This window comes from Ctenopharyngodon idella, chromosome 3, assembly GCF_019924925.1.
Source record: "Ctenopharyngodon idella isolate HZGC_01 chromosome 3, HZGC01, whole genome shotgun sequence".
Lineage (NCBI taxonomy): Eukaryota > Metazoa > Chordata > Actinopteri > Cypriniformes > Xenocyprididae > Ctenopharyngodon > Ctenopharyngodon idella.
Window position 1 is genome coordinate 54,927,077 of NC_067222.1, and position 72,089 is coordinate 54,999,165.

General features: G+C 38.1%; 2 protein-coding genes and 1 long non-coding RNA gene across 3 annotated transcripts; 1 reads left to right on the forward strand and 2 right to left on the reverse strand.

The window, feature by feature from the left end:
- Positions 1–15,996: 15,996 nt before the first annotated feature.
- LOC127507990 (serine/threonine-protein kinase pim-3-like) lies at positions 15,997–24,987 on the reverse strand. The gene is made up of 6 exons (XM_051885417.1): positions 22,911–24,987; positions 22,582–22,758; positions 22,331–22,461; positions 18,879–19,035; positions 17,885–18,064; positions 15,997–16,016 (listed from the first exon to the last, which is right to left on the reverse strand). Exons 1-6 carry the CDS (start codon positions 23,251–23,253, stop codon positions 15,997–15,999), a joined length of 1,008 nt encoding a protein of 335 aa, XP_051741377.1. The 5' UTR covers positions 23,254–24,987.
- Positions 24,988–25,366: 379 nt separating this feature from the next.
- Positions 25,367–29,134, reverse strand: LOC127508933 (uncharacterized). Its single transcript, XR_007928999.1, has 4 exons — positions 28,030–29,134; positions 27,714–27,928; positions 26,148–26,306; positions 25,367–25,627 (listed from the first exon to the last, which is right to left on the reverse strand). It is a non-coding gene; the product is annotated as an uncharacterized LOC127508933 (long non-coding RNA).
- A 7,785-nt stretch (positions 29,135–36,919) lies between these two features.
- Positions 36,920–46,810, forward strand: LOC127508763 (NACHT, LRR and PYD domains-containing protein 12-like). The gene is made up of 8 exons (XM_051887123.1): positions 36,920–37,081; positions 37,397–37,483; positions 37,561–37,698; positions 37,817–37,867; positions 43,819–45,613; positions 45,990–46,163; positions 46,284–46,457; positions 46,580–46,810. Exons 2-8 carry the CDS (start codon positions 37,414–37,416, stop codon positions 46,770–46,772), a joined length of 2,595 nt encoding a protein of 864 aa, XP_051743083.1. The 5' UTR covers positions 36,920–37,081; positions 37,397–37,413; the 3' UTR covers positions 46,773–46,810.
- The last annotated feature ends 25,279 nt before the right edge of the window (positions 46,811–72,089 follow it).

Below are 72,089 nucleotides of genomic sequence, written 5' to 3' on the forward strand. Positions count from 1 at the left end.
GGAGTGTATGTGGATCACAGTGCAGGAACTCTGTCCTTCTACAGCGTCTCTGGAGACACAATGAGCCTCATCCACACAGTCCAGACCACATTCACTCAACCGCTCTATCCTGGGTTTGGTGTTGGTTTAGGGTTTATTATCCTGGATCATCAGTGAAACTGTGTTGATGAATCAGAATGGAGAGATTCTACCCATAATGCTTTGAGCTGATGATGAATCAGAACAGAGAGATTCTACCCATAATGCTTTGAGCTGATGATGAATCGGTGACAGTGAGATTCTACCCATAATGCTTTGAGCTGATGATGAATCAGAACAGAGAGATTCTACCCATAATGCTTTGAGCTGATGATGAATCAGTGACAGTGAGATGTCATAGAGTCTCTTCATTACATTAATACTGTCACTGAAATATCATGCCACAATAAATGTTTGTGTGTTAATGACTCAAAATCACATCATTAAATAAATGCTGAAATATTGTAATAAATGTTGAACTGCAGTGTACATGTATATTGTGTCATGTGGTGTCGTTATGAGGAGCAGGAGTGACACTTACAGATTTAGATCCACTAACCCACTGAAAAAATAACATCAAAAATCAATTCATCAATTTAATCATTCAAACATAAATGGACATTTTTAAATGTATAAATAAATACACAAATTTAAAACTGTTTATTTGATTCATTTTTTTAAAACGTAGATTAATACAACAATAAAAAGTGCATTAATAAATCATTTTAAATGCACATTTTAAATAGCTTTTTATAAAAAGCATTGGTCAATTGCTTTTTTTTATCCATTTGTCAATCGAGTTAAAAATGTTCCTCAGATTTGATCTGCCTGCATAACACTTTTCTCTCATGTTTGAATAGAATGATTTAAAAATGTTAAAAATAATAGCATTTATTCAAAATAAAGATTTTAAATCAATTGACTGAAGGAACACAGCATGTTATAAAAAATATTAAGCAGCACAACTGTTTCCACTTTCCAACTTTGAAAATTAATCATCATATTAGAATGATTTCTGAAGGATCATGTGACACTGAAGACTGGAGTAATGATGCTGAAAATTCAGCTTTGCATCAGAAATAAATTATATTTTAAAGTACATTCAAATAGAAAACCATTGTTTTAAATTGCAATAATATTTTTAATATATATATATTGCTGTTTTTGATAAATGCAGGCTTGATGAACATAAAAGACTTATTTCATAATGCCACATAAGCTAATAATTATCAAAAATGGTAATGTTCACGTCACCATTTCGCCAGCCTACACATAATAGGCCTGTAGGTGGCACTTTGGCTTCATTAACAACACTGTAAAACCCAATAATTAACTTAACTCAAACCATTTGAGGAAACTAATTGCTTTAAACCATTTAAGTGTAAAAAGTAATACATATGAGTATTGTGAACTTATATTTAAAGAGTCATTTTCACTCATAATTTAGTGTTGATTTAGTCAATCATTTAGAGTATAGGTAACTTAAACATTCTAAGTTAATTGAAATGATCTGGTTTGAGTTCATTTAATAAATCTAACCAAGTCTACACAACTATATAGCTACTCAAATGGTTTGAGGAAACCGATTGCGGTAAACGATTTAAGTTGATTAAACTCGATTGAATAAACTTGCACAAGACAAGGGAAAAACATTAGTTTAACGCAATGATGAAAGAAAATTATCCAAATATTAACAATATTTACTGAAAATCATATCACAACAGGTTCTGTCATAAAACAGAAGTGTGCTGTCCAGTCCAAATGCATCACATTAAAAATACAGACTTGCACTTTCCCTATGAAATATGTAATCTATTGCTTATTTATTAAGTGCCGTCCAAATAACATTAAAACATTAAGACATACACTTCCCATGAAATGTCACGACTTCCCAAACAGGGACATTTCAAAACAAAAGCATTGTGCTGAAGTTCAAAAAACATTAAAACAATTTCATCACACATTTCTATTCTATATCAACAACTATTTCTTTAAAACTTTGAAAATAATTCAAAAACTGCTGTTTCAAATTCAAAGAACAGCAAACTTAATTACCTAATGGCACCAGAAACAGCATCTTATTACTCAATCAGAAGTTCATTTTTAAGTGTAAGCAACTTTGGCCTGAACTTCCCGTCTTCAAGATTTAGCAGCACTTTCTGTATGAACTCAAAAAAAAAACCCAGTCAGCTTCTTCGGGTAATTGATGTGAAGGGCATACAGTAGCCCAAAAACCAACACCAGGGCACGAACCCAGGACTTGACAGACATTACCACCTCATCTTCAAGGACAATAACTATATCCTGTGGTTTGTCGTCTTCCTCGACAGCAATGATGGCAACTGCTGCCTTTTGTGCCTGGTCAAGATCCTCTCTCTAAATGGATTGAAATAATTTTTGTTCATGCATGTCTTTATATCTACAAAAACAAACAGGCCCTAGTCAGGGTAGACAACATAATTACATTTTCATGTATGATAACTAAGCCTTGAAAAATAGACATGCAGTCCGTTCAATTGACTGGGATATTTAAGAAAATGTAATACTTCTAATTTTAACAACACATTTTACTAAATTAATTAGCAAGATTTAATTTGGAATAATACTACACTTTGAGGTGTATCAGCTAAATGTTCTAGAACAAAAGAAAAGCACAAAGATATACAACAGGCTATTAAATTAACATCACAGTCTAATTTGTGTGGAATAAATCAAAGTTTTTGTTACTAAAAAGTGGTGTTTAAAGGGATACTTCAGCCAAAAATTAAAAATGTCATTACACGACATAATGTCATTCCAAACCTACAAGTCTTTCATTCACCTTCAGAATATATATAATTTTTTTAACATTCTCTTTTAATTTTTGTTCATCCATTGAAAGTCTAGGCAATCCATATTTTCAGGCTTGAAAAAGTATGTAAGCATTTAAAGACAGTACAAGTAATTATAAATCTAGTTGTTTAATCAGTCTTCTGATGAGGCTGTAAAAGCAAAAAATGAGTCAGTTTATTAATCAAACATAAAACTTGATCAACAAAGGTTTTGAAAGCTCATGCAGGTTTGTGTCAAACAAGTGCATTTAAATTTCAGTTTAATTAATTATGTGCATTGATCAATGTTTATGTGTGAAATGCCAAAATGTAAGTTTTTTTTTTTAAGGTTGAAAATATACATTCCCTAGACTTTCAATGGACAGACAAAATATGAAGAACAAAAATTTTAAAAATCTTTTTGTTCCAAAGATGAACAAGTCTTAACGGGCTTGGAACTAAGTGAGTAAATCACAATTTTCATTTTTGGATGAACTCTCTTTAAAAGATTAGTTCACTTTCAAATAATAATAATAAAAAATACCCCAAGCTTTACTCATCCATAAAGCCATCCTAGGACTTTCTTCTTTATGATGAACACAATCAGAGAAATATTAATAAATACCCTGACACATCTGAGCTTTATAAGTGAGTGAGGATCAATGAGTATGAACTGAAGAAAGTGCTTCCATCCATTTCCCTCCATCATAAACGTACTTCACATGGCTTCGGGGGGATATCCACATTTAACAAGTTATGAAGTAAAATATCTAGCTTCTGCCAGACCGCCTTCCATATTCAAATTACAAAGAAAGTGTAAACTGATGGCGCGTCAGTTACAATTTTTCCGTAAGTTGAATAGGGAAGGCGTGGGATGTAGCGTAAGCTTTTTGAACTGCAAGAGTTTTATACTTCCTTCGTACATTGAATATGGAAAGCAGTCTAGTGGAAGCTAGATTTTACTTCTTAACTTTTTAAATATGGATTTGTTTTTTTACACAAACGCATTGCTTTGCTTCAGAAGGCTTATATTAACCCCTGGAGCTCTGTGGAGTACGTTTATGATGGATGTGGATGGAGACACTTCAGGTCATACTCAGTCTCGCTCACTGCCATTATAAAGCTTGGATGCGTCAGGATATTTATTAATATAACTCAGATTGCTTTAATCAGAAAAAAGAAAGTCATATACACCTAGGATGGCTTGAGGGTGAGTAAAGCTTGGACTAGTTTTCATTTGAATGTGAATAATCCTTTAAGACAACCTGAATGCTCAGTTAGATTTTAAACATTATTTTAACGAAAATGTTAAATTGTTGCAATATAGTATGTCATACCTTGTGTGTCTTGAAAACATCAGCAGGGTCTTCCTTCAGATAAACTGGTAGACCTGCCAGAACAGTAGTTCATCTGACATCAATGTCATTCTTGTCCTTAAAGGCAAAAGACAAAATTAGCATAATTTAATTCACAATCAACAACATTTATGGATGTATTCTTTTCATGACCTTTGATAAGTGAACTTTCAAGAATTGCAAACTTAATTCCATGCAATAGTATTAGTAATTGTGTGACTTCCTTAACCTGTATAACAGGGAAATTCTTTTGGGCAAATTAAGGATGTTTTATTTTGTATTTTTTTAAATAATTCATCCAAACAAAAATTTTGTAATTTTTACTCACCAGCATGTTAATCTAAACTTACCTTACATTCTAACATATTTGGAATTTTTCAGCTTTTTTGCTCATATAAAGGAAAGTCAATGATGACCAGAACCCAAAAATGAAATTTCTGTCATTAATTACTCACACTCATGTCGTCCCAAATCCATAAAACCTTCGTTTGTCCTCAGAACACAAATTAAGATATTTTTGATGAAATCCGAGGGTATCTCATCCACACATAGGCAGCAATGTCACTGCATCTTTTGAGGTCCAGAAGGGTATTCGTTAGAACAGACTACGTGACTGCATTTGTTCAATCTTAATGTTATGAAGCGACAAGAACACGTTTTATGTGCAAAAACAAAACAAAAATAATGACTTTATTCAACAAATAAGTCTGGCCCCCTTTTACTCTGATACGTTATTTGCATTGCAGAGCTTCCGAGTATCCGCTGGCTCTGGTCATGCGAGCAAGATGAGGCATGCGTGTGATGCTGACGCAGGATCCAGCCACACGGACGTAAACACGGAAGCTCTGCAATGCAAATAATGTAGCAGAATAACAGGGCAGACTAATTAGTTGAATAAAGTTGTTCTTTTTTTTTTTTTTTTTTTGCACATAAAAAGTAATTATCGCTTCATAACATTAAGGTTGAACCACTGCAGTCACGTAGATGGTTTTAACAATGTCTTTAGTACCCTTCTGGACCTCAAAAGATGCAGTGACATTGCTAGTTATGTGTGGATCAGATACCCTGATGACCGTACACCCAGGGGCACATAAATAAAAATCCCATATGTGGGACCGTACCGCTCATAAGGTTAATTTGTGTTCTGAGGACAAACAAAGGTCTTACAGGTGTGGAACGACATGAGGGTGAGTACTTAATGACAAATTTCATTTTTGGGTGAACTAACCCTTTAATGGGTATTTCTCTGAAGCAACAGTCACTCTGAATGATGAACAAACTCAAATGATTTACTCTGCCCATCAGCCTGAAAAAAAATGGTGGCACTCAATATTACATAAAACATCACATTCTAGGATGTCACAATGTTTGCAATATGAAATGTGAGAACCAAATCACAGTTTGATGTTAGTTGAGGTTTGTGCTACCATATTACCATGTTTTTTCTAGGGTGTGTATGGAGGAGTTGATTATCTTACATTTCAGTCTATTTTAAATACTTGATTATTTTGAATTTCAGTCTCATAATCATACAAATTGATTGTATTGCTTCAGAAGACAAACCCCCCCCTCATGTTATTCCAAACTTGTAAGACTTTTTTAGATTTTTGGGATACAGTTAAAGATCTTTTTAATGAAATCAGAGAGCTTTCTGTCCCTCCACTGACAGATTACACAACTAGCACTTTCAAGGTCTAGAAAGGTAGGAAAGACATCACTAAAGTAATCCATGTGCTTTGTTTGAAGATAATGAACTTCATGAGTCGCATGGATTTACTACCTTTCTAAACCTTGAAAGTGGTAGTTGTGTAGGCTGTCAATAGAGGGACAGAAAGCTCTCAGATTTCATTAAAAAGATCTTCAATTATGATATGAAGATGAATAAAAGTCTTCCTGTTTGGAATGACATGATGTTGAGTAACTGATGACACTTTTCATTTTTGGGTTAACCCTTTAACATTTGTGTTGCATGGACTACTTTTACACCAATGATCTCATCCTGTTCAGCCCTTCAATAGGTTCAAGTCTACTTACTTGTCCATCATAGTCTTTTAGTATTGCAGCCATCTTGTTGCCACTGACACCACCCTTTGCTGCCTTAGCTCTGAAAAGATCCAGAAGCTGTGGAGTATGTTTATCCAGGGAGGAGTAAAATGTCTGCTGCAGATTTCAATTTGTGATTCTGTGAAACTCTGCAAGTACCTGCAACAATAAATAGAAAAAAAAAAAAAAATCACATGAAAAGGCTGTTACAAATCATTCATCATTTACTTACCTTTGTGTGTTTACAAACCTAAATGAAATAAGTATGAAATATTTTGGGTGAACTAATCTTTTAAAGACAGCATTAAATCAAAATTAATTTAAACATACAAAAACCTTAATAGGTTAGTTCACCCTAAAATTAAAATTCTGTCATTAATTACTCATCCTCATGTTGTTCCACACCCGTTAAGACTTTTGTTCATCATCGGAAGACAAATGAAGATCTTTTTGATGACAGAATGCTGTCAAATTTCCTTCTATTGACTGTCTTTGTAACTACTAATCCACTAATCAAGAACCAAGTCAAGAATCAATAATCCACTGAATCAAGGGGTTTAGTTCAAATTTTCTGAAGAGAACTGATCGCTTGTTAGGATGAAAATACTTAATTTAGTCTTTTACTGGCATGTAAACATTGATCAGCAAACATAAGCAGAACTTCAACTGAACGTGAATAATGCACAAGATTCAACCTTTTCTGGGAGCTCAAACATGCTGCATAATCAATGAGGTTCATTCTCATGTGTTAAGCAGCAAGTTTGTGCTTCCGGAAAAGGTTGAATCTTGTGCGTTATTCAAATTAGGTTTAGCTTCTGATCAATGTTTAAATGTGAGTAAAAGTCTAAATTAAATCGGTTCATCATAACAAGCAATTGATTCTCTTCAGAAAATTTGGACTAAACCACTTGAGTAATATGGATTAGTTCCCATTCAGTCAGTCACGTTCGACGTTACGTCGAAACTGACGTAATGGGGTCTCGCTTGGGAGCCCAATCACCTCCAAGGATACAAAACAAGCCAATGGGAATTGGCCAGTGAGATTTACATGCCGGGCCACACCCCCGGCATCCGGGTATAAATAGCGCTGGCATACTCACTCATTCATACTTTTGCTTCGGAGCCGATCAATTCAGATCTTCCTTTCATCTCCAAAAGAAGAGTGAAATTTCTTACAGAGAGAGCAAAACAGCAATTTTAATTGCTTAGGACAAGTTCCTATCAACAGCAACTTTAATTGCTTTCCCTGTTTTGTTCCGGTGGCTGCTCGGATCTCTCTGGCTGGTGGGAAGGCATGCTCAGCGGTGGGTGTGACAGCATGCTGCCAACAGGACGGTGCAACACTCATCCCTGTGTGCTTCGGCTGGTGGGGATTCTAAAAGAGCAAGCACGGGCGATCAGTGTCTTTTTCAAGATGTCTTTTCGTCCGTGTGTTTCTGGATGCGGTCGTTTCCTGACCTCCTCTGATGGCCACGATCACTGTCTCACATGTCTGGGTAAACAGCATGCTGAGTCAGCGCTCGTGGATGGTACATGCCCTCACTGTCCATGTTGGCTCATTGAGATTGCGACTCTCCTTCTTTAACATGGAGGCACGAGTCCCCTCTGCTACTACCCAAGCACCCGCGGCTGTAAAGGCCACTGGTCTGGTTAGTACTTTGGGAGATCTGAGGATTACAGTGGGAGCCTCTTCGTCGGGTCCGCCCCCACGAACCTCCCCCTCCTCTGCAATGCCATGTGCCGTCGAGTTGCCGGCTGCTGCCGCGGGACCCTCTACGGAGGTTCCCCGCGTCACTTTCGGCGCTCCGGAGGAGGATCAGATGTCTATCGCTGCATCGGGGAGTGGGCTGTTGGATTCTGAGGACGAGGACGCCGAGCTTTTGCCCTCCGGGGTCGTTGTTCAGGCGGAGTCTGATTCAGAATTGGCGGCCATGCTTGCCCGGGCCGCCGCGGGCATCGGGCTCGTGTGGAACCCTCCACCGTGCCCCGAGCGCTCGCGGTTGGATGATTGGCTTCTGGGTTCGGGCCGTGGTACTCAGCCACGTCCCGCCCCTGACGGGCCTACGGAGAGCTCCCTTCAAGCCCCTTGAGTCAGTTGAGCTGAAACATCTGTCTTTGAAGACAGTGCTCCTGACCGCGCTCGTCTCTTTCAAGAGGGTTGAGGACCTGTAAGCATTTTCGGTCAGCGATTCGTGCCTGGAGTTCGGGCCGGACTACTCTCACGTTATCCTGAGACCCCGGCCTGGATATGTGCCCAAAGTTCCCACCACTCCCTTCTGGGACCAGGTGGTGAACTTGCAAGCGCTGCCCCCGGAGGAGGCAGACCCAGCCCTTGCGTCGCTGTGTTCTGTTCGTGCTCTGCGCGTTTACGTGGACTGCACACAGAGCTTCAGAAGCTCTGAGCAGCTCTTTGTCTGTTTTGGAGGTCAGCAGAAGGGGAAGGCTGTCTCCAAACAGAGGTTGGCCCACTGGATAGTGGATGCCATCGCCTTGGCGCACCAGTCCCAAGGCGAGCCGTGCCCCCTTGGGTTGCGAGCTCACTCCACTCGGGGTGTTGCTTCTTCCTGGGCGTTGGCACACAGCGCCTCTGTGGCAGACATCTGTAGAGCTGCAGGCTGCAGCTTCGCTCTGCCCTGTCTTTGAGTGCTAGAGTTCCTCCCGGAAGGTAGGACCTACGTCACAGATCTTCCATATGCGTTACTGTCAGGCCAGGCCAGTCCATATGTGTTTTCCACACGTTACCTCCCTTCAGGCAGGGTGTGGTCTCCGTAGCTTTCCCCTCCTCGGGGAATGCTTTCCTGGCGTTTTGGTCATGGCTGAAAAACGTGGGAATTGAGTTCTGAAGCACTCTTCCCCGGGGTAAGGAACAGCAGCTTCGACCTTCTCCACTGTAACGCCCTGTCCTCTACATCCCACTTGTATGGAAGACATCCTGGGCTTACTCTGGGCGCTGGAGGGTTACGAGTTGGGGCCGCACTTGCATTGGGCACGCTACGGCTTGCCAGCATCTGCCTCCCTAACACTCGTAAAGTGGTTCAGTTGCTATGGCGCTTTCCACTGGACCCCATTACGTCAGTATCGATGTAACGTCGAACGTGACTGACTGAATGACGTTACGTCCCCTTGCCATAGCTCTGAGTCACCGCTGAGCGGCCAGATACCTATCTCGGCTCCTCAGCAAAAATATGAATGAGTGAGTATGCCGGCGCTATTTATACCCGGATGCCGGGGGTGTGGCCTGGCATGTAAATCTCACTGGCCAAATCCCATTGGCTTGTTTTGTATCCTTGGAGGTGATTGGGCTCCCAAGCAAGACCCCATTACGTCAGTATCGACATAACGTCTCCGTTCCCTCCTTCAGGGAACGGGGGTTACAATAGTAACCTAGACGTTTTCCAATCTCATTATGAAGTTTTTGAAGCATCAAAATGTAGTTACAAAGGCATTCAATGGAAGAAAATCTGACCTTGATCTTAACATGAACTAAAGTATTACGGGTTTGGAACAACATGAGGGTGAGTAGTTAATGACTATTTTCATTTTGGGGTGATCTAACCCTTTAAGATGCCAACAATTTCTCTTTGAGAAGTAAACAAACGATTTATTAAAGCATCACTTACTTGGGCTTCGCGAAACAAAGCTGGCCATCTTGACATAATTTCTTTAACTGATGGACTGGACTACACAGTTTCTTTTCGTCTCAGCGCAAATGTTTGTTGCATGTGTCGATTTATCATCATGACATCTTGGTCCTTCTTTTTAAGTTCATCCATCATTTTTAGATGTAAATCTTCCAAAGAACGTTCATCTGACCCATGAGGAAAGTTAGGGAGGAAGTTGACTTCTGCTCGTCTAGGTTGTTTAATACTTGCACGACTATGTTCTGCATCTGGATTGCTCCTGCTTCTTTTACACCCATTGATGGCAACTTCTTGCATTCCTGATCGCCGAAGTTTGCTTCTATAGTTACCCATTTTGAACTTCAAGGACACTTTCCAGCCATCAAAACCGGTTCTTGAGCCATTTTCCTTCAAACAGGGGTGTTTCTTCACCAAGGCTTCAGCTGCTTTGGCAAAGTCATTATCACTAGGGTATGCCTTGAAACTGTAAATTGTATCAATAATTCTCTCAAGTATGTTATGTTTTTGATCCCTTGTCAATTTAAGATGCTTTCCTTCTTTAACATATTCAGAATTGCCCTCTCTCAAGGCAAACTCAACATCATAAGAAAATGTTGGCGGATCAAACACATCAGGCCAAATGCTTGTGTGAAGATGACGTGTCTACAGCCAACGCTGTCTCTTCTGTGTCAGTAGAATGGACATCCAGCTCAAGTGTTTTGATAAGCTTCACAGTTGCTTTGGAGGGAAGTTCATCAATGTTCTCGAGATCACATAATGCATTTCCGAAATCAGGATCTTCAAACTGTAGCCTAAAGTCATAACTCACATTGAGGTTTGTTTTTAGCTGCAACAAAAGGTCTCTGACTGTCTCAGGGCGAGATGGCAAAACTATTTTACGGGTACTCGTAGGATCTATTATCACCCTCAGCTTTAAAGTGCTATCTGAGGCACTCATTTCGACTTGGAATCTGTAAGCATAAAACACACACTGACAATCAAACTACAGGGGCTTTTGCATTAAACAATCATTTTTTTATGTAATATTTTGCAATTTTGAAACTGATCAGCTAATTGGCAACCATCAAGACATCAAAATATGTTTTGTAGAAGATGCATCTACAATCTTAAGGCACTTACAGTTGACCCTCAGATGTAGTGATTAGCAATGCAGCAGCAAGCTGTAGATCCAAGAGTGAGATGAACCTCTTTGTGGTTAGGATTTGTTGGCCTTTTACCCTGTAAGCAGTCAAAGGAATGCTGTCATACAATTCATATGGTGATCTCACAAATACCTTTCCTCCACAGGCTGCAACTCATAACTACGCAAATGCTCTACATAGTTTGATTCAAATTTCTTCAGCACAAAATAAACACTGTCATTAAACAGTAAAGTGTGCTATATCTCATGAAACTGAGGCAACCCTCCATGCAGTCCTGTGCAAACAAACATGCCCTGTCTAAAAAGTGTACCGTCAATGATCACTTGATCAGCAGAGTAAATGGTGTTGCTGTCAGTGATACTGGATATAAATGCCTGTGCATCTTCCGGCAATGTGGCTACTAAGACAGATTTCATGTTTGTGGTTTGAATTTCAGGCTTAAAAAAGGTGGGAGAGGACAGATACTAAGCCATCAGCTTTTGGTGTCGTTCTGAAAGCATTTTCAAGATGTTTTTGAAGTTGTGCGCATCATGCACAATCTTCTTGAAAACTTCGTGCTTCCCTTCAAATCTCATGGTCCAGAGATGTACCAAAGCACTTAATCAGGTGAGGATAGTGCTCAACGAAATGGTGTTTAGGGCGAAGCACAAAGTTAGGGAACACTTCCTTTAGGAGTTGTCTGTGATCAGCAATTTTGCAAGCAAAGTACTGTAGTGTCGCATCATCAAACGAATGACATAGTGACAAATCAACTACATCTTTTAAATCCATCAAAATTTCCCAACATTTTTCACCCTCTGGGACAGCGTGTCCAATTACAACAGGCAATAATCTCAGCAATATGTGGTTCTCGTGACCGTTTCAACCTATAGTGCCCCGAACTGAAAAAGTTTTGGGAATTGGATGTGGACGGTCAGTCTTGTCAGAATGTTCATAAGGGAATGACACAATTGCCTTATTGAGATCATCCAAAGAAAAATATTTATTTGAAATCACAACTTTTAAGCAAAGTGCAATTTCAACCGGAACAATTACTTCAAGCAAATCATGTAATATATCGGGTGGAAATCCTGTGATGGGATGGAAATAAGCAAGGCAGTCAGACAGGGCACAAGAACTCTTTACCCCATAATCAATATGATCTCCATCCATTTGAAGTGCTTGGACTAAAGTATCATGGTTGTCTCTTGTCCTTAACTCACAGTTACCAGTGTTCACTTCTGTAGTCTGCATGTTTGTCTTGGAACTGAGGCAAAATCTGCAAACATGCGAGGAATTGAAACTCTCTTTAAAGCCAGCCAAGCCATGCGCAGCAAGGTTGTCTGCCACCACAGCAAAAACTGAACCCCTTACAGAGTCACCAAGAGACTCAATGTAAACACCTTCCACTTCAAAGGTCTTGAGGTCATTTAGTAAGGGTTCAAGAATCCTAGGAAAGCCAAAATGTCTCAGGTCATTGGAATTGCATAAAACAGCAAGTTGTGTGGTGTGATGTGCAGAGTGAAACTTAGATGGAATGTTAGCTAATGTCCAATACACTGCGCACACTTTGTGAATTTTACGAGAAGTACCCAGAGGATTTGAAACCTCAAAATCATCAATGTAAAGTATGAGAGCAAACTTTAGTTTGTCATGTGAGAAGAGGGGATTTTCTTCACAATAAGTACCATCCCAAAAATATGCATAACGTCCATCTTGTGAAGGTGAAGTCTCCTGTACGTTTTCAAGTACATCTGTTTTTCTCAACATCTCCTGCAAACTGGAGAGAATTGGCACATACATGCATGTGCGATTTGATTCAATGAAGTACTCAACAGGCTTCACAAATGGAAATTTGTGCTCAATGTACATCTTCCTCCTTTTAGCAGTTGACAGAATTGCATGTTTAGTCGTGGATCTGTGAAGTACATTATTCTCTGACACTGCCTCAACAATTTCATCAACAACTGATTCAGGGACACAGCACTGGTTTTCAGTAAGTACTTGTCACAGACATGCCAGGCTCTTCACTCACCCAATCACAACGCACTCCCTCTCCAGCCACACCTGACACTCATCAGCACTCATCATCACTGCACCATATAAGACACTCCAGAGCATTCAGTCACTGTCCGGTCTCGTTAACGCATATCTACCTGTTATGCTTACCTCAAGGACTCTGCTAACGTCTACTTACCTGTCTCCAGTGTTCTCTGTGATTCCTACCTTGTCTCCAGTGAGTGTCATTGTGTCTCTTCACGTCTGCCTGCATCCATGTTCCCTGGGAAAGATAAGAACCAGTATCAGATCCAGTATCAACTACAGTCACGAACTTAACCTGCTTTCACTCACCTGCACTCTGCCTGCCATCCTCTGGTTGTTAAATAAACATATCTTAACTATACCTGTGTCTCCGTCCCCTTCTGTACGTAACAGTACTTTACTGACAGCAACTTTGATCAAGGGCTGCGATAAATGAAAAAGCTGATCTAATTGTTCAAAATCTAATTGTTAAGCTGCCAAATTGTGTTGAAGCTTGTCAAATAACTGACTAGTATCTAATGCAGTTGGCTCAAGGACAGAATGACTTTCAGATACCTCATCTTCAGATCCACTGTTCTGCTGCTCAGAAACTTCACTTTTTACCATCATGTCATTATATTCTGAAGCATTGTGGTGCTCCCTCCATTTGTGTGAATTGAAGGTTGAGTAATTATTTGTTTGAAAATAACAATTTCTATACGGACAAGTCACCCTTTCAAATTTTTTCAAATGACTTCGCAGGTGACAGAACATGTCCTGTTCTACAAACGGCTGCTTCAATGTGCACAAAGGACAGTGGAATTCCCTAGACTTTTCACAGCCATGTGTCTCTTGCTTCTCAGGGTGAAACCTGGTCAAGTGTATCTTCAGGGAATTGTATGATTTGAATGTACACATGCAACCTTCATACAGACATGGTATCGGACATATTGTTGAATGTACAAAATGGTCAAGTCTGTAATGTTTTAACAGACTTGGTCTGACAGAGCAGACAAATGGGCACAGCTTGCATTTCAAGAGCATTACAGTGATCTTGTTGAGAAATTCACATTTGAAAACGTGACAAGCACACAGCTTTGTCAGTCATTGTAACCTCATTAACCGCAATTACGTGATTACCTGACCTCCTGACTTTATATAAGTCACCCATTTTGAATTCAGGGGGGAATTCTAGGGAATATTTATACCTTTCTCTTTAGTTTTTGTCACATTAATAAATTTTCCACTCACAAAACTGTAGTTTACTCACAGCATAATAAAAGGATTTTTTCACCACAGCTTGTAGTGCCTTTTTATGTAGTTTTTGCCGTGTGAATGACAGCCGATTTGGAGGATGTCAGTCTCCTCACTGATAAGGATCAAAAAATATTCAGAATATTCAGTCAGTCTCCTGACAGATAAATTTGCGCGGGACACGTGTGTCTATGCCAAAATGTGAAAAAACAAACAAATATAAATTACTTTTCTACTAAAAAAACTGTCATGTACGCACATCACATTAACTACTGCCGCTGATAAATAAAAAAATATGTATCTTGAGTAACGTTAAATGCAATGGCAATGTCGCGTTGGCTTGTCTTATCTATGATGTGACACAAATTACCATAACTTAGCTAGTCGATCTTCTTAAGATGAAGAGTCACGACAATACAAAACTTTACCCCATAATCAATATGATCGTTAGAAAGCTTAAAAGTGCTCTAAAGAGAATGAAATGAAGCAGTTTGCCGTGCTTAACGTTACCTGTTAATCAAGGCCGCCATCCTGTTTCTGAAGTTGTCTTCGTCAGCTGTGGGGGATGGGCAGATTACGCCTGTTTAAATTTGCGGGCTTTTCTGGTGCGTGATTGAGAATGCCGTGATGAGTAAAAATGATTAATAGGCTTCGAATGAAGCTGAAAACTTCAAATTTATTTATGTATTTATTTCATTAGCTATGAAAAATATAAAAGTAAATGCCTTATACAAAAGTAATTTCTTGAAAAATATAATTTTAAAAAAATTATAAACAAGTGTGGTTTCTAATTTACTTTTATTTATTTTTTTTTAAACCATAAACAAAAACTATATTCAATTAATTACATTCAACTTTAATCTTTGAGGTAAAATAACAATAGGTTATTCATAACTTATTCAGTTTAAGTTCTGCTTAATGCATTGCAGTTTTTGAGTTAACATCACATTTTTTATTAAGTGAAATTAACTTTTAAAAAAAAAATAAGTTAAATGAACTCATTTCATTTAGTGACTTCCAGTGTTAGGTTTTACAGTCTGAATACAGGTTAAACAGATGTAGACATTTCTAATGTTCTAAATTTCTCTTTTACTTCAAGATGAGATCAGCATTACGGATTCTGATGAAATGATCCTAAGGATGATGCTCCAGCTAGAGTCATTCTGGGATGTGTCAGCAGCTTATTTATCAACATATTGGTTCTGTTATTGTTTTTCAACCCATAATTATTAAATGTAGTTAACCCCTAATTAATATAAAATGTGTAGTATATATATTTTTAAAGTTATTGCCAAGCATTTTTCCACCATTTTGTTCCCCAATTATTGCAACATTTTTAACAGAATATTACATAAATTAGGGGCCAAAAGTGTAATTGAGTCCAATACTAATAAGCTGATGATTATTTTCATGTTATGGCCAAAAACTGATAAAAATTAGATGTTTAATGGGCCAGTAACATTTTATGTCCAGAATAAGTCCTTTTGAAAATAATAAATATGTTTTAAGATATCAGGTATATAACCAGCTATCATTATTAAATTCTTGACATGTCATTATGGAAGTTTGAGTTGTTTCTTAGTTTCCTGATCAGTATATAACTGATTTCTTGCAGATCATCAGAAGATGCCCATTGAGAAATTTGCTGAAGTTTCTCAAGGTTTAAATTAGAATATATAACAATAAGAGCTCACGTACTTACAATGATGGTCATAGTCTCTATAGTTAGAGATTACTGAAGTATATATTCTTCTGTACAGAGAATGAGAGTGAGGCAGAAATTAAAAACCCACGGAAAGAACAAAACATGTGCTGGACAAATGGTTAAGTTACAGCTGTAATGAAACATTTTAATTTGCATATAACCAAAGGAAAATGCCACAATGACTGTTTTTATTCAAGTGCCATAAAAGAACTTAACATGTAACTATTCAAGGGACTGTAAAACACATTACACTGTGCAATATATACTATATGGGTCTGTGTAATACACAATAAACTGGACTATTCTTGCGTGTAAAATACATATTACACATGTGATTGTGCAATACTTTAAACAGCAATTTACTCTTGCTTCTATGTGGAATATGGTTGTGATTTGTTTATGTGTGTTAGCACAAGGAGTTGTACTTGAAATTGCGTTGTACAGTAGTACATTCAGTTCAATGACTGAATGCCAGCAGTGCAAGACTGCTGAGGATGGAGATTTTGTAAGAAGTCGAGGAGTTAGCTTGAAAAGGAAAGCCCAACATAAATGATATAGAGATTTTTCTTTCTTTCAATTGTGTAAAATGCATTGTGTACATACTAAGATCTCACTATAGAAATCTTGAATTTTAACTGCATTTTTTAAATGAATAGATTGTCAAAAAAAAAAAAAAAAAAAAAAAAAGACAATTCTGTCATAATTTCCTCACCATGATGTTGTTTCAAACCCGTATGACTTTCATTCTTCACTGGAACACAAAAGGAGATGTTTAGCACAATGTCAGGGCCAGCCTCGGCCTCAGACACCATTGACATTCATTACACCTTTTTTCTCCGTACAGTGAACGTCATTAATGTTTTTGTAGTTCATATACCTATTGGCTGAAGTACCCATATTTTGTTGATTTTAATGATTTTAGTTAAAGGAAGGCAGAGTAGGCTCTAAACCAGCACAAAAGAAATACCAGTGATGTAAGTGTACATTTGTTTCTGTGTAGTTATTAAACACAGAATAGTTACAAGATATAAAGAAAACAGAAAGTTAATGTTAACAGCATTTACCCGTCACTTTTGTCTGTGGTGTTGTGTTCTTTTCTTTTCTCATTGATATGTAGCACTGCAATTTTTCATAGGAGATTTAATCTTTTAGCCCTCATTTGTGCTCTTTCAGTTGCATAACTTGTACATTCCATTTCAGTTCTCAATCACCGCTAGATCATGGCACCCGTCTGTGTCTTAAATGACGTCGCTGTTGCAGGCTAATGTCACCTAGTGAAAGCCCCTAATGGTGTCTGAGGCTGAGGCTGGCCCTGACATTCTGCTAAACATTTCCTTTTTGTGTTCCACTCAAGATAGAAAGTTTTGGAACAACATGAGGGTGAGGAAACACTGATAGGACTGTCTCTTTGGTGAACTGTCCCTTAAGGGTGAATCAGTTTCTCTACACATTGTAGCATTTATTGCATGTTCAGTGAGTTTATCTTGTGTGTTTCAATGTCTGTTGAAAGACATCTTTCAAATTAGCTATTTTTATAACCATTTTCAATCATAAGTTTTGAATGGTTTATAATATGCTTGCCATTTTAATAAATCAAAACAGTAATGATGCAGCATGCTTTTAGATTACACAATTGTGCACATTCTGTTGAACAATTACCTTTAAAATGACATGCCATGCTTGTCTTACATGGTTAAAACTGGAAAAAACTCAATGTTTATGTTATTTAAAGTTGTAAATAAAGTTCTTAGGTCTTGGTAATGCGCCATATTGTCATGTTTGTGTGATGTGTATGGTCATGTGCCAGTAAAACACATTTGTCCCTATAATGTTGGACTAGGTGCAGTTGTGTATTTGTTACGTACAGAAGGGGACGGAGACACAGGTATAGTTAATATACAGTTTATTGAACAACCAGAGAACATTGGCAGAGTGCAGGTGAGTGGAAGCAGGTTAAGTTCGTGACTGAAGATGATACTGGATCTGATACTTGTCTTTATCTTTCCCAGAGATCGTGGAAGCAGGCAGGCGTGGAGCAGACGTGACACGATGACACTCACAGAAGACGAGGAGACACTAGGAATCACATGGAACGCTGGAGACAGGCAAGTAGAAGTTAGCAGAGTCCTTGAGGTAAGCATAACAGGTAGGTATGTGTTAACGAGACCGGACAGTGACTGAATGCTCTGAAGTGTCTTATATGGTGCTGTGGTGATGAGTGTTGATGCGTGTCAGGTGTGGCTAGTTAATACTCAGAAGAGGGAGTGCGTTGTGATTGGGTGAGTGTAGAGCCTGGCGTGTCTGTGACATTATTGTACTGAGAGTCATAATATTATATTCATAATAATAAAATGATTATGTATTTCCATGCAGCAAGAGTGATAGGGAACGCGTTGCACTCTGCAAGCCACCAGCCCACCAGAATCAGACTGGCAGCTGCCACCAGGTCACGTGACCTGTCAGTGGCTGCTCCTGCCAGCCAGCTGAAGATTGAACCCCTACTAAAAATAGTTAGCATTCAGTAGTATATTACACAGCAAAATCCCCCGAGTTAAATCAACTCTGCTCAGAGTACATATGGTCCCTCTCTAAATAGTGTTAAAGTAACACTGAAGCAGTTAAAGTTAATGTGATGATTAAGCAATTAATTAAGTGATGATTGTGCATTAGTGATGAACACCTGCTGTTAACAGGCAGAATCACTGAAGAAAAAAGAGACACAGGAACTACAACTGACTTCAGTCACAGCCTTATTAATTGCTTAATCATCACATTAACTTTAACTCTGCTTCAGTGTTACTTTAACACTATTTAGAGAGGGACCATATGTACTCTGAGTGGAGTTGATATAACTTGGGGGATTTTACTGTGTGCATGGTTGTGTGCAATGAAATGCAATTAACACTTACTGTCAAGCCAAAGAATATGGGCTCGTCTCCTGAAGGCTTCCTGTGTCACAAGGTCTCTGAAGCAAGTGCACACAAGGGCCAGTGTCAGACAAGGGGCCTTGTCGCCTTCCTGGAGAACCACATCAATGAAAATGTCCTCCAGAACAGATGCTGGCAACTGTAAGCAAATTAACAAAAATGAGAAATATGAAAGAAAAGATAATGGCCCCAATGCCCAGTTCTTGAAATTATCTATTTGTCTTTGTTCTTGGTATAACAGTATCTCACAGAAGTGAGTGCACCCCTCACATTTTTGTAAATATTTTATTATATCTTTTCATGTGACAACACTGAAGAAATGGCACTTTGCTACAATGTAAAGTAGTGAGTGTACAGCTTGTATAACAGTGTAAATTCCCCTCAAAATAACTCAACACACAGCCATTAATGTCTAAACTGCTGGCCACAAAAGTGAGTACACCCCTAAGTGAAAATGTCCAAATTGGGCCCAAAGTGTCAATATTTTGTGTGGCCACCATTATCTGACATATGTCTCTATGGCTCTGTTCTGGAGGAGCGTGGTATATAAAGTGGGAGGAGTTGGATCTCATGTTCTGCAGCGAGGACCATCTCGTCTCGGACACAGCTAATGAGATTCTGCTCTCTTTTGGAGCCTGTTCCTAGCGGCCAGTCGATGAATTGCGGTTTAAGTCACTTACGTATTGGCTTCACGAGAAACTGGGGGAGGTTGCTGCTTGGTTTTCACTTTTCCAGTCGGGATGAAAATGGCGACTTCAAATTTCCTGGGGGTGCCAAAACACGGAAGAGCGCCACGAGAGCGTTAGTGGCTGAAAAAATATTGCATCCGTAGTGGTTTAGCACTACCATAGAGAATAGCCCTGTCCAAATACCAATGCTGCGTCCCAATTCGCCTACTTCTACTACGCCCTAAAAGTATGTACTCTTTCTGTGAACAAAAATACTTTTGAATCTTCAACTTCTACTGCTTTGTCGGACAAAATGCTGGATTCGGCATTATGATTGGTTAGATCGCCTGTCAATCAAACTCTTGGCGAAGGGTCAATTCAATTAAATAACACAGTGTGCACCGTTTCATCAGATTTGTAAGGTAAATCATTTATAAACCTACGCCAAAATAGGTTTATGTTTCTAATCAGTATATCAATGTAAACTTTATATGTTCAACGCAATTTCAAAATAAAAGTTTAAACCCTCACTCTGAGTTTGCATGTTTTGATGTCCACATATTCTTGTTCAAGAAATTACAGTAGCTGTAGCATTTCTATCATAAAGTGGCCACATATGAAAGATTAAGTACATATTAGAATTAAATGTTGTTTGGCCAATATTAAACAAGGATTTGATCTGCTATAAAGTGCAAAAGTCACCAGGCCGTTGGCGCCCTCTGCAGGCATTTGTTATAATACATAATGTACATAAGATGATTGTTTAAATTGTGTATATTATGTATTTTAATAGTGTTGTTCTATAAAAACATATGATTACTTGCTCTTGATACTTTATTTGAACCAAATATTACTGCCTCATTGTTATTATTATATATGTATTTTAAATCATTTTAAAGGGTCTTTGCTTAGGTCTATTTTTATTACCACAAAAATATCAGATTACTCGATTAATTTCATTTGTCTTATTCAAGATTATATATTATAACATTTCTATTAAGTACTGTTGTGGTATGAATAATAAAACAAATGTGTTGTGTTAAACTGCAAGCATGAGTAATCGTACAGACAACACATTCTCATATAACCTGACACCAGCTCAATAGCTCCTGCAGCCCGAGAATTATATTTATTTTAAATAAATTAAATAAATAAAATGTTTCCTTTTTTAATTTTTTTTTTTTTTATAACATGCTGTCTTAAGTAATATGACAGTTTGATCTTTATATTATTTTTTTTTAATGAGTCCAAACATATAGCACATATATAATGATCAAACCTGAACTTTCAGTGAAGATTCAAGGTGGACTTTGCTGTAAAAACCACATCATAAGACACACTTCAGCTGGATCACTAATGGCTCATTGGTGCTTGTGGCTATAAATGCTGTGCTCCCAATACCCTAATCCTTGATATTTTGAATTTCTTTTTTTCTACTAGTGCTGTCCACATGGACATTTATAACTATTCCAAAAAGTATAGTCTGGACCTCCTCTGGAAATGAAATATGGAGGCTGGACCTCATGGAAATTTAACTGAGTACCCCTGATATACAGTGAAACACTGTAAATTGTTTAACAAGTGCAAGCAATGCATTGATGTACAAGTCCCAATGAAAAACAATAAAAAGACATTCCCAAAAGAAGTCTGTATGATGTGATGTTGATTGAAATGATTATTTTTTTATATATATAATTTTGCTTCTCATTTTTGTTATCAGTAATGATTTAACATTATATCACTTGATGAAATATGCAGTTATAAGTTGTAAAGTATATTGGCATGAATATGCCATCCCATAATACCTGAAACAATGTCACCATATTTTTTATGATGAATTCTTAGCAACCACCACAGCTGCTAGATGAGTACAAAAACATTTTTACAGTCACCATGAAATCAAAACTGATAATACTTGTTTTTTTTAATGAAATATTGCAATATTTATTAAAAATAATAAATCTTTTTTTATTTTAAAAAAGGGGGGAGACGAGAGCCATGGGAACGGAGCGATATAAGCACCACGTTAAGCATTAAATGTCCCATGGAGGAGCTCCGGAAGGATAAAAAGAGGACGACTGCTGCTTTACTTTTGTTTTGTTTTGCCGGTTCCATCCTCCTTCTTCCCAGAAGGAAGGAGGAACGCACTGCCAAAGATCCCTCACCGCTGTGGGAAAGGGGGACTCACTGCTGGGTGCGCAAAGCTGGAGAAGTTGTCGCCGTCCACCAGGCAGCAGAGGAGTGTTGAGCCGTCCACCGAGTGGTATCCAGCACCACCACCAGGCATCGTGGAGGAGTTCACCCAGCTGGTGGAAGACTGGATGGCAGTGCCTCTTGTGTCTCCTCATCCTTCCGTCTCCTTCTCTCTCGCCTCATCTGTCCTAACCCTTAGGTGCTGGAAAAGGTTAGGGGGTAAGTGACAAGCAGAACGGGGCTGTGGGAACGAAGCGAGTGCAAATGAGCATCACCTGCCCACCACACCGGTCTCGAGTCCCACGGAGGAGCTCCGGAAGGATAAAAAGAGTGACGGCAGTGCAAGACGAGAGAGGACCAGGCCTGGATTTTATGTTGTTGTTTTGTTTAAATTTATGCGGCAGTCGCCCGTAATTTATATAATTTTTTTTTTTAAATAAATCTATTTGCATCTATGTACATGTAAGTTTTTTTCCTAGCACACGAGGATTACATTTTTCTCAGGACGCATGAATCCGTGCGAAGCTTTCTTTTTCTCAGGACGCATGAATCCACGCATAGGAATTCACTTACTATGGGTTCCTCGTTTTGACTCTCCGGCTTAAGGAGCAAAACTTGGAACCAGTCATGGTCGAGGATCTTGTCCAAGTCAATCCTCTTGGTTGGATCTGTCTCCATACACGAAGATATCAGTTCTTTGCTTTCTGTGAAGAAAGTGGGGAGAGATGTCAGATTATTATTGTTAATTTTATACTTTGTGTAACTGATCACATTATTTTAAGCTGTAATGAAAGTTCCTGTATGATTCGTTCACATGCTCTTACCTTTGGAAATTCCTGCTTTTCTCAAGATGTCGGCGATGACCTCAGGTTTGACCTTGTAAGGGTACTTCCCAAACAGCATCACAAACAACAGTACACCTAAAGAATATACTGTTGCCGGCTTGGCGTGGTACCTCCATGTTCTGCGGAAAGCTTCAGGGGGAGCGTAAAGTTTTGTACCTGAAAGAAAGAACAAGATTTTGTCCATTGCAATGAATTTGTATTTCTACAGCTTTTTGTCTATTTATTCAACAAGTGATCTTGGCTGTTTTTGGCTCTGTCTAGAAAGCTCATTATAACTTGTCACCATAGATTTGTAGAATAATACGTACCAATGTACCTTGTATAACCAAACGTCTTGAAGCTTCTACCAACACCGAAGTCGATTAATTTGACCTGCAAGCTGTTCTCATTGATTAGCAGGTTTTCTAGCTTGATGTCGCTGCGGTAGATTCCCTTTTCAAAGCATATTCTTGCAGCAGTAACAACTTGATGCATCACAACTCGTGCTTTTGACTCGCTGATTCTGCCACCATTTTGCACTAAATACTGCCGCAGATCTTTGCAAGGCGTGGGCCGCTCTATGACCAGTATGTAGTGATTCCGTGTCTCATACCAGTCCAGCAGCTTTATTATTTGGGGAACGCTGGGGCCTTCGCTCACACGAATCATCATAGCGACCTCGTTTGGAAGCAATTTGCCAAATAGACTCTACAGGAGATAAAAGTTACACAAAAGTGAGATAATTAGAGGACGTGATGTAACTCATCTTCATTATGTCCTAAGTAGGTTTGAAGTCTTTAAACTAATTCAACTGGAAATAGTTACTGAAGTTGCGGTCACATTTACGGATGATTGTCGAAATTTCGCGGGGCAAAATTCAGTCATTTTAACAGGAATCCACACGCTCTGGAGTTTTGCGTGAGGGTGGAAAAGCTCGATCATGTTGGTCATGTGAATTTGCCATGCTGACCAACAGAAAGCTGCTTGATTTGAAAGTTAATACTCTATTGACAATGGACCTTTTTTGCCCGCAAAATTTCGTTAAAATATCCAACCGCTAATGTGACCGTGTACTCTGAGAGTAAGAAAATGAGGGGAGCAGCAGCCTACTTACAAGTCGCTCATTTTCATAGCATTCTGTCTTGAACACATATTTGAGTGCCACCTGTTCTCCAAGGGAAACAAAAATGTATACTTCATGTATACTGATGTATATAGTAAATGTACAGTATAAACCATAAAATGAAAGAACACTTTAAAAATGGACACATTACTGTGGTGTTATGGGGCCTCACACAACCAAAATCCATCCTCAGTCCACATTAATGAAGAAGACTTTAATGTTGGGGTTACTCTGTGGTAGTAAACTGACCTCTCTTTGCATTTGAACTTAAATTGATAATTTCATCCTCAGTTTTCCAAAAATTGTCATCCGATAACAAAGGAGCGCTGAGGTCCCCTTTAGTACTGGATGACAGTTGGAGAAGTACTGTTGTTCCCGTTGATGTCCTCTTGCTCTTGTCTGGGAGCATCAACCTCCTGCACAGTGTTGAGGGTAGATACACAGCTGTGCCAGCTGTACACTGAAGTGTTGCTGTTTTCTTCAGCTTCATCTTTGTTAACCTTCTCCACAGCGCTGAAGGAAGACACATGGCTGTGCAGTGTAGTGGCGCTGCTGTCTTCAGCTCTATGCACATCTACTTTAACTACCCTCACACCGCTGAAGGGAGACACATGGCTGAACACTGAACTGTTAGTGTCACTGCTCTCTTCAGCTTTGTCCAGTGAATGAACAATGTTGTTGTTGCTGGGAGTGTTGATGCTCTGGGTGTTGATCTTCTGTTCATCTTCACCATCAGAGCATCTCTGAGGTTTTTGGTTCCTGCAATTTCTGCACCGACCCTGTTGGGCTTCGATGGGCGTTTTCTTGGATTTCCTAGAAAAAGCCCATGTAAAAAGCCTCCCTCTCTTCTTCTTTTCTACTCTCTCAGGGACAGGTGTTGGTGACATACATGCAGAAGGATCATGGACTGCAGTGCAGCTGTGAGATGTGCACTGCCCCATTGCGTCAGGTGTCTCGCTGATGTTCTGTCACAAACTTTATCACAAATCGATTTAACTTCTATAGCACACAGATCAGTGAAAAACTACAAATCAAGTGATATAACACACAGACAGAGTGATATAACACAATTTGAGCGACTTTTCACCACAGATGTACTACAACACTAGTCAGATCGATTGATGCAGCAGAAAACAGATGAGCTGAACTTCAGGCTGCGCGAGGCTCCATGAGACACTCTGGTTGTGACGTCACAAGTGCTGTTGCCAAGGGATTTTTCGAATGTTTTGTTCATGATCATATACAGATACATGCGAACGATAACTGCTATTGTTAGACATAAAATAAATATATTTATCAACTTTATCTTAAAATATTTCTAATTTCAAAAGCTCCATGTCACGATTACTACAACTTCTGATGTCAAACACGGAGCTCGACGATCATGATCGACTCGAGGTAAAAAGCGTCATTCACAAACATTACTGATTAAAAGAAGTAAAATGATTTAAAAGAAATAAAGTGTCAGTGGCGCTTGATCATTGTTCAAAATTAGAAAGAATGATGGAAAACTTCGATATTATGATGTTTTCATGAAGCTTGATTTATGTAGCCCAGACATCGTTTTAAGATAAGATTAACTCACAAAATCCAGCCATTACACATCTTCACATGATTAAATAACCACGCTGTTCTGAACCTACAATAAAACACGCATTTGTTGATGATTTTAAAAATATTTATTAGGCAAAAAACGTATTTCTAATTTATTATATCAATTACAACTTTAGATTAATTAAAAAAAAATCCATATTAACACAACTCCATAACATATATTTTAAAAAACAATACACTTTAACAACATACATTTAATTTAAATAAACAATCACACCCTCCCTGGAGCCAAGCGTTGGAAATCTTTGATATATTTCTCCGCCTCTGCTTCCGTTGGAGACGGCAGGACGGGATTCCTCATGGCTGAAGCTGCATGTAAAAAACAAACAAACAAAAACACTTTATTTTTTAAAACGAATAAATCTGTCAAAGATAGCCAATCAGCGAGTTCACAGTGTGCGTCAAACTCTTCCTGCGCGAGTCTACTGGCGCGTGTCCTGACGAGTTGTGAGGGAAAATGTGCTTAAGGTAAGTATAAAACAAATATATTTTAATCCTAATTGTGTGGTGTCTGTGATCGGTTATATAATAACCTTGAAATGACCTTATGTTGATTGAGTTGATCATGATAATCTGTTAGTTAGCTACTAACGAGCGAGTTGTGCCCGTTTCTGTGGTTGGGCAACGACACTTAACTGATCGGTTAACCCAAGGTCCGGTAAACAAGCCATTATATTTGCTAATTATTTTTGAAAATGGCTCTTTGCTGTTGGTATTGCCACATGTTTGATTATGTTTGACTCATGAACATGTTAGCCAAGTACTTATTTAACTTAACGCTGTAATTTCCTGCCACTGGATCTAATGAATGTACAACATTTGAACTTACCGGTTAACAGTGACCCGATGTTTGTCTTTCTGATCCCCGCTGGTCTCCTCTCCCACACCAGTTCAGTTGGCGGGCGACATTAGTGCTGAAGACCTTGGAGCAGATTCTCCAGACGGTCTTCTTCATTGTCGGCCCGCCGCTGATGGATAATCTGTTCACCTTCAACAGGTACATTAAAATACGCTTTAGCAAAGAAATGGACCTCTTCTGTACTGTACTAAACACTAGTGCCCGTCAAAAGTTTGGAATAATTAATCTTTTGTAATGTTTTTGAAAGTCTGTTCATGTTCACCGACTGCATTGATTTGATACGAAATTTAGTCCAACAGTAAACATTTTTATATTATATTCATATGAACTGTTTTCTATTTTGAAAAGCAATTCTTGCTCTGCAAAGCTGAATTTTCAGCAGCACATGATCCTTCAGAAATCAGTCTAATATGATTTTTCTGCTCAAGAAACATTTGTGATTATTATCAGTGTTGAAAGTTGTGCTGCTTCATAGTTTTGTGGAAACTGTGATAAACTTCCTTTCAGAAGTTTAGGGTGAGTAACAGTTTTAATCAGCAAAGATCAAAAATGACAAACACATTTATAACATTTCAGAAGATTTACATTTCAGATAAATGCTGTTCATTTGAACTTTGTTCATCAAAGAATCCTAAAAAAGGATCACTGTTTCCTCAAACATGAAGCGGCAAAAACTATTTTAACGTAGATAATAAGAAGAATCATCATCAATAATTGACCACCAATAGTAATTGCTAATATCCAAGCATAAAAATGGCTTATTAGAATGTCATGTGACACTGAAGACTGGAGTAATGATGCTGAAAATCAAGCTTTGATCAGAATAAATGACATTTTACAATATATTCAAATAGAAAAGTTATTTAAAATAGTAATAATATTTAAAGGAACACTCCACTTTTTTTGAAAATAGACTCATTTTCCAACTCCCCTAGAGTTAAACAGTTCAGTTTCACCGTTTTCGAATCCATTCAGCCGATCTCTGGGTCTGGCGGTACCACTTTTAGCATAGCTTAGCATAGTTCATTGAATCTGATTAGACCGTTAGCATCTCGCTCAAAAATGACCAAAGAGTTTCAGTATTTTTCCTATTTAAAACTTGACTCTTCTGTAGTTACATCGTGTACTAAGACCGACGGAAAATGAAAAGTTGTGATTTTCTAGGCCGATATGGCCAGGAACTATACTGTCATCTGGCGTAATAATCAAGGAACTTTGCTGCCGTACCATGGCTGCAGCAGGCGCAATGATATTACGCAGCGTCTCTCACAAATGTCTCCATGGTTGCAAGGGACGCTCCCTGTGCAAGCAGGGGTCACAGGCGCTGCGTAATATCATGAAATGGATTTGAAAACGGTAAAACTCAACTGTTTAACTCTAGGGGAGTTGGAAAATGAGCCTGTTTTCAAAAAAAGTGGAGTGTTCCTTTAAGTGTTAATGTTTTCAAAATCTTCATTTCAAACTTTTGGCAAGTAGCATGTAAACATACACACTACAGTTCATTAGTAGTTGTAGGTGGACAATTCCATTTCTTACCATTCTCTGCAGAAACCCTCTGTCTGACAGACTTTGTTCCAGCCGGTCTAGATCCTCAGTGGATGCAAGAGGAAAGATGCCATCCTCTTCATCATTTTGCACTGCCACTGGGGGTAAAAAGCGCCTGTTTCCCACTAGAGACTGGACCAGTGAAGTCAGGTGGTTGATCTTCAGGTCCATTTTCTCTAGAGTTTCTAGAATTGTCCTTTCTACAGCTGCAGTACAGAAGAACATTTAATTTGGCGTGTAGTTTTGATTAATAAAATAATGCATTTTACAGTGTTTTTTTTTTTTTTTTAGTTGATAAATAACTTACATGTGCATTGATTTGGTACAAGACTCAAGACTGGATTTTCCCGTCTCACGTCAGAAGTAGCTGTAAGTAAAAATTTACTGTGAGGTTTTCAATGTTTTGTGACAATGTTTTCATTGTCACGTGTGCCTCTGACTTGGTGGATGTTACCAAGAACATGTCTGGGTTACGTTTCACTCTAAATAATGTGACATTTTCATGAAATGACCCCTACTCATATAATTTTTTTTTTTTTTTTTTTGAGTTTCACTCTTTTACCTGGTTTGGTTAAAGGGTTAGTTCACCCAAAAATGAAAATTATGTCCTCAATTACTCACCCTCATGACGTCCACATCCGTAAGACCTTTGTTCATCTTCAGAACACAAATTAAGATATTTTTGATGAAATCTAAGAGATGTCAGTTCCTTCATATACTGCCTTTGCAGTGAACACTTTGACTCTTCAGAACGTTTATAAAGAGATCAGAAAACTAATCCATATGAATTCAGCAGTTTAGTCCAAATTTTCTGAAGACTCAATTGCTTTATATGATGAACAGATTCAATTTAGGTTTTTACTCGCTTGTAAACTTTGATCATTGATCTTACCAGTGCTGATGCTGCTCTCTCTCCTATTGCGGCCTTTGATTCTGAAATTAGCTAGCTGATGATCAATAAAATGCAGCTCATATCCGTTTCTTTCGTTGACGTATAATCTTTAAATTTGCACAGAGTGCGGGAATTGAAGATCGGATTTATATCCGTTTTGCAGAGACACATTTATGTGGCCAAGTGTAAATGAAATTGTCCGATCTGTAAAAACGCATGAAGTGACCAGATGTAAACAGGCCCTTTATGATCGTTTTGAAAAGTTAAAGTGTCAGTTGTAAAGACAGTCAATGGAGGAACTGACATCTCTCAGATTTTATCAAAAATATCTTAATTTGTGTTCTGAACGAAGGTCTTATGGGTGTGGAACAACATGAGGGTAAGTACTTAATGACAAATCTCATTTTGGGGTGAACTGACCCTTTAAGAGACACACTGGAGCTGAAAATGGGGGAGTGGGAAAGTAAAAACTTAAAGTAAGCTGAGGCTGATGGTTTTCATGACAGCATAAAACAATATATGTACAAAAATACTCTGTAGGTAACATACTCTGTTCTTTTCCTTGGTGGTCACCTGAGGGTCTCAGGACAGAAAAGGTGTGCTCTATGGATTGAACAGATGTAATTATAAGTATTAGATTGTTTAAATGTGTTTGATTCCCTCATGCCTAATTAATGCTCTTGTACCTTGTGTGTTAGGTGGATCAACACCATAGCCGGCTCCGTGATGGTCTGCCTGAGAGATGCCCAATGTCGCTGAGAAAGGTGGAGCAGGTAAGATTTGCTTGTTACCAACACAAGTAAACAAACACTAAAATTTTAACAGAAAAGCATAACACAGATTTCACTTCTTATAATAACAGTATGGTTCATTTATTCATTATTACACTTTCATTACCAACAATCTCCAGTCAGTACATCAGTGTTCTTTTGAGTACATTAAGGACTCTAATGTAGTTTTCACACTGGGGATGTTGTTTGTTGTAGTAAATATTTGAGTGTCATTTATTCCTGGCACCCCCTGCAGCTTTGTTCTGGTCTAGGGTACGGTACGTACCGTGATACTCTCATTGCGTACTGAACGTACGTACCCCTGTCCATTTTATTCTCGAAATTCAAACAAAAACTTTAATTTTTACGCTTCTTGATGTGGCATGACAGATCTCTGTTCAGGTGCCACATTTCAAGTGTGAGAGAACGTGATCATCTTTTCCTCTTTAAAGGGTTACTTCACCAAAAAATGAAATTTACATCTGTAAGTACTTTGTTTTTTTACTTTGTTAACATTTTTAATTAATTCCTATTTTGAGCTTCCATAGGAATTACGTTAACTGAAAACGCTCGCTCTGCGCCAGTGTTCGCGCACCATTATGAATGACCGTGGGGATTTTACTTTCACTTTCAAATTAGCGTCATTATTATTCTTAATGAAAAACACAACAACAAAACAGTACAATGACAAACTCACTTAAATGGGCACTTTTACATTTCGCTTTGAAACCAAATCTACCGCCGTAGTCTTGTTATTCAAGAGTGAGGCGAAATCTGACTCCTTCTGCTGATCTGTGCTGCGACTCTCGTTTGGCTCACGCTGAATTGAGCAGACGTGTTCATTTTGTAATTGAAGTGTCTCTTTTTATTACTATAAAAAAATCAAAACGACATTGGAGGCGGTGCCGCGGGACAACACCGACTATCGCAGCAAGCCTACCTCAAGCCATAATGGTTTTAGGCTGCCTAAACGCGTTATAACATTGTGAACGGCCTGAATGACGGCACTTGTGTGAACGTTGATTTTAACGTCTCTGTTACATGCCACGCTAGTCTACAGTTTGTGTGTGAGACAGCGTGATTGACGGCTTGTAGGTGCGTTATTGGCAGCGCGCGCCACCCTCTGTTTACATGAACGTGTCACCATTGAAAACATGAGGATTTTTTAAAGACGAAAATCGCACAACCTATTCGATATTCTATAATTAAATCAACTAATCGAATATTCGAAAATCGTGACACATCCCTATTCTGTAGTCAATATGACTACAGTGGTTCAACCTCAATGTTATGAAGGGACAAGAATACTTTTTGTGCGCAAAACCAAAACAAAAATAGTGACTTTATTTAACAATTTGAACTGTTGTCATATGGAGTTGATGTAGTGCAGTCTTCCATGTTTACGTCCGAACACCAGCTCAGTATTGGCCGAATCCTGTGTCAGCATCACACGCATCCATCGTTGTGCTCACGTGTACAGCTTCAGCCAATACTACGGTTTTTATTTTTGTTTTGCGCACAAAAAGTATTCTCATCGCTTCATAACATTAAGGTTGAACTACTGTAGTCAGGTTGACTATTTTAACAATGTCTTCACTACCTTTCTGCACAGACATCAAAAGGTGCAATGATGTTGCTGCCTGTGTGTGGTTCAGAAACCGTTGGATTTCATCAACAATATCTTAATTTGTGTTCTGAAGATGAACGAACGTCTTATGGGTTTCGGCTGACATGAGGGTGAGTACTTGATGACTGGTGGATCCAAAATGGTCAATATTCATATTCATGCATTTTATTCATATTTCATGTTAATCATTTATGGCTTTACTATTTATAACGAAATGCAGGTTAGTAGTTTATGACTTCTTTTTTTTAGTGAATTAACCCAATCTGCTCATGTAAGTTTTTTTTTTTTTTTTTTTTTTTTTTAAATGTATACGTTTAATTCTATTGCTTTAACATTTATATAATGTTAATATGGATATTTTAGGTAGCTTTTTGAGTTTAGCAGGTAAAATGGCTTGTAAGTGGAGCCTTTTTTTGCAATGCCTGATTTACATCTAGTGTTTTAACATTTTCATAATTAGGGGCATTTTGTTTTTCCCTTTTATTGGATTTAAAAGCTAATCTTGTTCATTTCAAGTGTTTTTTTTTTTTTACCCTAATCTAAGTGCTGTGATAGAAGTTTACACAAAGCACTGACGGCTGGGGGGAGGTTAAATTTAAAAAGTGGTGTGATGTATTACTGCTTATAAAATGTGAATATTTAAAGCCATTCTAACATTGTAACTTTACAATATAAAAATGTTTTTAAAGCAGAAGTTAAATTATCTTAACAAAAATGGGAATAAAAGCACAGACTAATTTTACTGTCTATTTTGATTACTCTACAATAGTCACTTTACAGTTTCTGCTGCAGATCTGTCAGCCTGTACGCATTTTGCGTAGAGGGTAAGCATTTTGATCTCGAAGTACGTTGTTATTCTAAACTACACAGAAACCTGGCTCTGTGCACGCGTAGTACTCCAAGTAAAAGCAAGAGTTAAACCAATCATAGTGCTGAGTTAATTTTCTGAAATACCAAGAGGGGACTATTGACAAATTCTTGAGGCCTATTATTAAGAGACTATAGAGCGACAGCAACACACAATCCCGCCCACTCGATCTCCCTTCCACTCCCGCCGTCTGACTTCTCAAGGGAGGACAGTACAGTACTCACGCACTAAACTCCTCAAGGTAAACGGGTATAAAATGCTAAAGTAACGTTGTCCCTTAAAGGCAGAATTGAAAAGTGATTTATTGAGATTAAAGGGCTAGTTCAGCCAAAAAAATGAAAATAATGTAATTTATTACTCACCCTCATGTCATTCTACTCCCGTAAGACCTTCGTTCATCTTCAGAACACAAATTAAGATGTTTTGATTAAATCCAGTGGCTCAGTGAATCTCAGAAGCAGTGTTTTGAAATCACTATATTGTTGAAAAGTCACTATTTTGAGTTTCTAAAAGTCGCTATCTCGTCGGTTTATAATATTAAGATAGAACCACTGAACTCACATGAACTGATTTGAAAATGTTTTAATACCTTTATGGATCTTGAGATTTTCAATGGCATTGCCATCTATAGAGGCCTCACTGAGCCATCGGATTTCATCAAAATATCTTAATTTGTGTTCTGAAGATGAACGAAGGCCTTACAGGTGTAGAACAACATGAGGTTGAATAACAAATGACATTATTTTCTTTTTTGGCTGAACTAACCCTTTAATGAAATTTTAATGCATTTACTTATTTTGTTAATTGAAATTCTATCACTTTGACGAACTCTTTTCTCTCTCTCTCTTTTTTTTTTTTTTTTTTAAGTTGCTAGCGTTTTAGATTCACAACTTTCATGGCCCCTAAAATATTTTGTTTAATGAATAATAGGTCCCCCTTTAATATACACACCCGTTGCTGAATTTAACACTTTAACTGCCATAAGATTTTCCTTTTTTTTTTTAAGATTCTTCCCAATCAGACGTTCTGTTCTTTATTTTGATATATTGTGTAAAAAAAAAAAAAAAAAAAAAAAAAAAAAAAAAAACCACTGGAGGGGAAAGTGTTCATCTAGTCTTTGCAATTGTATGTAATTTTTGGTAATGCAATATATATAAAACAATGTTTTATTTAACTGTAGTTACGGATGGTCCGAATGACTCCTGTTAAAGATGGGAATGTCCCAATTCTTGATGTGTCCTTAAAATGTGGACAGAGGATAGCCGACATCTCTCTCTGGCGGGACGAAGCCTTAGCTGAGCTTCATTTGGGAGCCCAACTTGAGGTCTCACAAAACATTTTTAAAATGTTTTTAAATAATAAATCTTAATTTTTGGAAGAACAAAAATAAAACTAGCCACCAAAATGTTATAAGAATGTTAGTGGAAGAATGGTCCAACATGTTTAAAATGTTATCCCTTTATTTAAGAGAACATTCTGGGGACAAAAATAAAACTACCTGCCAGAAATATTAAAAACATTAAGTGAATAATGTTCTAACAATGTTATCGCTAAACATTTTTAGAATGTTTTTTTTAGGAAATGTTACCCTACCTTTTAAAACAACATTCTGGGAACAAAAATAAAACTACCCACTAAAAACATTATAAGAAGGTTAGGGAATAGTGTTCTAACAATGTTAACACCAAACATTTTTAGAATGTTTTTTAGAGAATGTTATCCTAACTTTTAGAAGAACATTCTGGGAACTAAAATAAAACTACCCGCTGAAAACTGTCAGGGACTGTGCTGGTATAACTCACGCAAACACGAAGATGATGAAGATAAGGCAGTCTTTAATAAATCCACAGGCAGAGGAACGTAACACACATCCATACATAGACGAGACCCGACAACCATGAACAGAAACCAGGGAACTTAAATACACAGATAATTAACTAATATGACAAACAGCTGTGATGATTGGGATTAGTGTCCATGGTGACAGATTGTGGCGGGAAACTAGACAAAGGAAGCACTTGTGACTGAAGGTAACAAACTAAAAGTCCATGAAAAAGAAACTAACTGAACAGAACCGTGACATTACGCCCCCTCCTGCAAAGCGCACGTTTTTAGAACAAAAAATTTCTAGCTGGGGCGGCGTGACGGCAGCTTCACATTCTCAATATCTACCTCCTCGATGGCAGTCAAGACTTTCAATTCAGTAGAAAAATCACTCCTTTTCATAACATAAGGTTCATGTCCAACATATGTTGTGATTTTCTGTTTATACCTTTCTAAACCAGCACAATACAGACTTTTCTCCATCTCTTCCATTCTGATTTTCACTGCTTGCCCTCCACCTGAATTTCGCATGTCACCAGAACCACGTGATTGCAAACAACCTATTGTGTGAAAACAACATGAATTGTGGTAATGGTGTGATCACAACAGACGGATGAGATGCTAATTGTGAAAATCAGTTTTACTTCCTTTATTTCAGAGAAAGTGCACTGATTTAAGTTGTTTCAAGGCAAGTAGAAAGAACTATTGCAATCTTTTTTAATACATGGGGAAATATACTTTTGTTTCACGTAGGGTAAGTATGACATTGCGGGCCGTAAATTAAAGTGGTGCTTGTTACACTCTTGTTTCATGTAGTTACACGGTAAGTAATAAACGCAAACAATCTGATATCACTGACTCTCGAAACCTTTATTTGAAAAACAACTTAATTAAAAACAGGTCTACAAAACTTATTATTCATTTATTCATTTCAAATTCTAAAGTCCTGACAGAAAGTAACACGTTTTGTCCCTTTATTTGTTGTTGTTGTTTCTCTTGTTTCTCAACTGATGAATCTTTAGAAGGAATCCCATTAAAAGAAAATACAGTACACCCAGAAATTTTCCCATGGTCTTTTTGCTTCCGACCAACTGTCACCAGCGCCTGCATGAGAGTCGACTTTGCGTTCGATGAAGCATATTGTAATGAGCAACGTGAAGCTTTCATCACGTTCTCGCGGGAGATTCATGTGAAACTGGCGCGAGAACTGCCGTCTGTTATTCTGTCTTGTTTGTTTCTCATTATCATTATCTGTTATTCTGTGTATTTTGTTGTGAGCATTAATAAAAAAAATAAATAAATAAAAACTGACGGCATCCGACATCCACGGCACGCTTACGTCACGCTTCAAGTTACGTCAAGCATGAACTCTCAACTAGGGATGGGCGATACCACTTATTTTGTTTTCGATACGATACTGATACTTTCAAGGCCAATATCACCGATATCGATACCGATACGATACCTCTAATGTGAACTCATAGATTTTAACATTTATTCAATTATTGAATTACTAAGAGTAAAATGGGTTATGATACCCACTTAACATTATATTTGAAAGCCATTTTAACATTCAGTATGCCCTAATTGCAGTTTATTACATTATATATTTGTTTACACATGGTTAAAATGTTTACTTGGTAAACCATGGAAAATCTACAAATAAGCCTATTATATGTCTAGCTGAACTATGATCACTGTAGTAATGGTTCATTTTCATAAGGGACTGCCAGTGACAAGCTGTTGCACTCATAAAATGAAACATTTGTATTCTGACAAAACATCAATATGAACTTTTAACGTTCAATTTAAATAAATGTAATTGCACAAATTATGTAGGCTACTGTTTCATTTTGTTTATTGCAAAATAACTAATAATAATATTATATTTTTCTGTCTTCTGTTAAGCATTGTTCTGGGCTGTGTTTCCCAAAAGCATCAATGGTTTCTTACGATACTAAACGGAGCCCTGTTTGAATGTATACACTATAGTGTCGGCAGTGAGCGAACGCTCTCTGTGATTGATTGGTTCTGACTTTTAGCATTTGCGTGTTCAGATGAGCAGGAAAGTACTTCTACTACAAATTATTCGCTAACATAGGTTATTTGTCCAATTCAATGAATATTGTATCCATTAAATTTATTGTTAAATAAACAAAATAACTGGTAAAAAAAAACCACACCTTAGTATCGATATTTTAATTTGAGTATCGATACTTTCAATACTCAACGTCAGTATCGATATATCGATACTTCATATCGATCTGCCCATCCCTACTCTCAACCCTCTCGTGCACGCGCAGGTGACAGTTGGTCGAAAGTTTAAAATTTTAAAATATTTGGTATTTTTCTTACAAATACGTATCGTTTCACTTCAGAAGACATTGGTTCATCCATTGGGGTCGTATGGATTACTGTAGTTATTGCTGTATGTGCTGTTTGATGCTTCCACTTTTAGGAACACATAAGCTTGCATAAAGCATTCCCAAAGATTATTTATTTTCCTAAAAAGCTTTGTTTGTGTTTATCTTAAGAAGGAAAGTCGTATACATCTCAGACGACATGAGGGTAAAAGATGAGTAAACGGTGAGCACATTTCCGGGTGTACTGTATTTTCTTTTAATAATAGCAAATGACACGGGATTCCCTCTTAAGATTCATCAGTGGAAAGAAAGAAAAAGAAGAAGAGGAACAAGAGGAGGAGGAAGCCAAGCAAGAGAAACGAATAAGAAGTGTTGTAACTTTAAATCTGTTTTGAAATAAGTTGTTTTTCAAATAAAGGTTTCCAAGTAATATCAGATTGTTTGCTTTTTTTATTACTTACCCTGTAACTACATGAAATAAGAGTGTAACAAGCACCACTTTAAATTACAGCCCGTAATGTCATACTTACCCTGTAACTACATGAAACAAAAGCATATTTCCCCATGTATTAAAAAAAGATTGCAATAGTTCTTTCTACTTGCCTTGAAACAACTTAATCAGTGCACTTTCTCACTAAATTGCTTCAAGCAATTAATTCAAGAACTTTATATATACATATTTGTGTAAACATTTTACATTTATTTTGGTGTGAGCATTTGGGGAAATATTTATGCTTTTACTTTTGCATTTATGAATTGTGTTTTGAATTTACGAGTCAGATTTTGTAAATGTGAATTGTGCTGTACATTTATGAATTTAGTTTTGAAAATGTATTATTTTTGAGGCAGATCTGGCTCCATAGTCGTTAATGGACACATGATGATGGGCTGGAGCAGGAGCTGAATCTGGAGGCTGAAGACAAACAACTGATGTTAGTGGAGTGAGATTCATGTTTTACAGTGCAGAGTTACAGTGTGATTCCTGCTGACCTGACTGAAGCAGCGTTACTACAAGGTTAAGACATAGGTTAGGTGTGTGTCAGGATAAAGACATGAGTCTATGTTCAAGACTGAAACTGTGAGAGAGTCTGAGTCCTGAACATTGCCAGCAAGCCAATAACTAATAGAGTTGTGTAGCTAAATAACACTCAAACTAAATATTTAGTTTGACCTCTACAAGTAATCAACATTTCTGAAGGTTCAACACCTGCTTTCACTGTCTATTTGAAAAAAATATTATTTATTTATTTTCAAATAGTACCTTTATATTTTGAAAGTGCCTGGTAAAAGTGGATTTATTGTAAAGCTTTTTCTTCGTGTCCAACAGCAGTGAGTGAGTGAAGGACGATGGCATCTGCTGAACAGCATTATGACACACGAGATGAGATGGAAGAAGACAAGCTGAAACACAAGGAAGGTAATAAAGGAAAGACAATATCAGTATAATATTAAAGTTTTCACTTAATAAATGTCTTTAATCTCTCTCTATTCTAGTCCAGATGTGCAGCAGCACTCGCAGTGAAGTCGGTGTTGGTGTGAATGCTGAAACTGGAGCAACTGCAAATGTTCCTGTACTCACTGGAAACATCATCACAGGTCCAGTGACCTTCATCATGAACCCTGCAGGAAATGGTATCAATATAACAGTGCTTACTGAGACACTAATGAAGTTTGTTTTATGGAGATACTGCTCATGGGCAGACATGTTTTATGTTTCATGTTCCTTTTCTTCTTTTCTCTCTCCACACAGCACCACAAAAAGCCTCAGAGAGAGAGAAGGAGAAGCACACAGTAGATCAAGGTACAACAGTCATATTCTCTCACACTGTACTGACAGATGCTGACCAACACCAACACACACGTTCGTTGGTTTGGTTGGATCAGTGTGTTTCCTCTGTTGACATTGGTTGGTGTTTGTTTCATCAAGTGTTCATCAGGTTGTGGAACGTTTGAACAGAGACATAATGTTACGCAGCTCACGCGCAGTGTTGAAGTATACATTACTTAAGGAAGTACTTACAAATTATTAACAAACTATTAATAGTTTATTCTTAGTTTATATATTGTAGTCTCTACACCAGTGTTTCCCAAACGTTTTTCAGTCACGGCACCCTTTGAAAATGTTCAGAAATTTGTGGCACCCCACACTAGTGTTGTCACAAAACTTTGATACGATACCTTAAATTATCGATTTTTAATACCACAGGTAGAACCGCCATATATAGGCCTACTGTCATATAGATATTTATAATATTATCTAATTTTTTTGTCCATCCATTGTGTAGGAAAAGGAAAGTCCAGGAAATCAGTCATTTCTTCTGAAGAGAGAAAGATTTTAATTAAGGCTTTTATTCATATATAAACATTGCTCAGTTACCATTACGACTATCTCACCTAAATGTTTGCTCACTCCGTGTATTTGTGTTTTTATATTGGGATAATTTTGTTGCAATAGCACAAGACAGCTTGTTTTAATGTCAGTTATTTTCAAGTTTTTAATCTATTTTATAATGTAATAATTTCACAGTTAATCTCCAAATTAACAACATAAAGACAGTATATTTTAAATACTTGTTTAATAACATCTTTTTATGAATGAAGGCCAGTATCACTGATACTAACACTACTAATGATGTCTTCAATTTTAAACATTAATAATTGCCATTCAACATTACAGTGTAATTGAATGGTATCAGTTTTAACATTTATTAGGCTCCAAGAAAAAAACAGCTTTTAATTTAAGTGAACTTAAAACAATCTCCACATAAACCTGTGGGATGATCTATGTAGTGAAACTCAAGAGTGTAACTTTGGTTTGAAAAAGTGGGGGTACATGCCCCCGGACCCCCCTACACCCTGTCTGAATTTTGTCGACAGCTGGAGGCGGCAAAAAAATTTGATGGAGGCGGCCGCCTCGTAATTCTCTATGCAGGAAAAACCCTGCTGACAGAAAATGTTGCGGTTTTAAGTGGACTCGTTTTCATGCTACACACAATGATCTACATTAAATATTTAGCTAACAGTCTAAATAAGAAGTTACCTAGCAACAGTGTATGTTAACGTTAGCTCAGTCAAGGCTAACATCAACAGGTGTAGACAGAAAATATGATTATCCTGACCTGAGCTAATTTACTGAATCAACCAACTCACATCTCCTTTCTTTCATTTCATCCATGATGACATTAAAGTCATCTGTTGCTGTTTCTGGCGTTTCATCGCTGACTGTGCCGCAGCCGCCATACCTGCTCATCAGATTTCAGTGAGCTGTTTTTAGAGCGTGCACGCGACGTTCCTGGACGCGGACGCGCGCATCGACACGGGCGCCTGTGTTCTGCTCCTCCGTGACGATGACGGCGTGAGGTTAAAAAATCATAACAAACTAATTTGAAAGTGGGGGGGACACAAACGGGATTTTGAAAAGTGGGGAATATGTCCCCAGTGGAAATTACGCCCTTGGCAAAACTACATACCAGTATTTTACATGGTTTGACCCCTGAATACTGATTCCTCCCACGAGAGGGCATTCTGGGGGCAGTAGAATAACTGCAAGGCTAGTTGAGAATCCACAGGTGTTTGTGTGCTATTTACTCACGCTATAAACTAGAGAATATGACATGGTGTCAGTAGGATACTCTAATAAGCTTGCGGAAGAAGTTTTGTTTCGGGGCAAGTTAAGCTTTATGAGAGGTGAAGTCGCAAAGTCACGGCACAAGAGGACAACGTGCTCCAGTTGATGCAGCTGCCGGGGGGAGAGAGAGAGCCGCCCACCTGAGCCATAACTTCTCTAAACCTCACGAATGGGAAAAATGGATCCCACAGTTCAAATGTTTCCGTCAGGCCAGTAATCTCCACACTTCTGCGCAAACCAATCAGATAAATACACTCATGTACTGTATGGGCGATGAAGCGGACGACATTTTGAAGGGGCAGAATTTGACGAGCAAAAACATGGAACAGTACGACGCAGTGAAGGAGAGTTTCCAAGCTTTCTTTGTTGTGAAGAAAAACGTAATCTATGAAAGAGCATTTAACGTGAGGAAACAAGGGGAAATCGAACCTGTCGACTCCTTCGTGACTGCACTGTACTCCTCGGCTGAGCTCTGCAAATATGGGCCATTACACAACAAATTAATCAGACACAGATTAGTCGTTGGGTTGAATGATATACGTCTGTCGGAGTGAATGCAGTTAGATAAAGCCATTGATATGGCAAGACAGACCGAGGCAGTGAAGCAGCAGCAGAGTAATCTACGAGTGTGTTAATGCTGAAACGTCTAGCTCCGTAGATAGAGTCATAGGTAAAAGCAAACCATCTCAAAGCAGGCAGAGAGTCAAAAGTGATCATGGAGCAAAAGAAAAAAATAAACCACCACAGTCAAGATGTCACAAATGTGCAAAAGCTCACTGCCCTGCAAATACTGTACTGTGTCATGCCTGTGGGAAAAGGGGTCACTACTAAAAAGTGTGTACTTCATCCAGAAAGGTGAATGAGATTCAAGAACAGGACCCTGTTCTTGTTAACAAAGCATAAAAAACATTATCTAACATATGAGCTTATTAAACAAAATTACAGTGACTGAATGGAGAACTCACTATTTGTATATAGCCTATTAATATGTTAACAATGTAGAGACTACTGTATAATATATTAACTATGAATTAACTATAAACTAATAGTTTGTGGTAACGCTTTATTTTAAGGTGTCTGTGTTACAGTGTAATTATGCATTGAAAAACTGAGTAAGAATAATGAACTTCATGTACTTACTATAGGGTTAGAGTTAGGATTAGGGTTTGGTTTAGGGTTAGTCACATGTAACTTCATGTAACGTGTAACAAGGTCACTAAAAAAAGTGTTACCTAGTATGCAAATGATTTGTAAGTACTTTATTACTGTATACATATTATAAAGTGTTACCCAATATTGTGCATGTTCATTATCAATAATAACAGTCACCATCTGTACATGGAAACAAGAATATATAACAAGTAGCAACTGCAGGGCTAAGCACAACTGCGGTAGATCTTATACAAATAAATAGGATACTAGTGTCTCTAATGGTGATTTCACAAATAGTTTACAAGGGTCTAAAAGCTTTAAAGGCACAATATGCAATTTTCACCGCAGGAGGTCGCCTTTTCAAAACAAAGAATTGAGCGCAGAGTCATGGGAGATGTCGTCTTCACGTCACAGCTGGTGGAAAAGAATCGGGATGGGACTTGGGCAGAAATCGTGTTCATGGATAAGATTATTAACTTTATTAACTAAAGATTATTAACTAAAGCAGAGCAGGGCGAGTGCTGTGGGAGCGTAACGAGACCGCTGGAGCGATTGCTAATGAGAGACGAGCACAACACACGTCTCGAGAGCAGCTGAACTTTTATTAGGGGCTGTTCACATACCGTGCCTAAAAACGTGTGGAAAGCGCGGCCGCGCCGCATTCTCCTCCTTTCCACAAGCGCTTGCGCTCCGGTGGCGTCTGTCATACCCAAATCAAACTCAGGTTTGATTTGGGTATGCTGCAGCCTATATATCTCTCTGTGTAATAACTAAAATAATGTTTATATATCATATTTTCTGACCAGTTTACTTTAGTTTTTTATAATACACCATACTTTAACCCAAACTGAATAATTACAAAAAAGTTTAAATGAGTAAATCTTCTATAAATATTTTTCATATACTGACATACTCCAATTCTTGTTAAAACACACTAGATATGCTTATTCTGTGCAGTTTTTGTGTGAAATCATATTTATTTTGTCCATCAAATGTGTTCACTTTATTTGAGCGTTAGCAGCGCAGCAAAAATAGACCCAGTGCCAAAACGTTCGCGGCACTGCTGCTTCTGCTCTGCTCCACACTGCCGCGCAGTCTCTGCATGCGGTGTGAATGCTCTCATCTGTTAACATGGGCGCTGAAAAAAATATGCACTGCTTACGCTCTGCTGACGCGTGCGGTGTGAAACCGGGCTAAGACTTAACGTTTTGAGCTATATAACAATAGTTAGTTTCAGTCTATAAATGTATCCAAACAGTTGTGCCATTGTAAATGTAATGTAAATGTAAGCTTTGGGGTTTCCATGGCTTCTACAAAATAAAACCGGAAATCAAGGTTAACGTGGATATGATGTCATTGATAGGCGATGCACGGACATGGTCCGCGTCCTGGTTAAAATGGCATATTTCTCTGAATTTAATCATTCTTGGAAACATCTGGGATGATGTAAGTAATGTAAGTCAACAAAATACATAACACTGTTCTAATGGTTTTTGGATATTTCGATCCATAAATCTTACATATTATGCCTTTAATTTTTATACGGTGATAAAATTGATTATTAAGGTTGACCAGTAGGTGGCACTGTCACCAAAATGATTTGTTATCCTCAAGGCATGATTGCGCTCACACATGCAAAGGTTCATTTAAGCAGGACAAAACATGATGAAAATACAGCCTCATGGCCTGATTGGTGTGCTAGCTGTCAATGGTTTGGTATATCAAAAAGCTTTCAGTAACTTAATGGCTAAAGGATGATCATGATTGTCTAATGGAGACAATCCACTAAATGCTGTGGAAGGAATTAGAAAATATTTTAGAGACTTTTAAATTGAAACCAAAGTGTTAGGGGTGTGAAATATACCCACAGACACGATAAACTATAGAAATTTGTCAAGCAATAGAGATGTTGTGGTTATCTATCAGGGTTACACTCATGTGACGTTGTGCTGTGCCCTCACAAAAGCTTCTCATTTTTCAGCCATGTGGATTAAAATCAAGTGATTTTAAACCGCTCAAGCACAGTAAGCCATGAAAAAGAACTAAATTTAACACATTTGCGGTAGGGGTGGGACTCTTTACACACATCACGATCTGATCTGATTCTGATTCTGATTCTGAGTCACGATCTGATTCCAAAATGATTCTTGATCTACTTTTTTTCTTATTAATCATTTTCTTAATCTTACATTTTATTTAATTGCATATGCAATATAAGTACTTTTTAAATAATTGCAAGTTAAAATTAAATTATTAAAATTGTATGTTAAGATTTTTAAATATATAAACAGCTTCAAAACATAAAAGTAGCCTAAATAATAAAGAAGAACAATGAAATGTTACAAGCAATAAACAAAGAGTGATTTAATTTTCAGAATCTGAACATTTTCCATTCAAGATCTGTGAGTGATTTTCTCTTTCTCATCTTTACTGTTGTTTGCCCACAGCATTCCAAACAACATAAATGATGCATTTGTAAGGAAAATAAGCCTACCGGCGGGCAAGATCACAAACTGCATGCGTAACATCAAGCAAAGCGCATATCCTGTACAATGAACCCCGCAGATGTAATTCACTTCATCCTTTCTGAACTGAAAGATTATTTTATGAAGGTTCGAGTGGTGTGTGTGTGTGTGTGAGAAAATGGAAACGAGCAGAATACGGGTGCTTCTGACAGTGCGTGTCCACTGGCGCGGACTTGCGGAGCAGAGGGAGTGTATTCAGTTCATTTTTATGGAAGTTGAGCTTCACGCTCACGCATAAAGCACACGCAGCATCATCGCGCATCTGTGGGTAAAAACTTAAGCTCAGAATCTATCCATAATCATTGGACAGAGAATCGCAATGCATTGATCCCACCACTAATGTGTGGTAGTTATTATTTATGGACTAGATAAGAATTTACATTAAGATTTTATTATTTTATTTAAAAACTGATCAATTTTTGCTGACATTTTCCCTCTTTCTCAAAGGCTCAACTGCAGAGGACAATAAAGCTGCTCTTCATGAGATCAGCCACAGACTGAAGGTCAAATTAAAACAGGAGTATGAACGAATATTGGTTGGTAATTCTCAGATGGGTCATCAGAAATACCTGAACAATATTTACACTGATCTATATATGGTGGAGAATGAGACTGGAGGAATAGTGAGTGAGCACGAGGTGAGACAGATCGAATTCAAACAATTTGATGCCAAGGACACATCAATCCAGTGCAATAACATTTTTGCAGTCCATGAGGGTCGACGAAACAGAAAAGTGCTGACGATGGGCATCGCAGGGGTAGGAAAAACAGTCTCTGTCAATAAATTCATCATTGACTGGGCTGAAGGAACAGAAAATCAGGATATTGCATTAATTTTTCCTCTTACATTCCGTCAGCTAAATTTGAACACAAAAAACTGCAGTCTAATGGGACTGCTTCACAAATACTTTAGTTATCCTAAAAAACTGGCCTTTCTTCCTGATGGTGACGGTAAAATCATGTTCATCTTTGATGGGCTGGATGAATGTCGCTTCTCTTTTAACTTTAAAGAGGATGACGAATTTACAGATGTTCACAAAGAAACAACAGTGAGTAACATAGTTACAAGCCTGATCAAGAGACAACTGGTTCCTTCTGCTCTCATCTGGATCACATCCAGACCAGCAGCAGCTGGTCTGATACCCCGAAACTACATTGATCAGGTGACAGAGGTGCGAGGATTCAACGATGAGCAGAAAGAGGAATACTTAAACAAAAACAGCAGTCCTGAGGTTGCTGGAAACATCATCCGTCATATCAGGAAATCCAGGAGCCTGTACATCATGTGCCACATCCCCGTCTTCTGCTGGATCTCTCTCACTGTTCTTCAGCCTCTACTGGCTCGAGAGAGCAATGACAAAACACCCACAACTCTCACAGGGATGTACACAAGCTTCTTACTTACTCAGCAGCAACAGATGACAGCAAAATACAGTGACGATCCTGAACCTGAAGCCAATGCCAGGTCTTTTGATCAGATTATTCTGAAGCTTGGGAAACTGGCCTTCCAACAGCTGGAAAAAGGAAATCTGATTTTCTACAAAGAAGATCTTGTGGAATGTGGAATAGATGTCAGTGAAGGGTCGGTGTTCTCTGGGTTATGCACTCAGATCTTTCAGGAGGAAAAAGCTGTTTCAGCAAGAAACGTTTACAGTTTTGTACATCTCAGCATCCAGGAATTCCTTGCTGCTCTCTATGTGTTTCTGATTAGCAATGATGAGAAAGCAAAGCTACTTTTTCAATCCCAGAGAGAAAAACTCACATGGAAACTGTCCAGAAAGACACTGTTTCAGCTTCATAAGGGTGCGATCAACAAGGCTTTACAAAGCGAGAACAGACACCTGGACCTTTTCCTCCGGTTCCTCCTGGGTCTCTCTCTGGAGTCTAATCAGAGTGACCTCAAGGAATTAGTGCCAGGACTGGAACTCAAAACAGAGAACATGAAAAACACTGCTGACTATATCAAAAAGAAAATAGAGAAGGAGAAATCAGTGGAGAGGACCATCAATCTCTTCCACTGTTTAAATGAAATGAAAGATGACTTTGTAGGGGAAATCCAAAAGAATCTGAGCTCAGGAAATCTTTCAGCACAGAATCTCTCCTCTGCTCAGTGGTCTGGTCTGGTGTTTGTGCTCCTGATGTCGGAAGAGACTCAAGAGAAGTTTGAACTGCAGAAACACAGAAGATCTGATGAAGCAGTGATGAGACTGCTGCCAGTGATCAAAAACACAAGAAAAGCACTGTAAGAGTCTTCTTTAAATTCATTTATATACACTGTTGGTCTTTTGTAATTGGGACGTCTTTTTACATGGATGACTTGTTGGCCTAGACAGTTCAGAAAAACGAATAAATGTAAATGTATCAATGTGTGTGATGATATTAAATGCCAAAGTGTCTCCATCATCAGACAAGTTGAACCTGAGTTTTACCCTTTTTAATTATTCTTAATTGTATCATAAATTAAAGAAACTGAAAATACAGGTTTAATGTTTTATGAAAATTGTTTTAGCTTTGCTTACATTGCTACAGTCAAAGGTTTTTCCAAGTTATCTATGCCCTAGATTATAAACACTACCTAATAAGCATTGATATCACTGATTGTTTTGTTCGCTACACAGGCTACAACGCTGTAATCTCACTGCTCAGTGTTGTGAGAGTTTGTCATCAGTTCTACAATCCTCAAACTCCTTCCTGAGAGAGCTGGACCTGAGTAACAATGATCTAAAGGATTTGGGAATGAGGCTTCTTTCTGATGGACTAAAAAGTCCAAACTGTCAGCTGGAGATACTGAGGTTTGGGTTTAAATGCTTTATTTATTTATTATTTTTTTTTTTTTTCATTAAGTTAATTATTTAAAAACACACCGCTAAGATTGATTCTGTGTGCAATTACATTTTGTTTTTATTGTTCAGATTTTCCATATGTAATCTCACTGCTCAGTGTTGTAAGAGTTTGTCATCAGTTCTACAATCCTCAAACTCCTTCCTGAGAGAGCTGGACCTGAGTAACAATGACCTGCAGGATTTGGGAATGAGGCTTCTTTCTGATGGACTAAAAAGTCCAAACTGCCAGCTGGAGATACTGAGGTTTGAGTTTAAATGCTTTATTTATTTATTAATTTATTTATTTTTTCCATTAAGTTAATTATTTAAAAACACACTGCTAAGATTGATTCTGTATGCAATTACATTTTGTTTTTATTGTTCAGATTTTCCATATGTAATTTCACTGCTCAGTGTTGTGAGAGTTTGTCATCAGTTCTACGATCCTCAAACTCCTTCCTGAGAGAGCTGGACCTGAGTAACAATGACCTGCAGGATTCAGGAGTGAAGCTTCTTTCTGATGGACTGAAGAGTCCAAACTGTCAGCTGGAGATACTGAGGGAAATGGTTTTAAAATAATTAACAAAATGCTATCACAATAAATGATTGTCAACGAATGTGACATTTGTTCTCGATGTAATGGAAATAGTCAACGGAAACTGATCAGGCCTGATACCAAGCTCATATACTTGTACTCGTACTCATACAAATATGGATGTGCTTGAATTGTTTGTTGAATCGTTCTTCAGATTCTTGACTTGTCACCGTCTGAACAAGCCCAACACAGTTGATTGATCGCCATAGAAAATCACCGGTTCAGCGATTGAAATCAAAAGTTGCTATTGTGAATGCCGCACGATCCACTGCTGTACATGTTTAGAAAAGTGAATGAATACTTTGGTACATTTCCACAGACACTTTTGTTACTTTTATGACTGAATCTACAGAAAATAACAGCATACAAACTGCACAGTTCAGTGTGTGATACTGGTCTGATTGTCAAACTAATGTCATGTGGACTGTTGCTGCGTGTGTTTGTAGATTGTCTGGCTGTATGGTGACAGAGGAAGGCTGTGGTTATGTGTCTTCAGCTCTGAGTTCAAACCCCTCACACCTGAGAGAGCTGGACCTGAGCTACAATCACCCAGGAGATTCATTCATTGATAAATTCAACCATCAAAACTGCACACTGAAACTTAAGTATGTTGAGCAGGAAGAGTTTGACTTTACTTCTTTCATACATTTACAAAGGTTCCTACTGAGAATAAACAGAGGTTTAGCTGCAGTTATACTACAGGGCTGTTGAATGCTTGATTCCGATTGTTTGACAAAATTTCTAAGGTGCTCAAATATTGTCAAGTAAATGCAGAGCTAAAGTAGTTCCAGGCAGGTCTCAACTAAATTAGAGCATGATTTTTCCCGCTCTATGTCCAATACAAATGAACATAAATGCAGTACAGACACACTAACACACACATTCAAACATACACATGCACAGAAATGTGTCAGTGCTGCCCCACGACTTCATCAGTAAAATAGTTTCACAATTTATGCAGTATGCCTGAAAAAGGGACTGTAGTAAGTGATGTCCGATATCTAGCTTTCCTCAAGGGGTGTTGGTCAAAACACAGGATCCAATCAGCTTCATCCAAAGGAAGTTTATTTGTTCCTAACACAATGGTAACTTTCATCCAGGCTGTACACAACACAGCTGTACAAGGGCTTTACAGAATTAGAGGGTTAGTTCACCAAAAAATGGAAATTCTGTCATTTATTACTCACCCTTATGTCATTCCACACCTTCGTTTATCTTCAGAACACAAATTAAGATATTGTTGATGAAATCCGATGGGTCAGTGAGGCCTGCATTGACAGCAAGTTAATTTACACTTTCAATGCCGAGAAAGGTAGTAAAGACATATTTAAAACAGTCCATGTGACTACAGTGGTTCAATCTTAAATTTATGAAGTGACGAGAATACTTTCTGTGTGCCAAAAAACAAAATGACGACTTTATTCAACAATTTTTTCCACGACACATGCGTGTGGTGATACGAGACACGTGTCGTTTCATTGCATGAATTATCCAAACTTTCAAGCTGTGGCATGACAATATCACAATAGATGCAGTACACAATCTCTTGTTCAGTAGGCATCACTTGGCGCTGATGACATCTACACCACCAGCTCTTCATTGCTCTCTGTCTTTCAGAAGCTTGTGGCTGTGGTTGTGTTGCAGCCTCTTCCATCTCTTTTAGTTCGTTCTCTGTATATTCTTTTTCGAATAAGTAAGGTTGTGCAAAAAAAATGCAATTCATCCTCTGTGTCGAAATCTGCAGACATAGTTATGAATGTTTATTTTGAGCATGCGTCTTCCTCTGTAAATACAGTCCTGCGTTTCTGCAGAATGCGAGCTCCTGCCTCATCACCACACACATACGTCATGGTGCTCTCGTGAACGTGTGTCAGAGACTGATACGGAACAGAAGAAATTGTTGAATAAAGTCATTATTTTGTTTTTTTTGGCACACAAAAAGTTTTTTTTTTTTTAATGACATAGCCTATTACAAATAACTGAATAACTGTTAATGAAGAATGTTTAAGTAAAATGTTTGGGGTTTAAAACAACGCAATGCACTACAATTATGATTTCAAAGCGTACTGTTTTATTTTGTAATGTATATCAAAAGATACAATACTCAAATGTAGCCTATATCTCACACCTGACTGTCAAAGTGCAAAACTGCTACAAATGTCACACCAATGCAGGCCTGGTTCTACGCACCTAAGCACCCTCAAACGCAAGCAAGAGCACCCTCAGTTGATACTGTATAATATCATATTGGCGAAACAGTGCGTATGTTTGCGCTCTGGAGAATTTCAAATGTTTCTATTTACAACATGATTTTGCAGCGGTGAGCAACGTAGCCAATCACAGACACAACTGTTGATCTCTTGAATGCAATGGCCAATCAGGGGTGTTTAAGAATCACCGGAAGAAACGCTAGAGTTTTTATTCACTGAGTTTGCATGCTCACGAAGCCTCTCATTAACAAAGTGTAGACACGATGTAAGAGACTCATTGTGCAGTGTAGACAGCTATAATTGAGATGAGTTATAACTTTTTAGTGATTATAAAGGAAGCGCTGTTTGCACGCTTTATATAATACATTCAGAATTTTAATATAAGTTTTGTTTTTCATGCTATGAGAGGACCGACAACCAATTGCACTCTGCAGTTTCAGAAGTGATATCTACATATAAATGTAGGATTTACATTCAAAATTGCTACCATAACCGTAACACGGACTTCTGCACTTTAGCATCCTCACTGATTTTTTTTTTCAGAAGCACCCTCCAGTTATTTGATTCTGGTACCGGGCCTGCACCAATGCAAGAACAAAATATATGCAACTTAAATTGGATACACAGAAAAATGCATGTTAATCTCACAGCACATGCAGTGATGAAGCTTTGAGACGCGAATCGTGCGCTTCTTGTGTGAACATTCTGAAACCCGAGCAACGGGTTTTATTAGATCAGCCTTTGCCATGTGATAAGCGCACTAAGCTATATCGCGATTTTGTTTTCTGTTCAATTGACAAATGCTTTGCCAATGCAATGACGCAAAACACCACGTTAGTGAATTAGGTTCATTATAACACTATGGCAGGACAGATTAGAATATGGCGGGTCACCACTGTAATAAAATAGTTAGCATACATTTGATAGAGACTGCAATAAAGCAGGACAATCAATTTAAAAACGCTATTATTCACCTGTATGTGCTTGAAGTCTTCGACATAGACAGCGTTTTAATCATTTGTTTATAAATTAAGCGTAACCTTTAGTAATCGATTCGTGTGAAGTGTAAACCCACTCCTGTCCTTTACATAATCAGACGATCTCTTCTGGGTGAACTGTAAATGCCGCAAGATGCGTGATATAACAATAGATGGCAGTAATGCACGATTTTAGTTCATGATCTAGTAAGACACTGTGCTGCTTCAATGCATCGCAAGCTCTTCAGAACGCAAAACGGAATGTAGCTTGTAGCTTTTGGTCGCGCTACACCGCTACTTGCTGGTAAAAGTAGTTAACTACTGGAAAAGCTACACTGTTTTAAAAGTAGCTGAACTGACAAGCTACTGAAAAATGTAGTTAAACTAGTAGCGCCGCTACATGTAGTTAACTACTCCCCAACACTGCCTTTCTGGGCATTGAAAGTGTAAATTAAAGGGTTAGTTCACCCAAAAATGTATTACTCCCCCTCATGTCGTTCCACACCCGTAGGACCTTCATTCATCTTCAGAACACAAATTAATATATTTTTGATAAAATTCGATGGCTCAGTGAGGCCTGCATTGTCAGCAAGACAATTAACACTTACACTGTCCAGAAAGCTACTAAAGACATTTTTAAATCAGTTCATGTGACAACGGTAGTTCAACCTTAGTATTATAAAGCGACAAGAAATTGCGGAAAAAAGTTTTTGAACAGTAAGATTTTTTAATGTTTTTAAAAGAAGTCTCTTCTGCTCACCAAGGCTTCATTTATTTGATCCAAAACACAGTAAAAACGGTAATTGTCAGGAGTTGGTTGTGTGAAACACATGCAGATGAAGGAGCTTCAGTGGAAATGTCTCTAATAACAAAACTCAGGAAATCAAAATACACACAGCCTAACATAAACGAGAATCATTCTAATATGATAATTTGATGCTCAAGAAACATTTATGATTATTATCATTATTGATACATGATTATGATTATTTTTTTGTTTGTTTTGTTTTTAAAGAAATTAATACTTTTATTCAGCAAGGATGCATTAAATTAATCAAAAGTGACAGTATAGACATTTCTAATGTAGCTTTATATTTCAGAAAAAAGAATATTTATTTTTCTCAAGAAAACATTCTACTGCAGACAAAGGATTCAGAGATGATCCAAATGAAGCAGCACAGAAACTTGACTCCATTAACACTGATTGATCTGTCAACTGAAAACATCAAATTAAAACTGTTTCACATTACAGGGTTTTTCCTGGGTCTAAAATGGTCTTCGGTGGTAGTGGATGAACACTGTCATCCACAGTACAAAGTACAGTACCCATGTGAACTGTGAGTTCAGTACTGACAGTAAATCCACAATAAATGCAGAGAAACGAAATATCAACATATCCTATTCATGAATTAAAGAATGAACACTGTCAGGACAAATAATAAAACCAAGAGCTTTGAACTCATTTATGTTTAAAAATCTGTACATTTAAAAGTAAAAAGTCACTGAGTGACCAGTTTGAAAAGTTAGTAATAAAATGAACAAAGTAATACATTACATAGTAAAAGTAGGAGATGTGTTATTTATAGCGTTTACACCCCAATACTTAATGAAGAGATTATTTTGTTCTGTCCATTGCTATGGTTATCACGGTCAATTGGATTTAATCACACATTTAAATACATTTGTCAATCCAGAAACTATGCAGTGTGTAGTTAGCAGCATGAAAAATATTCATTATAAAGGCCTACAGAAAGCAAAGATCGCTGCTGTATTAATCAACACGAGAAACACAACGCTGCACTTCTGCAAAAACTTCAGTTATAATAAATGAAGGTGTCTGTCTACATTGTAGACACTGTCTACATTCATCAATCTACACCTTTGTTATAGTTTTGAAGAGTTTAGCGCCCCCTAGCGGCGAAAAAAAAAAAAACATACTGTGCCTTTAACAAAGATTAATAAATGCTCTATAAGTGCAGTTCATTATTAGTTCATGTTAACTAATGCAGTTAACTAATGTTAACTAATGAAACTTATTGTAAAGTGCTACCTTATACTTTGTTGGTTATAATGAAAGGATTCAATGTGCAGCACTCGGGCTAAGCAAAAACTCAACCAATTTAAGTGGTGTTGAGTGCATACGGACTAACTTAAACGATTCTGATTGGCCACTGTGTTCACGTGCTCAACACAAATGTCTGTGATTGGCTACAAAGCTCAGCGCTGCAGAAATATGTTGTAAATATCAACACTCTTCACAGAGCGCTTACACAAGTGCTCACAGGAGCATTTTAAAGCAGCCGGCTACTGCAGAATGGCAGATATCGTTACATTAAATGAACATAAATCTTTGGCGGGACCAGAGGTCACATTAACCAGTAATTTTCTGAAGGCCGTCCGTCATTCTGACAGATTACACTGAGGCTGATGTAACTTGTAACTGTAATTCCCACCCCTGTCCAGTTGGTGGCGAGTGCGCTCCAGTGTGTCAGCAGAGCGTGAGTTCAGAGTCCAGAATAAATGAAAACGTGTTTGATAACACACAGGCGAGCACCCAGTTTAAGTACATTTTATAATAATAAAGTTATAATACTTATAATAATTATATCCAGTTCGATGTGTTTTAAATGGTGGCTGTCATGAACTTTATGGATTCATTCAAACATACATTAAATATTAAAGAACAGTAAAAAAAAAAAAAAAAAAAATGTAATACATTGCATATATTTAGCAAAATGCTCCCCTCTAGAGTTATTTTTTTTTGCTGACTATTAAGTTTATGGTCAACGAATGGCTTTTCTGAGGTATAATGTTATGTGATTGTTTGCAACACTGATTGAACTGATTAAGACGTGATACAGATTCCGGTAAGCTACTGTATCTTTCAACATATTTCCTGATTTTCATTCGTTTATTTCGTTCTAGTAAAGAGGAAAGGATGATCGCGTTCACTCACGATCCGCGACAACTGTTCAAGATGAAAACTGAAAAGTGATGCAGTCTTTGTTCAACTTTCTTTTCATAATATAAATAAACGCATAGCCTAGGCCTATTTGTTTATCCTGTAAGCAGGGGCGGACTGGCCATCGGGAGTACCGGGAGTTTTCCTGGTGGGCCGGCCCGTCGCAAAGTAATGAAGAATGAATTATAGTAAATGTAGGGGAGACCAGGGACAGTTGTAACACTTTTTGCAATTTTTAGCAATACATCAAAAACCATTTTTATTGGAATAACCAATTTATTATATTATAAACTTCAATCTGTCAACTGCTGAAACAATGTATTTAAATGGTTTTATGAAATATGTACAGGTTGCAAAATTGATTTTAATACAGTCTCTCCACTGTTACAACCGTCCCAGTGTACAGGGACGGTTATATATTATATATACATATATTATATAACATGTCTAAAATATACATAATATACATAATCATATACTCAAAATAGAAAATATTATTTATCAGTCATGTTATTGTGACTATTCATTTCAAGGTAATGATTAACTTTTTTTCACATGAATGACAAAAAACAGGATGAAACTGTCAAATTATAATGCAAGAAAATTATTTATTGGGTAGAACACCTCAAAAAAGTTTAAACATGAACTCAAACATTCTCAACAACAGAGAGAGAGGGGGTGGGGGGCTCGGTAGGCCTAGTCTGAGTCACAGTTGTGGCAAGTGTAAAAATCCCTTCCGTCTGTGCAGTCCTTGTGTGCCAGGCTTTACAGGACCAGCACTGGAGCCAAACCAGAGTCCTGAATTTTCTGCTTCTTCGGTTTGGATTTTTTGCTGTTGCTGAAATTCATTTTTCTTTTAGCTGCAGACCTGCTTTTCTCGGCCTCCAGTTGTTTTTTCACAGGAGTTTCTGTAAGGACAGCGGTTTTCCTTTTTTTTTTTTTACCTGCCCTTTGTCGTCTGCTTTCTTGGGCCAGCTTTTGGGTGTGGACGGATGGACACAGGTGAAAAAGTTGTGTCCATAGCAGAGGATGATGGCTCAGGCTCAGGCTTGGACACCACACATGGTGTGACAGGGGATGATGCTCTAAGTGGCATGGAGGATGCCACCATTGCCACATTGGGTGATGGAGTTGTAGAGGAAGATGGAACCTCTGGTGTCACTGCTGGCATTGGGCGGTCTGTGACTAGGGATGGTGCAAAGTCACTGTCAGTGAAAATATTCCTATTAAAAGGCCAAATTCCAGTGCATGCAAACCCTGCCTGAATATTTGCCGGTGATGCAGCACGGGGAAGGGCACTCTTCACAATGCCTGGCAGATCATAAATGGTCATTGTGGCTCCTGGATGAGCTTTCATCCAGCTGTCACAGCAGTTGTATACCAGCCTCTTCAGTGGCCCATATACACTGCGATCCAAGGGCTGCAGCTTATGGGAACAGTGTGGGGGGAATGAGAGGAGGACGATGCCATGGCTCTTGCAAAAATCAATCCCCTCCACAGAAAGGTGGGAGGTATGGTTGTCCAGAATTAGCAGCACTTTTGACTCCAGTGAGGACTTGGTGTGAGTCTGGAAGTGCTTGAGGGAGACCAAAAAGCCCTCCCCTTGCATCCACCCAGACCCATTTACTGTACCGATACAGCCAGGAGGGCCATTGCTGGTAAAGGAAGGATGGATTTTTTTCCGGGGAAAGATGAACATTGGTGGGATGGAATTCCCCAAGGCATTCACTGCACAGGCAGGTGTAATTAGTGCCCCCCGTTCTGCAGAGGTGACTGCACCTACTTGCTTGACTCCCTTTCTAGCCACAATTTTTTTCAGGATTTTGCACTGTGGTGATTCCTGTACAGAAAAATATTATGTTATTTAGTGCTTTTATTCTGTAATGCTTTTATTTTGTAAGGCTGTGAGCCTCTGGAAGGTGTTTCTGAGGGAGATATAGATAATTTCCACCACACCTGTTTCATCCATGTTCCAGATATCCTGTGCAGCAAATCTGTGTTTGTCCAGGACAGAAAACAAGTTGTCAAAAAACTTATTGACATTTGTTTCATTGAAACTCGTAGCCCATGAGAGACTTATAGCCTGAGGGCTTCTTATGGAGAGAATGGGGTGCCTCTTCAAAAATGTTGTGAACCAGTCGGCTCCAGCCATCCCGTTCTCTGCCCAGGTTTCAGGCAGTGTTGGTAGATCTCGCGAGACAAATAAGCAACCAGGCCTGTGAAAACAAGCCCAAAACAAGCGACTTTTTCTACGGAGCCCCCCTAGGTTCCAGGAAGAGAAAAATAAATAAACTGTGTGCACGGTTTTACAATCCGTGGGGACGGATTTTAAACTGTGGGTACAGATTGTCAATTTACATCCATGTGGACAGATTGGTAAACTGTGCGCAGTTTTTACAAAACTGCACACACGGTACAGTTTATTTATTTTTCTCCCCCTGAGCTTCAGGACAATGACCACAAGAGGGAGTTAAACCACCTTTTAACATTATTTAACATTAGAAAACTGATGGGATATCAAATATAGACTGATGTACCAAGTACATTATATACACAGTAAACATCTGATAATTAAAATTTGCACACACAAATAAATATCATCCTGAATTCACAAATTCTTTATTTATTATTGCAGGGACATTTTTAAAAAACTATAACCCAGAAACAGGAGAAATTATTGATGATCTTAGTGTGCAGCAATTAAGTGGCTCCTGCTCTGATAAACAAATGAGTGAGTTAGAAAAGACTTAAATCAACTAAACTGGTTTAAAAACCATTCCAGTCAGTCACCATCAGTTGCAACTCACGCGCGCATTCATTTAAAGTTTACGTCACTCGCTGATGACGTTTTCCTAACCAGAAAAAAAACAGATTGCCCTGCTCTGCCTCTGATTGGCTAGTACTCGTTGCCATCTGGGTCAGAGCCAATTAGAAGCAGGATGTGGGTGGGAAAAAACTCTGCTGTCTCCTGTGTGTATGGGGAAAGGGGAGGGACAGAGAGAACAGGCTAGACAAACTCCCACGTTTAAATAACATATAGAAAATATCTGCTTGACAACTTATTATGGAGCTGGAATCAAGCCCAAATAAGCAACTACACTTTCGAAACAAGCCCAAAAAAAGCGCGCTGTGATGAGGTAAAGCGCTTTTTTACCGTGTTTGTGATGAGGTAAAGCGCTCTTTTACCTGTGATGAGGTAAAGTGCTCTTTTACCGTGTTTGTGATGAGGTAAAGCGCTTTTACCTGTGATGAGGTAAAGTGCTTATTTACCGTGTTTGTGATGAGGTAAAGCGCTCTTTTACCTGTGATGAGGTAAAGCGCTCTTTTACCGTGTTTGTGATGAGGTGAAGCGCTCTTTTACCGTGTTTGTGATGAGGTAAAGTGCTCTTTTACCTGTGATGAGGTAAAGTGCTCTTTTACCGTGTTTGTGATGAGGTGAAGCGCTCTTTTACCGTGTTTGTGATGAGGTAAAGCGCTCTTTTACCATGTTGTGATGAGGTAAAGCGCTCTTTTACCGTGTTTGCGATGAGGTAAAGTGCTCTTTTACCATGTTTGTGATGAGGTAAAGCGCTCTTTTATCGTGTTTGCGATGAGGTAAAGCGTTCTTTTACCGTGTTTGAGATGAGGTAAAGCGCTCTTTTACCGTGTTTGAGATGAGGTAAAGCGCTCTTTTACCATGTTGTGAGTTTGTGTGAGAGAGATACACATTTACTACTGTTATACTGTACTGGAAATATTGATTTACATTAGCTGGAGAGACTATTTGACATTATGTTGAATTATAACACTAAATCACTAATATGCTTTGTTAATTTTGGTTAAATGAATTTATTAACAGGCTTGAATTTAATTCGGCAGCATTTATCCTGAATTACAAATGACATAAATATAAGAATGTAAATGATCTTTCAGGTCCAAGTATCAAGACACTCCCTGTGAAGATGAGATTGAACACTGTATGAATTTAAATGAATTTATTAAATGTTTGAATATCAATCTCAGTCAGATCAACTTCATCATGTTCCTCTAGGGGGCAGTAACACACACACACACACACACACACACACACACACACACACACACACTCTTTAGGAGGCTTTGAGAGATTTCTCACAATAGTTGAGTTTCAGTAACATCTTCAGCATCACTTTTGACTCTTAAACCAACATCAGAACATCTTTTTCTCAATGCCACTGTGATCTTGAGCTTGGCTGGAGTTTAAAAGATTCTTATATTTATCTTAGTGATATCAGTGACGGTTCATAAGAGCTTATTCAGATTTGTTTGATAACTGATGAACTCCATCAATCCTGATATTGAACTGAATGAACATTGAACTGAGCTGAAAAATGACAGTTTCTTTCTGTAGAGCTGCTTACAGTGTGTGTGTGTGTGTGTGTGTGTGTGTGTGTGTGTGTGTGTGTGAGTGAGTGAGTGAGTGAGTGAGTGTGTGAGTGAGTGAGTGTGTGTGTGAGTGAGTGAGTGTGAATATGTGTGTGTGTGTGTGTGTGTTCACCAGACTGCTTTAAAGTGAACAAAATCAGATTAATGTTTTTTTCTTCCTCGTGTTGTTTGTAGACGGTCTCTATCTGGGCTAAGCGCTAGCGCTACATGTTTCTACTCATTAAAGAGGATTAAAACTCATAAACGGTGACAGTGTTCAGTTCTATGTTATAATACTTTTCAAACAAGACCATTATAATTATTAATTAAGATGAGATTCTGTGAGAGAGGAGAAGATCCTAAATCAAGTTCAGATCTGAGACAAATCCTACATGAACTCGTCAGATCTGAACTCAAGATTCTGGAATAGATCCAGACCAGAGCAAAGCATGCTGGGAACTAAAAATACATTGCCCAGTTTCAGTTCATTCAACACAAATATGACGGCCAAACCTGCAAAAACAATAAATGCATAAATAAATATATGAAGAAATGTGTAAAAAAAAAAAAAAAAAAAACATAAGTAAATATACAAAGAAAATGTGAAAAATAAAAATAAATGAGTATTTATACCTTTAAATACATGCATAAATAAATACAATTATACATATAAATACTCATTTATTTTTATTTTTCCACATTTCCTTGTATGTTTATTTAATCATTTATTTGTTTTTGTTTTTTTACATTTCTTCATATATTTATTTATGTATTTATTTATTGTTTTTGCAGGTTTGGTCCTCCACACACAAATGATGAAGTGAACTTCAGTTTGACGTGTTTAAATGGATTTTACTCAATTAAATTATGACAGAATATTCAGTAATTGTGTGGTTTTAACTTATTTTAATTAAGTTCATTTAACAAGCAGCAGAAATCATGTTTACAGTGTAGATTAAAAGATGGACAGATTGATAATTCCTGATTGTGATGTTTTATCTCCATCAGATTCCCTTCGGCTCACTCTGGATCTGAACACAGTGAATAAACACCTCCGTCTGTCTGAGAGGAACACAGTGATTACTAACACTAACACATCGCAGTCGTATCCTGATCATCCAGACAGATTTGATGTGTTTCCTCAGGTGTTGTGTAGAGAGAGTGTGTGTGATCGACGCTGTTACTGGGAGATTGAGTGGAGTGGACATGTGTATATATCAGTGTCATATAAGAGCATCAGCAGGAAGGGACGGGGTTATGAGAGTATGTTTGGACGTAATGATCAGTCCTGGAGTTTGTACTGCTCTCGCTCCAGATACTTATTCTGGCACAATAACATAGAGACTAAACTCCCTGTAAAGTCCATCAGCGGGAGAGTAGGAGTGTATGATGAAGAGGATGATGATGATGATTTAGAGTCCATCAGCGGTAGAGTAGGAGTGTATGTGGATCACAGTGCAGGAACTCTGTCCTTCTACAGAGTCTCTGGAGACACAATGAGCCTCATCCACACACTCCAGACCACATTCACTCAACCCCTCTATCCTGGGATTAGGGTTGGTTCTGGATCAGTGAAACTGTGTTGATGAATCAGATCAGGCTGTAGAGAGACTCTACCCATAATGCATTGAGCTCATGATGAATCAGTTACAGTGAGATGTTATAGAGTCTCTTCATTACATTAATACTGAAATATCATGACACAATAAATGTGTGTGTGTGTGTGAGAGAGAGAGAGAGAGAGAGAGAGTGCGTGTGTGTCTGTGTTAATGACTCAAAATCACATCATGAAATAAATGTTGAAATATTGTAATAAATGTTTAACTGCAGTGTACATGTATATTGTGTCATGTGGTGTCATTATGAGGAGCAGGAGTGACACTTAAAGATTTAGATCCACTAACCCACTGAAAAATAACATGAAGAATCAATTCATCAATTTAATCATTCAAACATAAATGGACATTTTTAAATGTATAAATAAATACATTTAAAACTGTTTATTTGATTCATGTTTTAAACGTAGATTAATACAACAATAAAAAGTACATTAATAAATCATTTTAAATCACTTTTTAAAAAGCATTTGCCAATTGCTTTTCTTTATCCATTTGTCAATCGAGTTAAAAATGCCATTGGTCAGGACACACGTGGAGCAACCAATCAACTTTCGCCTCAGTTTGAAGAGCCAATCCTCTCTCACTTGTAAATGTAACACGCGCTGTCATTGGACAGTGAGAACAACTATTCGTCAGAGCCGTTAAATATGAGAGTTGAGACACTCTGGCCGCGTCCGAAACCGCCTACTTCTCTACTATATAGTAGGTGAAAAGCTATGGAAGTTTTTTCCTAACAAAATTCAAATGAAAATTCAAATGCTTAAAAAGATCAAATAATAAATCAAAGTTTTAAAACAGCTGCTCAAGTGATAAATCAAATTCTCAAATGCAATTTCATTTCCTCATTCGGGGAAGCATGAACTGTATCAATAATCAAATTAAAACTCATTTGTATTTGATTTTTCATTTTCATTTTCATATAATTTTCATATAATTCAATGCTCAAATGGTAAATCAAATCAAATGTCAATCAAGTAGAGTGGGCGGAGCTTTGAGACGGAAGAGATGAAGATATGTGACGATGAGCAGCACTGCGGCTTTTCACGGTGTAATTTCAGATCTGCGTGCCCTCTCCAAGATGTGTTCTTGGGAAGATTTAATGACAATGTTGTGGAGTCAACAGTGGAGTATCTCCTTGAGAGAATGGGGGAAATATCGCCCCCTACAGACACCGAGGTCAACAGCGTTGCGATTGCAAACCTGCAGGAGGTACTGAGGCAACTGCAGGTGCAAAGAGTCAGAAGAAAGCCATTGCCAGAGAGACCAACTCAAAATATTCCAGCAGAGACCATCGAGACGTCTTTAACGAGAGGTGTAAAAGCTGCGGAAATCGCGAACTTGTTTGGCGTTTCGCAGATGACCATACATCGTCGAATGTGTGAATAAGGTAAGTCATATATGGGCCATTTTGTGTGTTATCAGTTATCACTCATTTGCAGGGGATGCTGCGAAACAGTAGTTATGGGAAAAATGAAGCTTTTCTAAACTCCGAATCAGTTGATCCTTAATCCAATTGTTGAAATGATTGACCGAATGATTCACTAAAGCTCTTGAATCACCGTACGCTAGTGACACCTGCTGGTCAAACATTATAAATGCAGCGTAAACACAGCTCCAAAACAAGAGCTTTTTATAAACGTGTTACAATACAAACGTTTGTAATGAAAGTGTAAATGTATCATCCACAACAAGAACACTGTACGTCTGATGAGAGTTTTTCTGTCAGAAAAGGTCTGCGCAGTTTGGTGTTCATTAAAAGCCCTTCAGTTAGTCAGTAACACTTTACAATAAGGTTCATTAATTAAACATTAGTTAATGTATTAACTAACATGAACTAACCATGAGCGATACATTTGTTACTGTTCAGGATACGGAAGCCGAGAGATTTTCAGCAATGGCTGTGTCCCAATTCCGGGGCTGCACCCTTTGAAGGCAGGATCATTTAAGAAAAATAACCAGTAGATTGCAAAGAAAGAAATGACAGTATTTTACACCTCACAATGAATATCAGTCAGTTTTATCACGGTTACTTTTCTTAAATCCTTGATGACGTATGCAGCCTTCAAATGAGACCTCCGGAGGGCGCAGCCTCTGAAATGAGATCATCTCATTTTATAATTTTATAACGCATCTGTATTTTATAAATATGACAAAACTAAAGACTTTTTGGAGATATGAAGGATGCAGTACTACTCTATAGGTAAATGAATTTGGAACTACTTCCTGTCTTTGTGGCTTGTGATGAATTGTTTTTCTTTTAATTGTCATACCATTGTTTCCCCATTATTGCAGAGTGTCTGACCTACACACAGACATCACATGATGATCTGGACAGAACTTTGAAACCTTTTGTGAACACGGAACAAGACGCAAATGAAAAATGCTTTGACTAGCGCTGTCAGTGCCAGCAGGGCACGGAAAACCCATTAACTGTTAAAAGAACAAGATCGCAGCGTAAATTCAAACAGATTTTTTATTATGAACATAGGACTGACCTGAAGGAAAATGCTAAATCTGAATGCAGGTAATACACTCGATATCTCTCTCACAATACTCTTCTACATGATACAGTAAGCTGCTGTACAGTGCAGAACCGTTGGGTGAAGCGATCATAGCCGTGTTGTATTTATAACTTTATTTATAAATATTAAACAACAGTTACTTTTTGTGAAATACACATGGAACCGCAGCAACACACAGATACAGTGGCGCAGTAATACTGATGTAATGAGGTCACAGGTGTATGTTTGTAGAGTAATTAACAACGGCTTCGAACACGGCTTAGCCAATCAGAATCAAGGACAGGAACTAACCATATGTATTTATTGTCAAACATAGGCTAACATAATCACGAGCTTCAGCTTCCAAAGCAATTACAAAGACAGTTAATAATGTCGTCGGTTTTACCATATCAGTTGGAGCCCGAGTCGATTCTGAAAATGCAGATAAACAAGCCGATCGATCGTAAAAACTGTCATGATAGTCCAACGTGATCTCATGAGAATACGTGTGTATTTTTACGTAAATTGTGGTTCTACCACACGTACATTTACTCATGTTTTCATACACACAAAAACGTACAATATTGACGTATTTATATCACTAAAACGTAAAAATACTTACGTATTAACAGCAAAAAACAATGTAAATCATGTAACGTAAAGTGTGAATGTATATGAATTCCCATGTATTAATATTAAAATCGTGGCTTTAATGATGTTTTAGTCAAATTTATTGAGAGCAGTTTACTCATCTACTTAATATGAAATAACATTTCTGTTCGTGACTTGTGCTGCTCGTTTCGGAGGATGACATAATGTTAAACAAGACTACAATTTGAAACCTTATGAATAAAATTTCTGTAATTATTTAAAGGGATAGTTCACCTAAAAATGACAATTTGATGTTTATCTGCTTACCCCCAGGGCATCCAAGATGTAGGTGACTTTGTTTCTTCAGTAGAACACAAATGATGATTTTTAACTCCAAACGTTGTGGTCTGTCGGTCAAATACCGCGGTAAAGTTGGTTTTACATTCGGGCTTCCGCGTTCAATAACTTTCTAATTATATGTGCAAGAAGGTTAATGTTTGCAAATTCTAATCAGCGACATTTATGACAACCAACTACATTTTTCGAAATCGATTAAAATGGGCAAGTATTGTTGTAATGCTATACTTACTTGCGAATGTCCACCGAATGTCCACCGTAGTGTGGTAAACAAGATAGGGACCGTCTAAAAAGTTGTAATTTGTTTTCATTGTGTCCAAACAGTCAACTACATTTTAGCCAATTACAGATATGTCACACAATAACACTCACATTATGTCTTCTAATGCTATAGATTTTCCTTTAGCAAAAAAAAAAAAAAAAAAAAACTCTTTATAATGATGGGGTTTGAAAACATGTCTAGGAAATGAAAAAGAACGAACATGTACATGAACTGTAATTTGTTAACAATCCAGACAAGTGGAAAATCACGTGTAATGCCCTGAACATAGTTAATCTCTTCATTTTATCAACAGTTTTTTTTTTTATTATTTGCCTCAAAATGAACGAGAACTGTGTTGGTGTGTTGGTTTTAACAATGACATATGATTTATTTCAATAGGTTTTGAAAGCATGGGCCCACTGCTCCAAAGCAACTTGGTGCATCTTATCTGGACCCTACAGAACATACTACAGCCCATGTCTTGTTCCCGTCTGTTTTTCTATTTTTAAGTGTGTTCTCCAGGTGTTGAATTAAAAGAATGGCTAAACTATCTTTTATGTTTTCCTGTTGTCATCTTCGTTTAACATTTAAACTCTCACAATATCACAATTCATGTGTATTGATTGATGCTGACAGTTGTGCAGAAATATCACTGTCCATGGTACTGAATCCATCAGAATATTGACAAGTACTAAAGAAGCATGACAGAAAATAGGATGTTTATTTTAGGTGAACACCTCAAAAACTAGTGGCAAAACTTTCTTCAAGGTGTCTTATAAAGAGTTTGTGCCTCACATATATATTCAATTTCTACCATCACTGTCTTCGATGGAGTTCTTTATTGACACACCTTCCAGTTCAATAGCTTTTGAAAGGAGAATCCCAGTGCTACCCTACTAGTTGCAAAATGTTTATTTGATGCTAAAGAACATACTACAAGTCTTAAATGTAGAATTATTAACTCTAGATGTTCAATTTCCACCAATCAGTCTATTCTATGGGTTTCTTCATTGACACACTTTCCTGTTCAATAGCTTTTGAAAGGAGAGTCACACCGCTTTATATCAAGTTTTATAATAATTATCTGATCCTAAAGAACATACTACAAGTCTTAAATGTAGAATTATTAACTCTAGATTTTCAATTTCCACCATCACTGTAGTCTATAGGTTTCCTCATTGACACACCTTCAAGCTCAATAGCTTTTGAATGGAAAGTCACACCGTTATAAAACACGTTTTAAAATAATTATCTGACCCTAAAGAACATACTACAACTCTTAAGTGGACAATTATTTGCTCGATATGGTCAATTTGTACCATCACTGTATTTTATTTTCATTATCCATTCAGCGTGAGGAGTACTTGGGTAAATTTGGTTTTATATTCGCACATTCGGACTTCCGCATAGGCTACAATAACTTTGTACACTACATTGGACATTCAGTGGACGTTCGCAAGTAAGTATGCAATTAAAGTAATACTTGCCCATTTTGATCGATTGTGAAAAATGTTGTAGGGTTACAATCGTTGGTTGTAAATATCATGTCGCTGTTTAGAATTTGCAAACATTAACTTTATTGCACATTATTAGAACGTTCTTAAACGCGGAAGTCCGAATGTGCGAATATAAAACCAACTTTACCCAAGTGTGAGGAGTGCAGACACAGTGAACATCACAATGGGCCATTATAAAAAAGGGAAAAAAATAACAAGAAGTGATGTGTGGGAACAAGCAGGAGGAGTGGAAGTTGTTATAAATGAGCTAAGGAAAGCTGACATCTTAAACAGAAACACAGAATATTCGTCTGACATATGGGCTCAGTTGTCCATTACTTTATTTGGCGAGGACCTCCCAAAAAAACGTCACTGGTTATGGGTCACTTGGACTAACAATCGCAACCAAGTGAGAGACCGAATACATCTGGCCAAGGAAAATACAGCAATGAATCCAAGTCCTCCAGAAAGTCAGACACAGGAAATAGAACTTGGAGACCAAGGTAAGAAAATCTATGCATCTATGCAATAAATGTTGCTACCCCTAATGAGAAAAGCTTTACCCAGTGTTATTTGCCTTGTTAGATAATTAGTTAGATGAAAGGCTTGTTGATCTTGATGTTAATAAAAGCTGTTAATCACTTTTGTGCCTTAAGTTACATTCTCTTTTTAAACTGATCTACCACAGACATGGCAGTGAATGAAATACCATGCCTGGAGAATGTGGGACCTGTGGACTCTGATACTAGGAGTCTGGAAGAAAAGTGTAACATAAAGCACCTGGAGTCAGAATCTGACAAAGATGGTCTGCAACCAGAAGAAAGTGATGAAACTGAGACCATGGAAACACAGGTACCAAACTCTGGCCCAAATACATGGCGGCAATGTCCAAAGGTCTGCAGAAAGTTTTCCTTAATTTTAAAGAGAAAACAGTGGAACAAAATTAGACCACTACAGGGTTGCTCAAAATTAAGAAAACCTTGGACCCTTTTTCTTTATGAATGCTTTAAAGAAAAAAATCAAATATCAGCATGTAAAGGCTCACCATAGCAGCAAACGAAATGCTCCATACATACACATTTTAGCCATTTGCACATTCCCCTCATGCCCTGCCAAATACAGGTTCACGTTGAAGAACAAACCATCTACAATAGACAAACAGGTGAAATTCTTTGTTAAGCAAAGTGGAGAAATTCAACAAAGCCACAGAAAAAAAATTAGGCCAGCAACACATCTAAAAAGAGGCAAGATTGCAAAATCTCTTCTTCATGGACCCAGCGATTATTTCTAACGCAGACTGCGATCAGCATCAACAGGGGAACTTTTGGCTGGAAACATGATGAAGTGCCTGAACAGAAACGTCCTAGAAGTCATTGGGTCTGAGGTAAGGAGAAAGCAATGTCTTCATAATGATATTTTGATGGAGATGCATCTCACACAAACCATACTAAAGGAGACAGACCCCAAATATTTAAGAATTCCAGGGTACATTCAGCACCTTAGTTTTGACCCAATTGGTGTACATATGTATAACCAAAAGCCCAGTTACTCTATATCTTGATGCTACGGGTGGGCTTGTATCAAAGTTACCAAATCAACCAAAAAGAGTGCTGTAGTACTCCCTTACTCTTCCTGGGAAAGGTTGTGGTACACCCCCTGTTCCAGTCTGTGAAATGCTTTCAAACCAGCATTCAGTTCCTCCTATTGCATTTTGGCTGATGCAATTTACATTACAGCTCTCAAAATACACACAACTGCATGTCCATCAAATTGAGACAGACTACAGCTGGGCTCTAATGCAAAGCGTCCTCCTTGCGTTCAATAAGGAAAGCATCACCTCCTATCTGGATAGAGCCTATAGCATTTGCAGAGGACAAAAACATGGGAGGAAATAAGACCTGTCACTGTGCTGCATCTCTGCGCTGCTCATACACTAAAAGCAGTTAGACAGGCAATAACTAGGCACACCAAGGATAATGGCCTGAGAGACTTTGTGACATTTGGCTTTGCAAGACTGCAAAATGCTAGCTCAATCAATGACTCTGCAAACATCTTCAGAGCATTGTGCACAGTTTTGTCTACGCCTAAAAGCTCAGCAGCAGTCAAAGCAAGCTTGCATTTCATGGAGAGCATCATTTTAAAAGAGGAACAGTTGGAACATGCAGTGGTGGGAGATTCCGAAACAGATCACTCTGGTGAAGAAAAAAAGGACCTTAAATCAATTGTGAACAGGTCCCCATTCACCTCATTTTTCCATCAGCTGTTGGAAGAGGTCTCAGAGCAGGCAGCAAATGAAACGGAGTCAACTGAGGGCAACCTTTACTTCTGTCCAGGCATTATAAACTTCCTATTTGATAACTACCTTGGCATCTTTCCCCTGTGGAGTGGGTTACTCTTAGGAAGTTTGAAGAGGTATGCCTCAGACGACAATACCGTGGACACAAAGAGCAGACCGGAGAAAACAAGAGACACAAATTGCCATGTTGAGAAGTAGTTTGGGATCATCAAACAATCAATTATTAAGACAAAATGTGTTCGACCAGGAACATTTGTCAGGAAAATGTTTCTTGCCCTTCAGGCAAGACATACAGAACACATTTTGGAACATAACCTCTCCCAAGACCTGCTTCTGAGACCTCTTCGAACAAAGGACATTTCCCACTGCCATGAGACATGGGCAAAGACCAATAAAAGAACATTCCCAGCCTCCAAATCAAAGTTCTGTTCTCCTCCTCCTCGTGTGCCAGCCCCCCAGAAAAAGAAAAAGACACAGATTAACCAAAAGGATGTGACATGCATAGATGGGTACGGCCAAGAAAGCAAGTCAAAGTTGGTTCCCATGTGATCTTTCCTCAGAGGTAGTTCCGGTGGAGGAAGAGGTAATAAAAGTAAATATTATTAAGTTGGCTTGAAATGTTTATTAAACTTATATTATTATTCTGAGACTAAAATTTACAACTCTAACTCCTCCTAGAGCTTTAACTCTACAAACTCCAAACTTGGGTCAGACCTTCAGACTGTTCTGACTTAGTGTGCTATATCTTTTCTAACTGATCCGACTTACGGTTTTCCTAAAAATGACTATTAAAGCTCGGAAAAATCCCATTGACTTTCATTGACGGAATGTTCAAATGAGCCAAGACTGTTCAAACTCCAACTGTCAAAATTCAAATTTAAACTACGGAAGCCCATTAGACTCTCAAAATCAATTAGACTCAACTGCAATTCTATGTACTATTTCTAATCCATTGAAACTCATTCAAACTCATAAACTCATCTATCTATCTATCTATCTATCTATTGTGGGGGAAATTTTGAGTTTCTGTATAATTTCCCTATGATTTTACTTATATGCTTATGGTTAAATGATTCTGTTATTCTAGGAAGTGTTTAAGTATGCATTCTTTGGGTGACAAGTGGAAAAACACTGAAGTGGTAAACATGTTCCTAATATGGTAAAAGGACAGAGGCTTCAGCGTTGGAGGTCAGAGATGTAAAAGTGAAGGGAAGCTTTCATTCTTTGTCTTACATTCTGCAGCTACTTGTGAGCCTGTCGACTGTTTGACCTTTCTTGCAAGAAATAAAACTTTCGAAAGACAATTGGATGTGTTTATCTCTTATGCAGTAGAGTCAGTGTTGATTTTTTGCCAAAACAATTTGGTGTCAGAAGAGTGGGATTCCTTGGATGTGCCTTTTGGACCCGAGAGCGGACAGTGACTGATCATCCTGGACTTAGTAGTCTCAGCCCTACCCTGAATAGATTGAGGGATGGGGGGCCGACCGCCAGGGTCCAGAAGGGGACACCACTGGAATCAGAAAACGAACCCAGGTGGCATCACGACTCTCTGGTAAGAGATAAATTATACATTTTTATGGGAGATTGAAGTTTTGAAATTTTGTGATTAAGAGTGATTAAGGAAAAAAAAAATTGAAAAAAGGAGATTTGGTAAAATTTGGAAGATTAGGAAACGGGACAAATTGAAAATTTGTGATTTGGAGAATTGGGTAAAAAGAGTAGGAAACGGGACAAACCATTTTGGTGGCTCTGGCTGGCTCTGTGGTCGTGGTCAAGGGGTTTCTAAGGGGAACTGAGGTCGCGCATGCAGAAGCAGCAAAGGTCATTTCTAAAGGGGAAATTTGAGCTGCGTCATACAAGCTGAAGCAAATTTTGTGGGATTGAGCCCAGCTGCAGGGGTGCTGCAGGAATAAATTTGTAAGTCAGGGAACTTAGGCTGTATGACACAGTTTAGACAAAACTTTGGGCAGAGACAGCGCGATCAAGACGTTCCCGGAAACTGCATCATGTTGGGATAGTAAAGACGTTTCCATGGAGGGAGGTTTCAGAGAAATCTAAGCTGGGTCACACACTGAAGCAAATTTTTGGGATTGAGCCCAGCTGGAGTCAGGGTACTGCAGAGAACAAATTTGTGAAAGAGTGACACAGCTTAAACGTCTTAAGATGGAGCATTAAGGCTCAGCCCGTCTGGTTTTGGGTTAAAAAGATCGGGAGCATTGAGGCTCAACCTGTCCGACTTTGGGTTAAAGGTCGGATCTGTAGGAGACGTCCAACAGATTATTAGGTGTGCATCGACAAGGTAAATCCATGAGAGTCGGGAGATCCAATATGGGGAAATCCCAGAGCAAGCTTGCAGAAAATGATGCACCAGTGTTTTATCAAGGAGAAAACTGTATGGCCAAAAGAGCATGCTAGATGAAGATAAATTAGTCAAGTATCATGATTTTCCAGAAGAGGGAGCGTTGAGTGGTCATAAGATTTAAGGTCGTAAGGGAATGAGTTGAAGAGAACTGCGATTTGGGGATGTTGTGTTTGTGTGAAAGCGGTGTGTGTGTGAAATGTAAGCAGACAATAGATTGTAGGCTAGAGGAAGCAAACAGAAGGGAAAGAAGGTCGATGCAGAAAGAATGGGCATGTAGGGAAGGAGGACTGAATGTAACTTACAAAAAAGTTTTGTTTATTCATCCATTAAATGGATGCATGACATTAGATGTCTAGAGAACAAGTTATATAATAATGGTTGAAGGAGAAAGCAGCTATAAGGTGGTCGGTGCAACCTAGTAGCTGAAATATAGGTAAAATAACATTGTGGTTCTGCAAAACAGTAGAAACTATATTGATAATATGTTTGCATCTGCAGACTAACTATATAGAGGAATACGGATATTCCTTGATAGAGGAATACGGGATAAGTGGCTATAATGAAGAGAAATATAGCAATGTTTCATTTTATGGAAAAATATTTGAACAGTCTCAAATATGTTTTTTATGTGATGAGCGCATCACTACCATAGTGTAAAATAACTAAAATGATTTAGGACCTTTAATTTGTAAATGTTTGGTTTTTGATGGTCAAAAGTTTAAATGGCAAAATGAGAATGCCAGTTGTAACAGAGACTCAACCTGACTGGAAATTTGTCATTTCTAATTTCCCTGATGTGTGAGTAAAAGACAAATATAAACACAGTGTTTATTTGAAAACATATGTCATTTCTGGCAAAGTCTTAAGCTGGGCCAGAGTAAAGTTTGATGTTAAAAGTTATAAAAAGGCAGTGTACTAGTCCTGAAATCCTCAGAGTCTCTCTCATTCAAAGTCAGCTAAATGCTGCTATCTGAGCCTGTGTCATAAGTGATAACAAGCTATTTATAGTGAAGCACAGTGTCTCAGTTGAAAATCATGGACACAGAGATGTTAAAAGAAATGATTGCCATGAAGAGGGAAATTAACTGTTAAATTTGTCAAAGGAAAACTCAATGAGTATAAAGAGGTCTGTAAAATGGTAAATACAGACCTTGAATGACAGAAGTGACTATTTTGATGAATTTATTCTATGACCAGTAACTTGTTTGTCTCATCCTAGTCACCACCATGTGCAGGGCCGATGGCTCCGGTTACAGATGTAGCAGAACATTACACTGAATGGACGACTGTGATAACTAAATTCACTGAGTATAATGTCAGCACTGATATGTTGCTGCCGAGAGAATGTCTAATGATTTTAGTGATTAAATACTGCTGTTATTAACCTGTCTCCATGTTTTAACACTATTAGGCAGTCCAATGGCTCTGGTGGCTCTTGAATGCACCTTCCCTAAGCTCCAGAAAACACCTGATTCTGTTGAAGAAAACTAAGATTTCATGATGGGAAAGAGCGATCACCAGTGTGCACGAGGTGATTTCTCAATGACGGGTAAGATCCTCTTTGGCCAGACAGGGGACAACCTAAGGCAGGGGGTCACCGCCGCCACTGGGCATCTACCCTGAAGGGAGGTGTTTATGTGAGATGGGTATGAGAGTGGAGCGGATGTCTGTGAGGCCAGCAGCATCAAAAGGGGGGATGACCTGTGAAAGGTACAGCAGTCGGCCCCAAAAAATGTTCCTCTATACCACTCACCAGAAACCGCGTTCCTAGGATGGCTTGTTTTTCATTGTGACAAGTGTCCACAACTTGATACAACTATGTCAGGGGACAAAACCCTGAGGGAAAAGATTAATGATAAAGAGCTGATGGGAATGAGCTTTCAAGAGCCGACTGAGTCCATGAGGTGATTGTCCGTCACGGAAAGTGAAGTTTAAATGTTTTTTTTTTTTTTTAGATTTTAACACCAAAAGCAAACTTTGAAAATGAGCAGTTTATAGTCATGTGTGTCTAGTGTGAGTGAGTGTGAGGGTGACTGGACTTTGTTTTGTATGTGTTAGTTTGGGGAACTATTCTGCCCCTATAGAGAGTGTATATGTCATTAACCTCTGGAATGAGTGTTTTATCATTACAGATGGGTTAAGTGAAACGACAAATGTTGACAAGCAGATAATTCTGATTGAATCTGATGAAAAAGATGATACAGAACATGGGACGAGCTTTAAGTGGATTGGATATCCAGCTTTGTCTGTTAGTGGTAATTATGACTACTTTTGTCATTTATGATGTTGATCTGAATTACTCTCTGGATTAGTATGTTTAAGCATTTAGGGAAAATTGAAATTGAGGATTGCCACACATGGGTTAAAAAAACCCTTGTCTAAATTCAACTGAGGGTCTGAATTTAAACACTGTCAGCTATGTGTGGTCACAATGATAAATGTAAAATGTTGTAGACTTGACGGCAGAGCAACAGTGACACACTGGCAATAAAAATGATCCAGAGAGCCCAGTAACATTCACAGTATGAAGGACTGGTGGGAGAACAAAGGAGGATGGGTAAGAACATCAGTGTTGTTTGACTATCCTTGATCAGGTCTGTACACCATGACCTGACCTGCGAAACAAACCATTTGATAACTGTGAGGATGTGTTGTTTGTAGATGGCTCTGCCTTCAGAGACAAAACAACAGGCCTGAATTGCGAAGGATAAGTTGTGACCATGAAATGTGAAGTGTTAGTGTCAGGGCCGCTGTCCTCTAATTATTTGGCATGTGCAGATGAGCTTGTGACCCTCACTGGAGCAGGTAAACTGATGACTGACAAAATTGTGACTATCTACACAGACGCCCGTTATTGGTTCGGGATGGTAGACGATCTTTGAGGTGAAGTTTTAACATAGTGTTTAACGTAGATGTTAGAAATAGAAAGAGCAAGATATGGTATGGGAACATGCAAGATGTATGTTAAAAACATGTCTGTGCTAACAATGTGTGGAAAGTTACAGCCGCTAAGAAATGTTCCTAATATGGTAAAAGGACAGAGGCTTCAGCCTTGGAGGGCAGAGATATAAAAGTGAAGGGAAGCTTTCATTCTTTGTCTTACATTCTGCAGCTACTTGTGTTTCTGTCGACTGTTTGACCTTTCTTGCAAGAAATAAAACTTTGAAAGACAATTGGATGTGTTTATCTCTTATGCAGTAGAGTCAGTGTTGATTTTTTTGCCACAACACTCTACTCGCACTTTATCTCTCATTGGCAGGGGCACACGTCGTGGAGAGGATAGAG

Coding starts and splice junctions, on each gene's coding strand:
- LOC127507990 (XM_051885417.1), bottom strand. CDS start 23,253: ATGATGATTCGTGTGAGCGAAGGCCCCAGCGTTCCCCAAATAATAAAG. Junction 22,759..22,910: donor TGGTTATACAAGGTACATTG/GTACGTATTATT, acceptor TCTTTCTTTCAG/GTACAAAACTTTACGCTCCC. Junction 19,036..22,330: donor GTCAAAACGAGGAACCCATA/GTAAGTGAATTC, acceptor ATTTGCTTACAG/TTGCCAGCATCTGTTCTGGA.
- LOC127508763 (XM_051887123.1), top strand. CDS start 37,414: ATGGCATCTGCTGAACAGCATTATGACACACGAGATGAGATGGAAGAA. Junction 37,699..37,816: donor CATGAACCCTGCAGGAAATG/GTATCAATATAA, acceptor CTCTCCACACAG/CACCACAAAAAGCCTCAGAG. Junction 45,614..45,989: donor AAAAACACAAGAAAAGCACT/GTAAGAGTCTTC, acceptor TTCGCTACACAG/GCTACAACGCTGTAATCTCA.